Below are 72,089 nucleotides of genomic sequence, written 5' to 3'. Positions count from 1 at the left end.
CTCCAGCAAGCTCTTAGAATTTTATGTTGTCTCAGCCTCCAAAATTGTGCTTTCTCACACAAGAAGCAGGTTTACATCCCCTTTTACAACTTCCAGCTCTACTCAACATCCTAAAGGCCATATGTAGACCCGCCCTCATTCTTAGGCACTGCTAGCCCCAGCTATCTATGTACAATCTTCTACATGTCCCCACTATGGTGACAGGCTGAATTTGTGCCTTCCCTCTGAAGAACAAGGGACTGTACCAGGAAGGGTATGTCCTGGATAGCAGACAAAATCGAAAGTTGGACTCCCAGCTCCAGAGAGATGGGCACACAGACATAAGCTGGGCTCACTTCAAACAAGGTGCAGAGGACATTCAGTGGCTTTAACAAAGGTCCTCTGGGAAAGTCTACTTAGTGTCCAGTCTGACCACTATGTATCAGGCCAGTATCCAAGTTGGGGGAAAAAGTGTAAATATATTGGCCAGCTCCCCTTTAATTCCTGCATGGGCAGTGTTACCTGCTCTTGTTCTGGAGCCTCAATATATCTGGCACTGGAAAAGTAGAAGCAGGTACAAATATAGACAAAACAAAGAAACTGGGGAAAAACAAACTATATTATTATGATGAACCAAGAGCCATTTGCTATGTGGTCTAGCACAGTAGCCAACAGCCGTGTATGATAACTGAATTAAAACTATGGCAGTCTCTCCAGCACACAGGTTAAATAGTAGGTATTCACTAACACACAGGCTGGGGGCTACCACATTGGAGGACAGAGACACAGAACATTAATATCTTTGCTTTTATTGGATGGTGCTAAAGACTAGGCATGCCTTTAGTGATGTGTGCACAGTCCAGGACCCCAGGGCATGAGATGGTACTGTCCACATTTAAGGTGGACTGTCCCATCTCAGTTACCCCAAACCAGAGACACTGTCACAGCCCTGCCCAGAGGCTTGTCTCCTGGGTGACACTAAATGCTACCAAGTTTATAGTCAATATCAACCATCACACAACCCCAAATGTAAGCACTTGTTCTTGTTTTTCCACCATGTTTCAAGATGCTCCCCTTCAAATTCATTCTTGATTCTTACACACACACACACACACACACACACACACACCCATGACCTTTTGTGGCATATTAAAGCTCTGAATATGTGCTTCACCCATAAGATTGTGTGCAAAATAAACAGAGACTTTTGCTTTCTAGAGACTAGATTTGTTTGCTTTCATCGGGTAATGATTATGTATCTGCATTTTCTCCTTTGTCACAGCTACTCACAGCTATAGCATTAATCTGGGCTATGAGTAAATATTCTTTTACTCACAATATAATTTCTGACATGACCCACTCCATCTTAATGAATTCTAAATATTTTATAGCAAGGAAACTCAAATTCCTTTTGGAGAGCAGAGGAAATGCCGCAAGGAAGTTCTGAATGAACAGAACTCTACTGCCATCTTTGTTTCAAAAATAAAAGCTCCAAGCAAGATGCTATCTCCACAAAACAAAAAGCTCAACGCCTCTAATATCAATACATGGCATGTATCTATTCCAAAGGCATTTGTGAAAGTAATGTTAATAAAAGTACAGGAGATTCAAAAAAATGGCTTAAATGTAACCTCCTAAGTTTAAAGCAAACATCATTATTTGATGAATTACTGGCATTTCCATTAAAATAAAAATCAAGGTGAAGACTCCCCCATGTTGCCATCGCCATATATACTATACTGCCATAGCCCTGACTTATGGCTGTAACTCTACAATGACTTCCTTTAAGAGACTGTTAAAGGTTGGTTGTACTGACTGTGTCAGAAATGTGACTGGAGGGTTTATGTCTATGATCTAACCGGTATTCACAATCGCACCATAGAGAAAACTCAAAGCATTCTCACTTCACATGAGGAAAAGTGTGTCAGGCTGACTCATGAGCAGAATCCAACTTAACCCGAATCTAAATTCCAACTTCTGAATCTCCAAGCCATTGAACCTTGTTCACACAGTCTCACTATGTAGGCCTGGCTAACCTCCAACTCTGGGTCCTCCTGCCTCAGCCTGCCACATGCTGGGCTAAAGGGCTGGTACCACTATGCCTGGCTTTTCATGAATTTTTGAATGTGTATACATGAGACTTAGGGTCTGTATGAATTCTTTCGGTTTTTCTGTTCTGTGTGGCTAACACGCTTACCATGGACAGCATAACTGCACATATACTGACATACATATATACCCCCAAAGAAGGAACAATTCCCTGTGTTGGTGTGTTGTTGCCTCTATGGAAAGTCTCCCTAAGAGCATCCAAATGATGTTTACAGACCTACCTCTCCACCAGTGTGCAGGCCCCTGTAAAGAAGGGTTTTTATTGAAAATGAATACAGATTCAAACATGTTATATTCCTTTCTTTTAAATACTTTTGTCTTACCTTTGGTCCATAAGTCCCATTAGTTAAGTTATAGTAGACATTTCATTTAAGTATAGTAAGCATCCAACATTTAACTATTCCTTGGCTGTGAAGAAAGATGCTATAAAGCATTAAGCTTTAATGGCTGTATTCATCTTATGTAAACACCATATAGATATTTATTTTTCATGACACAAACAATAGTAACTAAGTCCAGATAAGAACAAGTCCAGAGCAGGCCACTAACATTTTCTGCTCTGGGAATAAAGTAGAAAAGCAGGTAAGACATTGAGAGGCAAGTTTGTGACATCAACCTGCCATGACACATGCAAACTAACCTGTCATTTTAAAGACTTGGCCCACCTAAGACCTGCTAGTTTCTTTATCAATCACCTAGGGTTAAATGACAATGGTACTATCATTGTTTACAAGTATAATGATAGGGCTAAGAGGTAGCTATTTTGAATAAGAATCTGTGGTTCTGGTTAGCTGGGTCTGAGGAACCAGACATGATTCCTGACAACCATGACAAGAGACCATCATCACTGAAGTGAACCCTTTGCTCTTCTGGGACAATTAATACTGGTCCCTTGGAGCTGAAGAATCAAGTGTGATTAAGAAGAGACCAGCATCTGGTGAGGATGTAGAGTAAGGGGAACCCTTGTCCATTGATGGTGGGAGTGTAAACTTGTACAGCCACTATGGAAATCAGTGTGGCAGTTCGTCAGGAAGATGGGAATTGATCTACTCTAGATCCAGCTATATTACTCTTGGGCATATACCCAAAGGATGCTTCATCTTACCACAGAGACAAGTGCTCAACCAGAAATTAGAAACAACCTAGATTTCCCTCAACAGAAGAATGGGTAAAGAAAATGTGGTTCATTTATACAATGGAGTATGACTCAACTGTTTAAAAAATGAAATCATAAAATTCACAGGTAAATGGATGGAACTAGAAAAAGTCTTCCTGAGAGAAGCAACCCAGACACAAAAAGGCAAAAATGATATGTATTAACTTCTTTGTAGAGCTACACAAACTGAACCACAAAGAATAAATGGAAATAAACAAAGGGAAGGTCCCAATTGAAAGGATGGAATCTAAAGATGGTGTGTTGGCGACCTCTACTGGGAAATCAGTCTTCGTGCATTTCTTGTTGTGAAACACATTGGTTCACAAAGGGCCAGACATGCTCTCTACCTTCAGTCCTTTTTCTCAAATGACATTGGTCAATCAAAAAAAGACAGCATAATAATGGTCCCTAGTCCCTACGTGAGTGACATAGCAACACTATTTTCACTTAAACCTCCCTCCTGCCATTTGGAGCAAGAATGCAATTTAAAAAAGGAAAAGAGAAAAAAAAGAAAGAAAAGAAAAAAGAAAAATGACGAGGCTGTAGTGACAATTGCTTTTAATCCCAGTACTCAGGAGGAAGATCTCTATGAATTCCAGGCCAGCTTGGTCTACAGAGCTAGTTTTAGGATGACCAGTGCTACACAGAGAAAATCTGTCTAGGAAAAAAAAAAAAACAGGAAAACTGTATTGGTGTGCAGACATAGTTATGTTTGGAGGGAGTCCAGAATTACAGGACTGTTTGTTTATTTATATTTTAATTTAAATAGATGTTGTAACTCTGGAAGTCATTTTGTTATGGCAGGTGGGGTCAAAGAAGCTACAGAAAGCTCAAGTGTAGAGGAAGAGCTAAAGGTGCTAGACAGCTTCATAAAGCAGAGGATGGGAAGACTCTCAGCAGTTAAAAGCACTTGACATTCCTCAAGAGGGTCTGGGTTTTGTTCCCAGGACCCACACAGAGGCCAATAGTCACCTGTACTGCACTTCCAGGATAGGCAATGCCATCTTCTGGACTCAGCCCACAGCTGGCAAACACTTGATGCTCCCACTAATACAAGCAGGCTAAACACTCATAGACATAAGCGAGGAGAGAGGGAGGGAGAGAAAGCACAGACGCAGCACATACCTAAGTTTCAGGCAACTTACAAGAAGCATTCCTTAGGCAGAAAACTCAGGATTCCTCTTTACTCAACCAGAGCCACAAAATGTCAGAATTACCTGCACCCATATACCATAGGAATGACCTCACCTGCATGGATATACTTGCTTGATGGGAAATAGTAGGCAAAGTTGCTCACTGTAACTGAAAGAGAACTCTTTCCACACGGAGACTCAGAGAACAGCAGGTTTAAGGCAAACTTGTTCTTTTTATATCATTCTGAGGATTTGAATGCCAACATATATATGGCTTTGTTTGATATTAGAGGCATAGAATTTGCATCCCATTACAAGTTAAAGGATATCACTAAATATCCTTTGTGTTTTTATGATCTTGTTTACTATGTATACAGTGTTCTAACCGCATGTGTCCCTAAAGGCCAGAAGAGGGAGCCAAATCTCACTTCAGATGGCTGTGAGACATCATGTGGTTGCTGGGAATTGTTTGCTTCATTTTTATTACTTTAGTTTTTCAAGACATGGTTTCTCTGGGTACCTTCGGTTGTCCTGGAACTCACTCTATAGACCATGCTGGCCTAAAACTCACAGAGATCCACCTACCTCTGCCTCCCAAGTGCTATGAGATTTAAGGCATGTGATAGTACCACCCAGCTATTTGTTTTAATAGTAGTACAAGATTAACCACTTTAACTTCCAAAATGACCTGTGTAATTCACATGTTTTAGGCCCTCCCTAACCCCAGCACCCTTGGATTTTCTGAGACAGGGGTTCATTGTATATTCTTCACTGCCCTGTGTAAAATAGGTTGGCTGGAAGTTGGAGATCTGCCTGTTGAAGTTAAAAGGCATGTGCCACCATCACTTGGCTACATTTTAAAAAAATTACTTAACTTGATTTTATCTGCATTAGTGTGAAGGTGTCAGACTCCCCACCCCCCACCCCTGGAACTGCAGTTACAGACAGTTGTGATTGCTCTGTGGGTGGTAGGAATTGAACCTAGGTCCTCTAGAAGAGCAGCTAGTGCTGTTAACCACTGAGCCATCTCTCCAAGTGGCTACATTTTCATATTAATTTTTCATCACTTTTAATCTTATTTGCCTGTTTGCTTGGGTTTCTGAGTTTGTCATGAATGTTCTCTTGGAATGACAAAGTTTGGCCTTACTCTCTGCACACAGAAGGGATGCACAGTGTAATATTTGCAGTGACACTCAGCCCTAAAAGTAGAATATTGCTATGAAATCCATGCCCTCAAGCTCAAGGAACCCCATAGGATAGGAGTTGGAAGATAGTTTATGAGCCTGAGGGAATGGTAGACACCAACAAAAAAAAAAAAGGCACTCTAAAGAAATATGAGCCAAGCATTTATGAACTCACAGAGAATGAAGCTACATGGACAGGGCCTGCATGGGGCTGCCTTAGGTCCTCCAAGTGCCTCCAAGGTTCCACTTTTAGTGTTTTTCTGGGATTCCAGAATGTGGGAACCAGTGGGTCTCTGATTCTCGTGCCTTCTCTTGGGATCTTTGCCTACTATTGGTTTGTTTTGTCCAACTTTGATGTGATAGTTTATGCTTTATCTTTATCGTATTTTAATTTGTTATATTTGTAAGATTAATGAATGAATGATTTAATGAATAAAAACCTAGACAATACTCTGAAGGTTAAAACCTGAACTGTCACTTATACCTGTTTGGGAGGGATATTCACTATTTTCCAATAGAGTGACACCAACCAGCTCTGACCAGTTAGACCAGTTTCCACCAGTTCAATCTGGTTCTGACTGGTTTAAACCAGTTCATAACAGTTCTGACCAATTCCAACCAGTTAATCCGGATTATATCGCCTCTGGACAGTTGTGACTGGTTCAGACCAGTTCTGACCAGTTCCAACTAGTTCATACCAGTTTCTACCAGGTCAATCTGGTTCTGACCAGTCAATCGGATTTCAAATGATTCCGACCAATTTTGACCACTTCTGTCTGGTTCTGACTAGTTTAATCCAGTTCATAGCCCGAGACAATTTCCATTAGTCCGCTAACTCCCCTCTCCGAAACATATTTAAAAGAGTTAAACGAAGTCGTCTTCGAGGATGGAACTCAGCCCCTTGGACAAAGTCTACTAAGCAGAATATCAATAGCAGGCCTTTAAACCCTCAAGACTGCATAGAAACATGTCGATCCACTCTTAGAAGCCCTCTATTGTACAATGGGAAGCCCTGTCAAATGCAGGCTAAAAAATGAATTACATACTCAACAAATAGGACTATACAAGAACAACCCCCTATCTGGCTCAATTAATAAACTGGAATTATCACCAATTGTTCAGCCAGGATAACTTTCCCAAAGGAATACAACAGGCTCCTACATCCCAAGTTGGCTGCTTTGAACAGGTCTAACTATGTGTGTTCCAATCCTGGGACCATTTGACTCCCCTACCCACAGGGGCTTGGGAGGCCTCTTCACTGATCTCTTTAAAACAAAAAAACAAGCAAAACTCTCCCAAGTTTCATACTGAGAGTACAAGGTAGTCTAAACAGACAAATAACAGATCCAATGGCCAGAGCAATGCTCCTAAACAGTCTTGTCTGGGAAGAAATGACCCTGGAGCACAGACAGGCTTGTCACATCCTAAAAAAAATGAACATTCTCATAAATGGATCATGGATACTCAGGACATTGGGACTGCCTCAAATCAAGCCTCCACTCTTATCTAGGCCTTTGTAGTCTTTTCAACATGATCTAATTCAAAATGTTTTAAATGTGGAGAGACAGGACATTGGAAAGGGGAGTGCATAAAAAAAACAGTTCAGACACCTCTAAACCTCCTAAAAGTGGAGGACCAAAAGTTAAAATTAATAAAAGTTTAAAAACTTAGGCTCTGAAAAGGGAACTTCTAATGACCAGGAATACCCTGGTTGGTGCCTGAGCCCCACTCGAAGAGAAAGGGAGGTGACTATCCACCACTTGAGTCAAAATTCCTATGTCTACTAATTGCTGGTCCTAAGGTTGTAAGATCCCTTAGCCCAGGGAATAACTGACAGACCCTGTGACCCTGTAACCCTGCAACACCAAGCCCTATCTTATCTTACTCAAATGTATCTTGCTTAAAATAAATAGTTACTGCTTTACTCTGTACTTTGAATGACCTTAAGTAACCATGGAAACTCTGAAATGTGTGGCCTTCAACCTTATGATCTGCCCCTTTAAAAGCTTCTTTTTATAGCTGGTTGGCATCTCATTTCCCCACCATGGAGTGAGATCCAATCTGGCCAGCTTGAACAATAAAAAGAAACCTTTGCTTTTGCATCTCAAGTGTCAACTCCTTGGGTTGGTCTCTGGGACTCTATGAACCTGGCACAACAAAATCATCTGCCCCTTATAGGAAAGGCTTTCCCTGGAGGATGGATTTCAAATCTGAAACCAATAAAGAAGGCAACCCCTTACCACCTTTAAACGCCACAGTGGGTAGCCCTCAGCACTGCCATTAAGAGGGAAAGGCCCGAAAATCCACTAGGCCACTAACATTCTTGGAAACTCTCACCACAAACTTTTGACTAAAATGAACAATAGAAATTTCAAATATTTGCTTGACATGGGGACATACAAAGCACCTTAAGAGAAGCCAAGGTTCCCCTACATTGGACCTTCTTACCCGGACCCCAACTTGTGTCGTGTCGGGAGGTGGTATTTCTCAAGCATTCATAATCCAAGACCTTTATAGATGAGAAAACCCAGATAGCACAAATGGGGACCATGAGACCCCTAGCGGCCATCTTGACCACTAACTTAGCAGGAAGAGAAGGCCTAGAAGATATAAGCGTGGGAAAGGAGAATGCCTCCAAATCAAAGATTACCGAAAACATCAAGATCAAAACAAGCCCCAATCCTAAGGACTAGTGTTGAATACTTCACTCCCCAACTAGAGTGGACCACAGAAGATTCTGTCTGGGTGGAACAGTGGTCTTTAAGCAGGGAGTAATGAACTGTTTTACAACTAGTTAAACATCAGCTGACATGGGACACATCAGTTCCCCTAGAAGCCCCTGAAAACACCCCAGTTTTGTAATGAAAAACAAGCTGGGAACTAGAGACTACTCCAGTATCTGAGAGAAATTGGTAAGACTATGAAAATTTGGGGTTTGTCCCAGCATGGCCTTCTCTTTGCCTCTGTCATCCCAGTAAATACCCCAATATTAGTTTTAGACATTAAAGACTTCTTTTTTTACAATACTACTCCATGAAAAAGATTGCAAGAATTTCACATTTGCAATACGTAAAACCAACAACTCGGGACCAGCTGATCGATATGAGTAGACCGTATGGCTAATAGTCCAACCATTTTTCAGGAAGCTGTGGCCCATGGATTAAAACTCCCTATTAAATCAGGTCTCCACATATACCATTACATAAATGACCTTGTAATGTGGCAAGACAAACAGCGGGATCAAAAAATAACCTTAGATAATCTTAAAAAGCAAGCCATAACCACCCTGCAAGAAAAAGGCTTTAGAGTAGTAGAAGATCCAACTACTCTGTCCCATCACACTCAGATCCTAACCTCAATCCAGCCAGCTAAACCTGTTACTGATGTCCCAAACCCACTAACTTTAAATATCTTTCAAAGCTTCCTAGGCAGTGTTACCTGGTTGAAGTCTTGGCTCCCCATACCAACCAGCCAATTGCTACCTCTATTTGATCTTAAGGGTGACAAAAACCATTCTTTCCCCACTCCCTGGCACCAGTAGCTAAAGATTCCCTTTCTTCTATTAACAATTTTGTTTAAAAAATGCTTCCCCGGCTCATTATAATTCACAACAGCTGATTCAAGTCCTTATATTTAATTCCTTGTCCATGCTATTTGGAGCCCTATACTCATCTCAGGGAAACTTAGAATGGCTCCATACTCCAGTAGTAGGAGTTCCTCGACTACTATCTGAGGGTGACCCTTTATCCAACATGCTAAAAACAGGAAGAGAATGCACTTTACGAATCACAGGAAAAGAACTTGATATGATTAGTTTACCTTTCCCCTCCCCGATATCCAATGCCTCCTAAGAAACCACACTTTTTTTTTGCTAAAAGTCTCATCAACTTTCCAGGACACATAAATAACCACTATCCAAGAATCAATTTCTGGCAACCATACTCTTCAGGTAGCTCCAATTATTCCCTTGGTCCCCTTTCCACAGGCCCCCACAGCATTCACATATGGTAGGGGTGACATGGACTAAATCTGCAATATATCAAGGAAACAATGACACCGAGTGCCATCTTTTCTTCCTCCCAGATAATCCCCACCCCCAAATTCAAGGAAATATCTGCCATCTTTCTGGTTACAACATACCCCAAAGAACCGTTTAATCTATATTCAGGGAGCACTGCTCCCTGGTCTAGCCAACTCCTATGTTAAATATGATGGTAACCCCCTCTTTCCACTAATAATAAAAACTTTCAAATATACTCCAAATATGAATATGCCCCATTTATATCATCCATATTTGAGTGTACTCACTCCTCTCACCATGGGCCACTTTCTGGTGGTGATGCTTTAGTCGATAAAATTGCCACAACTTGGGCCTTCACTATGTCACTCCTCACTGCTAAAGAATTCCATCAGCTGATCCATATCAACTTAAGAAGACTACAACTTAAATTCCCCAATATCTCCATTGTTACGATAAATCTTTCCGCCAAAAGCCGCTTGAGCCCTACCACCACATGTGTGCTTTACACCAGCTGCCCACCTGAGTTAGGGCCCAAATTAATACACAGAAACTTGTATTAGGTTCAAATGCTACTTGGCCAATGACTAGGATTCCTCATCTGTTAGCTCAGTCTTAATCATGATAAATCTATGTATTTTATAAGACTTATCTTATCAGACGCCTTATTGGCGTCCCTCCTTGCCAATGGCTCACATGACACCGCTAGAGAAAGAGCGGAGGGGAAAAGGGGAACACTTCCTGTTTCCTTTGCTTAAATATGAGTCTCCTTGCTATGTCACTTCCTGCCTGGAACACCACTTCTCTACTACATTTCCCAGAATCCTCTTTGACTCCTAGTCCTGCCTAACTTGCTGTTTCATTGGCCAAACAAGTACTTTATTCAATAATCAATAAGATGAACATACACAGTACATTCCCCACCACTCCATAAAACACCTTAAACATAATCTCAAAACTTGGTTCTCTTTTGCCTCCCTAATCCACACTCCTGCTATACAATTGGGCACTAATACCAGAGATCTTAAAGCCAATGCCCTCTGGCAGACTGATGCCACCAAGTTCAATTATTTGGTAGACAGAATTTTTAAATTTTTTTTGTTCATTTTACGTACCAACCACAATTTCCCCACCTTCCCCTCCACCTTTATCTACCTCCATCCTCTCCTCAGAAAGAGTAAAGCTTCCCATGTAGAGTCAGCAAAGCTCGGCACCTTCAGTTAAGGCAGAAACACGACCCTCCCCGCTTCATCAAGGCTGAGCAAGACATCCCAACATGTGGAATGGGCTCCAAAAAGCCAGCTCCTGCACCAGGGATAGATTGGGGTCCCATTGCCAGGGATCCCACAAACAGTCCATGCTACACAACTGTCACCTGAATGCAGAGGGTCTAGTTCTGTCCCATGAAGGCTCCCCAGATGTTGGTCTAGTCAGCGAGCTCGCCCTATCTGTGTACCAGCCATCAATGCCCTATATGACCCCTCCAGTGAAAAAGATGGCTTGCTTGTGGATCACAGAGAAGACAAAGAGGAAGCAACACAGGTGCCCCAAGACACATGACCAGATCTCTTAGGGATGCATACCTGCCCTTATTGATTCAGTCCTGTGCAGCTGCCCACCCCCACTTTCACTTTCCGTTATTCTTATGGCTGTTTGTGCTCTTTTAGATGCTAATGGAAATGCTCATGCTATCCCCAGTCCCCCTAATGTTTTTCATTGGTTTTTCTTCCTTAGTGAGACTTACTAAGATCACAGTATCATTATAGGATCTGGGGAGTGCCCAATTGAAGTATTCCAGAACACTGTCTCCTTTCTCCTCTACCCTATTTCTACCAAATGGTCAAATTCCCCTTTCATTTGCTTCCCTTAAATACAATTTAGATGAGAACAGAAATTCCTGGTTGGGATAGAAACCTATGAGGAATGCAGGAGACAGTGCTGTAAATTAGAAGAGTCCCTTAATATAAACACCATGTTTTCACCAAGTAAAGCCTGCTTCTTCACAATACCTGATCCCAAGAATGAGTGCTGGCACATAGGAGAATCTCTATGCTTCTCCCATTGCACAAACACCTGTGGCTGATATTCATGTATAACCCAACCACTTGTCCCGGCATCCTGGCCCATTCTAACATATTATAATATTCTCTCTTTTGAAAACCAGGTTCATCAACATATCAAAGCCATTGTCATGTGGCCATTCAGTATGTTACTGACATTCTCCATTTTACCATGCACCCTAATGCCTCTGCTTCTTTTGTGCATCCGGCATTGGACCTCTGCTGACAGCTGTATTGGTCAAAATCACTCTCCTTTACCTTGGGACTATAAAAATTTCATTGGTTATTGCCTGTCAGATAGTCCACTATTCAACTGGCTGTCCTACTATCTAATTTGTATTTCCAGTGGGGGACAATCCTATTCATTACCAATGTCACTAAATCACTCTTTCCAGGCCGGCATGTGTTGCCCATCCCTTTCTTTTTTGGTGCAAGGGAAATTTCCAAACAGTGTGCTAACTCTTCTTTGTCCACCTTTGGTATTCCTGTGATGATTACTACTTGAATAGGTACCTATTCCAGGGAGAGGAAGGCCCTCTCCTTCTTCACAACTACTCACACAGAGAGATTTTCATCCCTCTGCTAGTGGGACTTGGACTCACCCTTTCTTTGGGTGCAGGAGGCTTTGCAACTGCTGCCATCTACTAACCTAACATCTGGCAAAAGACTTTGGAGAGAAACTTGATCGGGCCATGACATCTATAACTGAAAGCATTGAGTCACTTCAAAGACAGATGAACTCTCTTGCCCAATTTATGTTGCAAAACAGAAGAGAACTAGATCTAATAAGTGCTGAATATGGTGGATCTTGTAAGGTCTTGGAAGAAAAATGTTATTTCTTTGTCAGTGAGTCCAATTTAGTGAAACACAATGTTAAGACACTTGAAGTCCTACACAAAGATCTCCTGGCCTGGTATCAGCTCCAGCAATCTTTATCTTGGTTCCATAACCCCATGTTGTCTTGGTTCCTATCATTTGTTGGTCCTCTGATTATGGTGTGTTTTATCTTGATGCTTCCCCCTGCCTTATTCAGTTCCTCCAGAGACAGGTCTCCACCATTTCATGGTTCATTACCAGAACCTGGACCATTCTGACACAGATGACAGATTCCTCGGGGCTTATGATGACAGCTCTCCAGTATGAAATAAAACAGGGAGAAATGTTGGAAGGTGTTGCCTGCTGATTAAAAGCTGCAGTCTACCATTGCTGGCAGCTTTCTCTAAGCTTGGCAACATGGAGGACTCCCTCCCACAAGCCAAAGCTACCTAGCCTTATGTGAAGGATGACTCTAGGCCCAGGATGCCTAACTTATCTCTAGATGACCCTTGACACAGTTCCCTGCAAATACTCTTCCCCTGATGACCCACATGGTAATTAGGCAAGTGCTCTAACCATTTTTATAGGAACCTACTACCACAAATAAAGCCTTGTGATAGGAGCATGCCACTTAATGTAAACCAGGAGTTTGCCCCCTGGTTCCCCAGTCCTATATATTCCTTATACTCTGGAACAAAGTTGATCTGTTTCACTAAAAGCAGTCTCCTAGAGGAGGGCTGTCTCCATTTGTGTCACAGACACCTAAAAGCTTTCTGTAGTTGCTTCTGCCTCTTTGTCCTTGAGGACTGGTGGCCAAAAGGTTGAAAGGGAAAAGGAGACCCTCCCCAAAACCTTGTTTCAAAAAGGTAGAAAGACAAAGACCAACATACAAAGGTTCCTCTCTGAATTCCATCCAGGAACTATAACACAAGTTCCTGCACTTATACACACTAACATACAAGAGACTATCTATTGTATGAAACAATAAATACCTGCAAATGGATAAAGAAATGTGGTCAGGCATTGCTCATGGTCATGCATTCATTATTTTGGAAACTAATAACTTCAAACTGGCAAAACAATTGAGTATTTTGTACACAATGTTCCAACAATCTGATTTCTTTAGAATTATGATGATAAGAAGCTTCCCTTTCCCTCCCCCCAAACATATGGTGGGTTTTCTATATAGTTCTGCATAGTCTAGAACTTACTAGGTAGACGAGACTGACCAAAACATTATCACAGAGGTCTGCCTGCCTCTGCCTCCTGAATACTTGAACTACATTTAAAAAATTATTTGTGATAAAATGAAAATTAATAGTAAATAATACAAGTTAAATCGTTAAAGATTAAGTGCATTTTATGTTAATTACAATGAATACTTGGCATTTAAGAGTCCTATAGTAATTAAATTATGTAGATGTGAACAAAAATGGCATAAATGCTTGTGTTAATCCTTAAAATTTGTATATAGAAAGACAGAAAGTAAAAGGAGATTTGAAATAATCTATAAATATTAAAAATTATGACATATGTGGTTAATTGAGTAACAGCAAATATAACTATTCTTCTTGCTTCCTTTTATTATAACATGACCATAAACATGTTTTCAAAACCCATGTTAGAATTGTTATGTATCAGTGTGTCAATGGACTGGGAGAGTTAGGAAGAACTGGAATTTGTTACTAGATTTTTTTTTTTTTCGAGACAGGGTTTCTCTGTGGCTTTGGAGGCTGTCCTGGAACTCGCTGGTCTCGAACTCACAGAGATCTGACTGCCTCTGCCTCCTGAGTGCTGGGATTAAAGGCGTGTGCCACCAACACCCAGCTCTGTTACTAGATTTTAATCATACTTTTTAGTAACATGAAAGAACAAACAGTGAAATCAATGGCATAGGTTCAAAGAATCACATCAAATTTTTCTATGCACTGTGTTTATAATATATTATCTAGATAATGTCTTGTTATCCTTAATATTACCTAACATATTGCAAATACTAAAAACATTCTTTGTGTCTAGTTTTAGCAGCCACCAAGAAAAGAGCAAAAATGATTTTTTCCCAATGAATTCCTCACTTCACAGTAACTTCCTTATAACTCCCTTCAAGGACTCATTCCTCAGATTGTAGATAACAGGTTTAAATGTTGGGAGTAGTACCAAGTAAAAGATAGAGAACAAGAAATCTAAAGCAGCTGCAGAGTCTGAAGTTGGGTATAGATATGCACAGTAGCCTGTGGAGAGAAAGAATGAGACAACAAAAAGGTGGGGCAGGCAAGTAGAGATGACCTTAGACCACCTTTCAGCAGAAGGCATCCTGAAAACTGTGGAGAATATTTGGCCATAAGAGAGGACAATCCCAGTGAAGCAAGCAAAGCCTATGGCAGATAGGAAAACAACTGTTCCCATCACTCCAAGGTAATCACTAGAACAAGAGAGCTTGAGCAACTAGGGGCACATCACTAGGGATTATTTTGTCTCTGCAGAATCTGATAGAGAATCTAATTGTTGTGTACAAAGTTCCTGAGAGGCCTCCACTTAGCCAAACTGCACAGCCCATATGCACTATCTGGGACTCGTGATAACCTCATAGTGCAGTGGGAGGCAGATGGTCATATAAAGATCATATGACATCACTGTGAGAATGACCATCTCAGCCCAGGCAAAAGCCATGAGGAAAAAAAAACCTGCAGCCTGCACTGGGTATATAAATGTATCCACTGCCTTCCAGGGAATTGTCAATAGACTGGGAACTGTGACATCGAGGGATGAGAAGTCCAGAGGGAATGGTGCCTCAGGAAGTAATCCATTGGATACAGCAACTGTGGGTCCAGTGTGGTGATGGTCATAATGATGAAGTTACTTGCTGATCCCAAAAGGTATGTCACCAAGAAGAGCAAAGCATGCAAGATCCATAGCTCATGGTTGTCAAAGAACCCTGTTAGGAGCAATCCACTCATTGTGGGTATATTCTCACAAATATTTGGGGAATAAAATTGTGATAGCAGCTGGAGAATAAAACGATGTAGCAAATGAAATATAAAGAGGCATTATTCATTTGTTATTTATTAGTATTTATTTGCTCATCGAAATTTCAACAATTACTGTATCGATATATATTTAACCAGAAATACTCTAGTTGTTGGGTAACTTAAGTGAGAACACATTTTTCTCATGTCTATAGAGGCCATACTATTCACGCATAAGCAAGCAGTTACAGGTAAATGTACAACTGATATATCACTGATTCTCCCAAATAATATATTTGTGTTTGCCCTATGAAAAACCACAATTCCATTGACACAATAGAAACCTGTTACTTTAAAATTTGAGTCAGCAATAGATAGTAATGGGCTGTGGATGAGAGGTTTTGAACATAGACTGATTATGTATGTAGGTTATGTAGATAGGACAGAGTACTATTTTAGCAGATGGAATGGGCATTTATAAGGAATGTACCAGAAATTAAAATATCATATGTTTGTCCATTGGAAACAGCTGTTTTGAAAAACAAAAAACAAAAACATACTGGGGGGCTGGAGAGATGGCTCAGAGGTTAAGAGCACCGACTGCTCTTCCAGAGGTCCTGAGTTCAATTCCTGGCAACCACATGGTGGCTCACAACCATCCGTTATGAGATCTGGTGCCCTCTTCTGGTGTGCAGATATACATGGAAGCAGAATGTTGTATACATAATAAATAAATAAAATCTTTAAAAAAATTAAAAAACAATACTGTCATTACAGAAAGAAGGACTATTGTTGCAGGGGTTTCTGAAACCTAGGGCAAAAAAAAAAATACTTGTGTATAGGGAATACACATATGCCACTCTCAATATATATATATATATATATATATATATATATATATATAATATATATATATTGCATTTTATGGAGTGTTTTAGGGGACAAGCAGCTTCTATTCGAACTGCTGTCCATACTAGGAGCCTTCAAGTATTGTCATCACTTAGTTAGCACTGATCACAAAGCAAAGACAAACTGTGGGTTCTTGAGGGGGTTTAAGATGTGGAGGAAAATGGACATAATCCAGTGTCTAATGTCAATAAAAGAGTGGAAAATTAAAGTCATTCATGTTTCAGATAGAAGCGAAGTCATATTTAGTTCATGATCCCTTGCTTTGATATTTGAGGGATTGAAAATAACCCATCATTCTCCCCATGCATGATGCATGTTTGTGTTTGAGAGTTGATGAAAATTTTTAAAAGGTTCAATATTCTGCACGTTTTTTTTTCCTATTGGTGAGTTCTAGGCAAGAAGAACAAACATGCTCTGTCAATATTTTGGGGTTTTAAGTCCTGTGAGATATCACCAGATATTTTCTTTCATGTACTTAAGAATGAGCTTGATAGCAAATCATTCCAACCCTGTGTCCAATTACTTGACACGATGTTGGGGTTTGATTACAATGAAAATAGTTTAGAGTCAAGCACAACATGAGAAAAAGAATCCCAGAACGTGTGGCAGTCACATATTGACTTCAAATTTGGTGTGAGTTCCATAGAAAGATCTTCCATCTAAGAAAAATAAATCATTGTTAAATAAACTAGATAACTTTTGTTTCATATAATACAAGTCTTATGTCTGAAAGTGTCTTGTCTCCTTCTCTGTGTACCTTAAGTCATAACTTTAATCCTTTTAGAATATTCTCATACTGTTTGGTTTCTTCTGTTGCTGGAAGTTTTCTGGCCAGCAGGACCTGCCGCCCTGCTTCAGCCCCAAATAATCACACATAGATTTATCTTTACTATTAATCTGTTGGCTGATGGCTTAGGCTTCTTTTTTGGCTAGCTCTGTCATAATATATAACTCATTTTTATTCATCTATGTATTTCTACATTGCCTTATCTTAGCACAGAACACTTGGTACATCCTATCTTCTCAGGCTCTACGTGGCATCTCCTCATGGTGCTTCTCTCTGCCTCCTCTGCCTGCCCTTCCCAGAATTCTCCTCGTCTCCTTGCCCCGCCTGTCTTCCTGCCTCTCTTGCTATTGGACAAACAATGTTTTATTCATCAACCAATAAGAGAAACATATATACAGAAGGACATCCCCCCACAATTCTTCAAAACCCCATATCCTACAACAAAAATCAGGCCAAACCCGAGATCTTACTTATGCTTCTCACAGTTTCTTCCTTCTAAATTCTGCTTCTTTGATTGTAATTTTTCTTGACTTTGGTAAAATGACAAACAATTATTGTTCATAATAAATTTTTATATCCATTCATTTAATATCAATATTTTAATCTGACGAATTAAACAGCACACTGAGAAGTAAGAAAGATGAGTAATATTGATTATTCATATAAATAAGACAGGAGTCATGTTTAATTTCTTCCTTAAACAGGCATCACTTGATCCACACCAACAGCTTGGAGTTAAGCATTTTAACAGGAAAAATCTAAGAGTTAATAACTTAACAGAACTGGCATCTGAGTTATAAAACAATTATACATTTACACATATTAGGAAAAAAACACAGGTACAAGGTCACAATCACACTGAGCATGTCCATCTAGGGCTGCCTCTCTTCTGGACATCTGAGAGCTGTTGAAGAAGTGTTTTAATAGTTTACAGAAGTTTCACAAATGCAAGAATGTACCATACCAAATTTTCTCATTCACTGATCTTCTCACATGGCCCCTTATTATGTCTACATGAATTTTTATTTTCTGCTTATTTTCAGTAAGGTGTCCTTGCTCCTTGTTATAATTATAGAGTTGCTTTTCCAAACTAAGCAAGATTATAAGGCTTTGTTAGACTTTCAAAAAAAAATCTATTTTTCCTCATCCAAGTTTGTGAAGATCATTTCAGGATGCCTTGTGTGTGCAACTCTCCAAGCTGATCAGCAACCTCTGGTATTCCTTGTCCACAATTGCAGATTTCGAAACCATACTATGTCCCTGGAGAGCAATCTTGTTGAACTGCTTTTTTGATGCAGGGGAGGGGTGTGTTTGTGCACACTATCTTTTGAAACGGAAGTTCGCACTTAGACAAAATTACTTCATTTTCTCTGGCCCTGTATCATCTGGGACATGGAGTCACTAAAATATCCACACAGGTATTAAGGGATTTTGTGAGCTTGAGATTTAGTATTCTAGATCAGTGGCTTTAAGTCCTAGAAGTCTTTAAGACTTAAAGAAGTCCCAGAGAGCTGGTTACAGCTCAGAGCCCTGGTGTCACACTCAGTGTTTCTGATTCAGCCATTGCAGGGAATAGCTCCCAGATGAACTCCTGCTGGTCTGCATACAACAGGTGGGGCGCTACTGTGTGACTAACCTGTGCATTTCAGAGAGGACAAAAGAATATGACAATCTTTATAAAAGTACTTGAATCTCTACAAAGTCTTGAAAATTTAGAAAGCAGTTTTGATCTTTCCCTTTCTCTTTGAAAATTAGGAAATACAAAGAATTTCATGTTCTTTTCACATTAAAAAAAATCGGTTTTCACATCATGTATCCCAATCCCACTCATTTCCCAATCCTTCCTGTTTGCCCTCCACCCATATAGCCTCCAACAGAAATAAAATTAAAATTAAGAAAGAGATCAGGAATGACAAAAACATACCTAAACATAATAAAAACAATGTACAAAAACTCAACAGCCAACATCAAACCAAATGGAAAGAAACTCAGTATGATTCCTCTAAAATCAGGGACAAGACAAGGTTGTCCAGTCTCTCTATGCCTCTTCAATATTGTCCTTGAAGTTCTAGCTAGAGCAATAAGACAACAAAAGGACATCAAGGGGATACAAATTGGAAAGGAAGAAGCCAAACTTGCACTATTTGCGGATGATATGATAGTTTACATAAGTAACCCAAAAAACTTTACCAGGGAACACTAACAACTGAAAAACACCTTCAGCAAAGTGGCAGGATACAAGTTTAACTAAAAAAAAAATCAGTAGCCCTTTATATATAGATTATAATGTGCTGAGAAAGAAATTGAGAAACATCACCCTTTACAGTTGCACAAACAACATAAAATACCTTGGGGTAATGCTAACCAAAAAAAGTGAAAGACCTGGATAGCAAGAACTTTGGGGCTTTAAAGAAAGAAATAAAAGAAGATACCAGAAAATGGAAGGATCCACCATGTTCTTGGATAGGTAAGATCAACATAGTAAAAATGGCAATCTTGCCAAAAGCAATCTACAGATTCAATTCAATTCCCATCAAACTCCCAGCACAATTCTTCACAGACCTTGAAAGAACAATTCTCAACTTTATATGAAAAAAATAAAAGACCCAGGATAGCCAAAACAACCCTGTACGATAAAGGAATTTCCGGAGGCATCACCATCCCTGACTTCAAGCTCTACTATAGAGCTATATTCCTGAAAACAGGTTGGTATTGGCACAAAAATAGACAGGTAGACCAATGGAATCAAATTGAAAACCCTGATATTAACCCACACACCTATGAACACCTGATTTTTGATGAAGAAGCTAAAATTATACAATGGAAAAAAGGAAAACAAATGGTGCTGGCATAACTGGATGCTGGCATGTAGAAGACTGCAGACAGATCCATTTCATTCACCATGCATAAAACTAAAGTCAAAGTGGATCAAAGACCTTAACATAAATCCAGCCTCACTGAACCTCTTGGAAGAGAAGGTAGGTGGTACCCTAAAACAAATTGTAAGGAGACTGCTTCCTGAAAATAACACCAATAGCACAGACACTGAGATCCACAATTAATAAATGGTACCTCCTGAAACTGAGAAATGTCTGTAAGGCAAAGGACACAGTCAACAAGACAAAACATCAGCCCACAGAATGGGAAAAGTTATTCACCAATCCCACATCTAAAAGAGGGCTGATTTCCAAAATATACAAAGAACTCAAGAAGCTAATCTCCAAAACACCAACTAATCCAATTGAAAAGTGGGGTACAGAACTAAATAGACAGTTACCAATAGAGGAATCTAAAATGGTTGAAAGTCACATAAGAAAGGACTCAACATCCTTAGCCATCAGGGAAATGCAAATCAAAAACACCAATTACAGTTTATGCTTGAGAGGATGTGGAGAAAAGAGATCACTCCTCCACTGCTGTTGGGAGTGCCAACTCGTACAGCCACTTTGAAAATCAGTATGGCAGTTCCTCAGGAAAATGGGAATCAATCTACCAAAAGATCCAGAAATCCCGCTTTTAGGCATATACCCAAAGATACATATTAATACAATAAGGACATCTGTTCCACCATATTCATAGCAGCATTATTTGTAATAGCCAGAACGTGAAAGCAATCTAGATCCACCCCCCCTCCAACTGAAGAATGGAAGGAGAAAATGTGGTACATTTTACACAATGGAGTTCTACTCAGTGGGGGAAAAAAAAACCAATGAAATCTTGAAATTCACAGTCAAATGGATAGAACCAGAAGAAACCACCCTGAGTGAGGAAACCCAGTCACAAAAAGACAAAAATGGTATGTACTCACTCATAAATGTATTTTAGATCTAGAGCAAAGAAGCAGCAGCCTACAATCCACACTGCCAGAGAAACTAGGAAACAAGGAGGACCCTAAGAGAGACAATACATGGTTCCCCAGAGGATGGGAAAGGGCCAAGATCTCCTAGCTAATGGGAGGATATGGGGAAGGGAGAAGGAGTTAGAAGAAAGAGAAGGGGAGAAGAGGAGGGGAAAGGAAGACATAAGGGATCAGGAAGATCCAGTCAGGGGAAGAACAGAGGAGATCAAGAAAAGAGATACCATTATAGAGGGAACCATTATATGTTTAAAGAGAATTCTGGCACTAGAGAAATGTCCAGAGATCTACAAGCCTAACCCCAACTAAGTAAGCAATAGTCGAGAGGCTACCTTAAATGTGCTTCTCCGATAATGAGATTGATGACTACCTTATATGCCATCCTAAAGCTTTCATCCAGTGGCTGATGGAAGCAGAGGCAGACACCCACAGCTAAACATTGAACTGAACTCTGGAACCCAGTTGCATAGAGGGAGGAGTGATGAGCAAAGAGACCATCACCGGGCTGGTGAAACCCACAGAAACAGCTTACCTGAATAAGGGGGAGTGCATGGAACCCAGACTGTTGTCTGGGAGGCCAGCATAGGACTGATCCAGACCCCTGAAGGTGGATGTCAGTGAGGAGGCCTTGGCACTCTATGGGGCCTCTGGTAGAAGATTAGTATTTATCCCTGGAGTAAGAAAGGACTTTGGGAGCCCATGCCACTTGGAGGGACACACTCTCAGCCTAAATACATGGGGGAGGGCCTAGGCCCTGCCCAGGATATGACAGATTTTGGGGATCCCCATGGAGGACCTTACTTTCCCCAGGGAACAGAAGGTGGGTTGCTGGGGTGTGGGGGAGGGGGAGGGGAGAGGGAACATGTGAAACAAGCTTGTTTCTAATTTGAACTAATAAAAAATAATTGCTTAGAAAAACAATTCCAAACAAGGGATCTTTGGGCTCAGTAACCTTCACATTCCTATGGTGAGCAGTAGGCTACAAAGCTGGGTAGCTTCTGGAAACTTCTAGAAGAAACACTATTGCTTTTTCTCTTGGTCAAGTGCATTGGAATTGGAAAACACAAAACCAAAGCTCCCTCACCAAAAACCCATCTGCCACCCTGATTTGCTGTATTATTTTTGAGATTGAGGTCCTAGATGGAGCTGGCCTCAAATTCTTGCATCTCTTTTGTCAGCCTCTGCAGGGCTGGGACTCCAGGCAGGAGCTGCATCTAACCACCCTGAATCTTCACAGCGGGCATCTCACCCTCCTGAGAGTGTGGGCAGTGAGGAGTCACCAGTGCTGCCCTGTGGTGATATTTTGTTTAGGATCCAACAAATAAAGCTTGCCTGAAGATCAGAGTGCACAGAGGCCAGGCAGTGGTAGCACACACCTTTAATTCCAGCAATCAGAAGACAGAGTGAGACAGACCTCTGTTAGTTCAAGGCCATCCTGAGCTACAAGAAATGGATTCAGTCTAAAAGAGAAACCAAGCTGACACAAAGATGATCCCAGAACTTGGTATCCCACACCTTTAATTTCAGGACTAGAGAGGAACATAAGGTGGGAGGAGACAGCAGCTGAGTGGGTGTGAGGAGCTGTGCAGTTGGGAGCAGTCTGAGGTTCAGTGGATGAATTCTGAGGACAGGATCACCCATTCAGTCTGAGCATTGGTAGAAGTCAGGACTCTCTAGTGGCTGGCCGCTTTTACTTCTCTGAGCTTCAGGAAAGATTTGTTATGTCATAAACAAAATATCACCACACTGCCCTAGCCCTTAGCCTGGACTAAGAGAATGCTGCCAGGAAACTTGCTTTACCTATGCCTCAATGTCAATATCAATAGAACCTGAGCTATGAGAAAGCCCCAGACCCAAAACATCATAATTAAATTACCTTAATTTTGGCAGAGTTGGGGTCAAAAGAAAAAAATCGAACTATGGAACATACACTTGAGGGGTGGGAGGGCTCTGCAACAGCCAAGGAGAGAATGAGGATGGAGAAACCAGGGCAGGTGGGATGGCCTGGGGTCCATGCCCAGGTATGAAGCCTTGTGTTTCCTCCATTGCTCACCGAAGAAAACTCACTACTCTCATCCCACAGACTCCTGAGCAGAACCCAGAGCTAGGAGGGGGTTTTAGCAAGTTGCATGGAGTGTGTAAGGATGATTCTACCAGCTCCATTTATGGGAGTCATGGGAATCCTGGTCAGGCTGCATATTTCAGAGTCCATGATTGAAAGCAGGAAAGCACAGAGCATTCAGTTTGACACATAGTAGGTCTTCATTGACAGCCTGGATATTTTGTCTTTGCCTTTCTTTTCCAGTGTCTACCTCAGCCAAGGCCAGGTAGGACAGAAGCAGTGAAGGCTAGAAGCCATGAGGTAGTGATGCATTCCTTTAATCCCAGCACTCAGATGACACAGGCAGCCTGGTCTACTGAGAAAGTTTCAGGACAGCCAGAACTCACAGAAAAACCCTGTCTTGAAAAACCCCAAACCAAAACAAAACAGTGGTGACTGGAGAATGGAGATGAAGCAAGGGCACCTTTGTGACCTTGCAGCCTCTCCTCTCTCAGTTTGCATTGATTTTGATGGTGATGATGAGACTGTCTCCTTTAGGCCACACTGGATCTGAACTTGCAGAGTTATTGGATGACGTTGACCTTCTGATCATGTCTCCACCACCCAAATGCTAAAATTACAGGCAAGTAATGCTGTGACCACTTTATACTAGGCTGGGGGAATCAAACTCAGAGCTTTGCACACTATGTAAGCACTCTACCAAGTGAGCTAATCCCCAAGCCCTGTGATTCACAAAAAAGACAAAGAAAAGGCTTTGTCCTTTCACAAGCCTGATGGCTGTCATTCTACCTCCATTGGGAGTTCCCTGCATGAGCATTCCCTCTGTTGGAGATAGTCCTGCCCTTCAAAATCACTTCAGGCTGAGACCCCTTGTGCCTTGGCTACATCAGTTCACTGATGCTCATTTCTGGGAAATGGGGATGTGTCTTGTCTTGCAAGTCTCTGTCCCCAACAAAGGCCCTGGGAAGTTTTCTAGGGTATGGCATGTCCTGATGGGGAATGTCCTGTATGTTTCTCTTATTGGTTGATGAATAAAACACTGGTTAGTAGCCAGTAGAGTCAGGAAGATAGGCAGGGCTGGGAGACAAGGAAAATGCTGGAAAAGGGAAGGCAGAGAAAGACTGAGGACAGATGCCATGATGCCAAAGAGTAACAACATGTCGGGGCATTGCCAGGGAAGCCACAGCCTCATGCCAATACATAGATTAATAGAAATGGATTAATAATTAAGACAGAGCTAGCCAGTAAGAAGCCTAGACACCAGCCAACAGATTAATACTTGATATAGCATCTGTGTGTTTATTTGGGGCCTAAGATAGGTGGGACTTGGTAGGGAAATAACTCCCGAATACATAATGCTACCACCAATGTGGATTACACACATTTCCACATAGAACCTGACAAAAGTTTTAAAAGGGATTCTAAACATAAGAACAAAGTCAAGCATAGCTTCTTGGTAACAGCATTTTCTGTTTGCTAGAGACAAGCAGAGGCTCAAAGCTGCTTTAAAAGAGAGACTTACCGGCGGTGGTGGCGCACGCCTTTAATCCCAGCACTCCGGAGGCAGAGGCAGGTGGATCTCTATGAGTTCGAGACCAGCCTGGTCTACAAGAGCCTCCAAAGACACAGAGAAACCCTGTCTCCAAAAAAAAAAAAAAAAAAAAAAAGACTGAGGCAAAAGAGAGACTTCCTGCTGGGTGGTGGTGTCCCCTGCCTTTAGATCCAGGCAATCAGGAGGCAGGGGCAGGCAGATCTCTGTGAGTTTGAGATCAGCCTGGTCTACAAGAGCTAGTTCCAGGACAGCCTCCAACCCACAGAGAAACACTGTGTCGAAAAAACCAAAACAAGAAGAAAAAAAAAGAAAAAAGAAAAAAGAAAAAAAAAAAAACAGGTTTCCTGACTTAGCATTAGTGGCAAGGCTTAAGAGTGCAAGGCTCTCTTAAGAGGCTATACTACCAAATAAATAAGTGGTGTTTACAAGCAGCCCGAAGCATGATTCCTGTGGTAGCATGAACCTAGAAACTCCACAGAGTTATGGCAATAAACATGAAGCTAAAAATGGAGCTAGGCTCTCAGAAAGACAAGGAACAGAATGGGGCCAGCTGCCACTTCAATTTTCTCAATGCTGTTTAGCTGAAAAGACTCATGTCCTGACAAAGACAAAGATATACAGTAAAGACAGATTCAGAGGGGAAAAAACCTCTAAAGGATTTACAGTGTGTTTAAAAATATACATAGGCTGGGGAGAGAAAAGAAGAAGGATAAAATGGCTAAAAAAGAAACAGAGTAACTGGGCAATGGTGACCCACACCTTTAACCACAGCACCTGAAAAGCAGAGGCAAGCAGATCTCTATGACTTCAATGCCTGCCTGGGCTTCAGAGTGAATTCCAGGACAAGAAAAAGTACATGGAGAAACTCTGTCTCAAAAAATGAAAGAAAAAAAATAAAAGTACAAGAAATAGATTTTTAAAAAGCCACATAAAGATGGAAAATACACAGAGAGTCTAGATACTGTATGTTATTTTGTTGTCTTTGAATTGTTTGATTGCTGAGGATGAAGCAATAACTGCTAAAAGATGTTTGATTATGAATGCTGCTGGATTACTCCAACTTACAGATTTTGAAAATGCCTTGATATCTAAATTTAAGTATCAGGACATGTTATTTTGGAAAAGAGATTTTGTTTTTCTTTCCACAGAAGATGAAGAGGCTGGAGAGATGACTCAGCACTTAAGAGCATGGCCTGGTCTTTCAAAGGTCCTGAGTTCAATTCCCAGCAACCATATGGTGACTCATAACCATCTGTAATGAGATCTTGTGCATTCTTCTGCCATGCAGGCATACATGCAGTCAGAACACTGTACACATAATAAATAAATCTTTAAAAAAAGATAAAAGGCTGTGAAATCCTTCCAGACTAATATGGTTTGATAAAGCAAGACCTACTGAAACAGTGGCCCAGGTGATCTAACATTCAAGACAGCCGGGATGATGAAGCCTTGTAGACTACTATAGCCAGGATTTGGTCAGGTTTCTGAGTTTTCTCAGGATCGCCATGGTATTGACAGCACCCCCAAACAGCAGTTTGGAAAACAATGCCCAAATTCCCAAATATTATTTATAAATGTTTGTTTTCACTTAAACGGGGTTGGTTAACAGTGGTTAATGATCACAGCCAATCTCTTTTTAAGTGAAAAGCAGGGTATATGAAATAGAAATGAATACTTTGCATTGATATGGATTTTCGTTTATCGATACAAATTTAAGGTCAATTTTCTGATATGTATATTTCATCTCTTGTTTAGGTATTGTTTTTATACAGATATTTAAAAATGTAATGTATAACTAGAAACAGATTATAGATAGTTACCTATAGTAGTCAAAACATGGTTATCATAGTTAGGTTTTCTAGACATACAAAGATATATTTGTGAAGGACAGATTGTCTTCAAACCTGTTTAAGACCTTCAAAGTATGACATTTAAAATGGTTTATTAGAATTTTTCATGACACAGAGACACAACTGCTCCTGGCAACACCCATTGTGTCAGAGAGGAAGATGGGTATCAAAGAAACTCAATATGGAGTTGCTTTTAATACGGTGGTAAGACTAGCCATTTGAGAAAGAAACTGCTACTGCCTGGACTGTTTGACACTTGCTGTATAAACTGCACATGCAGAACCCACAGGAAAGTGACTGCTGAACTTGCAAAAGAAGATGGACAGTCCTGAAGGGTTCCTGCTTCATGGAAGAGTCTGCCAGACATTCTGCAGGACACAGAGAAAAATGACTGATAAGATGCTTTAATATTCCAATTTCATACCTTCAGGTTTGAAATATTTTAAGTCAGGATGATACTAGGATAAGATACCTCCATTTAGAACATGATGTAAAATTTCATGGAGTACTTTAAAATTATTTATTTTATTTTATGTGCATTTGTGTTTTGCCTGCTTGTATGTCTGTGTAAAGATGTCTGATCCCCTAAAACTAGAGCTACAGACCATGGTGAGTGCTACAGACCATGTGGGTGCTGAGAACTGAACTCTGGTCCTTTGGAAGAGCAGTCAGTGCTCTTAACCACTGAGCCATCTCTCCAGCCCCATCATTCAGTACTTTAATGACAATGGTGGCTTTAGAGCTGGAGACAGATTACTTTCTCCTTCCTTGATTATTGAAGCTTTGATGATGGTGTTTCATTTTTAGTCAATATACTTAATGTTTGAATTTTAGTAGATTAAAAGAATGAATTTCTACAAGATTAAATTAATAAATAAGTTGCTTTCCACTAAGTAACAAGTACCTATTAATTTGATCAAAACAAATAACCAAATCTTGCCAAGTATCTAATGGCTCATAGTGTTTTTTAAAGTTTTCATCACAAACAACCCCCAACCCTATGTTTCACTGTCTATAATAGTCTTGCCTCTATACAATAGGGAAGAAATTTTCCCTATTTCTGCAAATGTATGTAATGTGGTACTGAGGTATTTGCTAAAAGTGTTTCAGATGTGTAGTTAGAGTATAAATTAAAAATTAGGACCTAAAAGTATAGAAATTTAAGTGATTGGAAATCCCAGTATTCTCTAGAGTCACAGAACTTATGGAATCTCTCATATATACATATGTATATATGAGAATTTATTGGAATGACTTACATGCTGCAGTCCAAAAATGGCTAGCTGTGAAAGGAATGCCCAAGAATTTACTAGTTGTTCAGTCCCATGAGACTGGGTGTCTCAGCTGTGTTTTTGTGTATAGTGGAATCCCAAAGAAGTAGGCTTCAATGCAAATGAAAGAATGCATGTGCTGGCAAGGTGAGGGAAAGCAGACAAAGAAGGAACACACCACCTTACTTCCTTCTTCCATTGTCCCTTCAGCAGAAAGTGTGGCCCAGATTAAAGGTGTGCCTTCCACCCTCAAGGTCTGGATTAAAGGTGTGTCATCCGGATTCAGGATCTAGGTCAAAGGCATATTATATTGTCTTGCCCCAAGGTCCAGATCACAACTGTGCTCTGCGTATCTGAATTAAAAGTGCATTCCATGTATACTCAAGCTGACAAGCAAGAATAGCCATCACAGTCCACCCCTTGTCAACCTGGCACATAATCATATTGCCTTATGTCAAGATTAATTTCCAACTGAAAAGCAATAGCCAGGTCATAATTATACCTAAATCTAACATAACTATCCCACATACAACTGCAAATGCATTATATATTATATATTTGGAATAGTGGCAATGTCCCTTGGGGCACATCTTTCTAGTATTGAAAACTTACATCTGATAACCACTATTCTCTTAATGATGTTGAAACATATGATAAGAAATTGAGATAACATACAAATATCTGTGCAAATATTGTATTAACAAAATAAAACAGAAGCACTCATGTTACTTTTAATCCTCATTTCTGCAACTGGTCATGTGGCCTTAGATGGTATTTGGAACTACCTTCCTATTCTACCCATTCTGTATTTCTTCTACCCTCCATAAGCATTTCAGCAGGTCTTGGGTCTTTTCCTGGAGTAGTGACCTGCACCTTCATTCCTGATGGGTCTGTGCCCTTTGTCATCCTTCCTGAGTTCGATTGTTGTTGATAGGGTACAGTAGCACCAAGAGATGCCCTAGAGGATCTCTTACACTCCAGACATAATCCTTCTTACCTCCATTGTGGAGAGGAAATCCAATTTCCCCATGGTAATCTGGTTATATCACCCTTCCTAATGGAGCTATTCCTTTCATAGTCTGTTGGTTTAAGAGCACTTGATGCCAAAATGACCAGAGGGAAGTCTGAGTTTCCAGTTCAGTGGAATGTTTGTTGTAGTGTGATAGGAGCACTCCCCACTCTGGAACCAAAACTTCTAGGCCTGCACAACTTAGAGTTGTAGAAATAGGAAGCAAAATGTTCCTAGTTGTTCACTGGGGTGATAGTGAGTGGAAGTATTCCATTTTCCACCCCTTGCCAGAGGCATTTCTTTCTATCATTTTTATAATTTATATATGTTCCTTCATGACTTTGAGGTAAGAATGCCCCTAATTGTCTTTGCTTTTAAAGGGTGACCATGCTGAGAAATGCACTTGTTAACTGAGCATGCTTAGGAATAGTCAGGACTCTATGGGAATATGTCCAGATTCCCTAAGTAAAATCTACATGCTTCCTTTGTTTAGGAAAAGCATGTTTTGGAAATAACTCCTATGCTCCACTTGCCTCCTGCAGGTAAGAAATCGTTCTCACTTCTTCTGTGTTGGCTGCTGTAATGGCTATTCTTGGTAGTCAAACTGACTACCTCTGGAATTAACTAAAACCCAAAGAGTTGGGTACAGAGTTTTCTTTTCTTTCCTTTTCTTTTCTTTTCTTTTCTTTTCTTTTCTATTGTTTTTCAAGACAGGGTTTCCCTGTGTAGCTTTTGAGTCCGTTCTGGAACTTGTTCTGTAGACCAACAGGCTGGCCTTTAACTCACAGAGATTCACCTGGCTCTGCTGGGATTAAAGGCATGTGCCACCACACCTGGGGAAAGAGAGAGTTTTCTTAAAGGTTTTGAAATTAAAGACCCATATTTAATGTGGATCATTTGAGGTGGGATCCACCTTTACCTGCTTGGTGGCAGTACATGCCTTTAATCCCAGCACTCAGGAGGCAGGGGCAGGTGGATCTCTGTGAGTTCGAGGCCAGCCTGGTCTACAGAGCAAGTTCCAGGATAGGCTCCAAAACAATACAGAGAAGCCCCGTCTCAAAAGACCAAAAAAAAAAAAAAAAAATCCACCTTTAGTCTTTATTGCACCTTCTGAGAGCCCCTGATATTTATAAATGATATCAAAGAAGGAAGCTCTCTCTCTTTCCCTGCTTTCCCTAATTCTGACTACCAAGTTCACTCCTTTACTAGCATTAGAGCCTACCTCTTTTGAATTTTGATGTATACTGAAGACCAGCTAAGACATCTAGCCTCATGGACTGAACAACTACTGTATTCTTCAAATTTTCATTGGTAGGCAGCCATTGTTGGACTACCTGGACCACTGCTTGTGAGACATTCTAATGAATCCACTTCCTACAAACATGGAGAGATTCATTCTATCAATCCTCTTCTGGTAGAGAACCTTGAATAATGCAGGTGTGTTATTTCATTCACCTGCCCACTGAGGAAGACGGCTAGCAACAGTGTTCATAGACATTCTTTCTAGCTCCATTACTAAGTATTCAACTTCCCATGAAGACAACTCTCTCTCTCTCTCTCTCTCTCTCTCTCTCTCTCTCTCTCTCTCTCTCTCTCTCTCTCTCTCTCTCTCTCTTTGGTTTTCTAGACAGGGTTTCTCTGTGGCTTTGGAGGCTGTCCTGGAACTAGCTCTTGTAGACCAGGCTGGTCTCAAACTCACAGAGATCCGCCTGCCTCTGCCTCCCGAGTGCTGGGATTAAAGGCGTGTGCCACCAACGCCCGGCCTAAGACAACTGTTTTTTTAGTATTCATTTGCCAAGAGTTTGTTCTGGATTTCAGGAAAAAAAAACTCCTACAGCAATGGAGCTATCTTCCAGCTGTCTGATGGGAGAAAGACCTATTATCTTCTTTGTGATCTGGTTCCTACTTTTCTTTCCTAGTTGCCTGAAGTCCTTGTGACAACCAGGTAAAAAGTACCTTCAGTTCATCTGACCTCAGCATAAAGCCACAAAACAAATATCTCCTTTTGCGTCTTTAAATCTCTCTTTAATTGTTAGTATTGTAGGTACCCTTCCACTTGTAGAACAGGGAATTACTCCACCCCACCTAGTAGAGTGGGCTGTGCAAGCTAGCTAGCCACATTGTGTCCAGGAGGAAGAAAAGGAAGTCCCTATGGAATGCAGGAAGATAACAGAGTCTGTTATTGGAGCCAGGGGCAAGGGTTGTTGAAAAGAATATCTTTGCAGTTCTAGAGAAGGCCCTTGGTGTGAAAGGCATGTTCAGGAACCATTGTGCTGTGCCTTTAACCACAGCATAACCCTATGGGAGGTGCTCTTGTCACTCAGGGGTCATTAGCCAATCAGGCCCTCCAGCCGACCCGCCACTCAGAAATGTCACAGGCCCCTTCCGGCTGCCAACTTCATGATTGGCTTTTAAGAGGAACTGGTACCAGCCTTTCGGTGTGCTGTGCTGCCATTGTGGCTACAGGGAGCTGAGCAGAGAAAATGAGCGAGCTGGGAAACCACAACAGGGTGAGCAAGGGGTTGCTGTTCCCGGATAGGGAGGAGGAGATGGTGAGGTGCCGCAGTCGGTGTGGTGTGTCTTACCCAGTTCTGGTTGGAAACCTGCAGCCAGATTTCCTGTGCTATGAGGTCCCATGTGCTCCTTGAAACTCCTTGGACCCAGGTGCAGGACTTTGAATAAATGTGCTCTGTGGGCTGACTCTGCTTAGAGCCCTGAGAGCAGGGAATTGTGTGTAGAAACATGTTCCTAGTCAACTTCAACATGCTTTTGTTGTTGTTGTTTCGAGACGGTTTCTCTCTGTTGCTTTGGAGGTTATTCTCAAACTAGCTCTGTAGACCAGACTGGCCTAAAACTCACAGAAATCCTCCCAAAACTCACAGAAATCCTCCCGCCTCTGCTTCCCCAGTGCAGGGATTAAAGGCGTGAGGCATCAACACTGGCGTTTTTGTTTTTGTTTTTGGAGGGGGTTTTTGAAACATGCTTTCTCTGTGTAGCTTTGGAGCTTGTCCTGGAACTCGCTCTGGAGACCCGGCTGGCTTGAAACACACAGAGATCCTCCTGCCTCTGCCTCTCGAGTGCTGGGATTAAAGGCATGAGCCGCCAACGTCCGGCTTTCAACATGATTTTGAACATGCTTTGGAAAGCACGTTTCCAAACTCAGAGAGACCTAATTTCTCCGGTATCTTCTAGACAGTCAGCACTTTGTATTTAACCTGTAAATTCCATTTATAGTCAGTTTTGTGCCGGTTGTAAAAAACATCTCATGTGCTGTTTATCACGCTAATACTATGCTGTGATGCAGAAGATTAGAATTGGTGATATAAAGGATAATGCTTAGGAGATAGTGAGTCTCACAAAGTAGAATTTAGCTGAGGGAGGTCTGCCTCTAAAACACCTCAAAGATAAATATATACTAACCGTTCCTGTTAGAGATTAGGATGCTAGGATACACCTTTGTTCACCAGGATTGTTCAGACATTTGACTCCAAACCATTACAAAGGAGCCACCCCTGATTTATAACCAGCCTCTTAGCTAAAACCTATATCAAAGAAAAGGCCTCTAACAAGCTGCTCAAGGAGGCATTACAGGGCCACAACCAAGTTTAGGGCCTGGTGAGCCATAGAGTTCCAGTTTCCTTGTTGAGAAAAACATAGTTCTGCAATATGATACCAGGTGACAACTATTTGAATATGAAAACACTATTGTTTAAGGACTTGTTTCAAGGCTTTTATTTAAGCTCTAAGGCAGGGAGGAGGAACATTCTTGGGAAAACTAGGAGCAGCCTGGCCTTGAGAGCTTTCCCTAAGGGCCTGATATTACAATGAAACAGAGCTCCTTCTTTAAAACCAGGAATAAGCTTGGGAGCAATGGGGTCTGGGGTCAGGGCCTTAGTGGAGGGGCTGCTTCAGGTCCTGAGAACCCTACTCTATCCACCATATGGAGCTATGGTTATCAGTCCTGATGCCACTGTGGGCTTACTTAGTAATGTGTTTGAGATACCCTGTGTTCCCTTTGTGTGACATTGTTTGATTAGCCTCCCTTTGAATTTATCCCATTGTAGCATAGTTTCTGCTGACTTCATAAAGAAGTCTCCCATGCACACACAAAACATACAAAATGTGGGGATAAACTTGTTTTCAAATGTTCTTGTGACTCCTAACATAATTAGAGCAAAACAATTTTCTTTATAGGTGTATAATACAAACTGTGCACTGTTTCTTTAAAAATCTGTTATCTTGTGTTTGTTTGGAAAAGTATTCATTTCCTCACTCTGGTGCAAACGTGTAGGCAATCATCACTCTAGGAAACAAACTGGTGTCTGAGTAATCCTGACAGCCATCCTTTTCTTTATCATAAGAGAATGAGATCCTTTTAGTTATCAAAACTATGGTCTACAAAGTTAAATATCAGAAAGCCTCAAGTGTGTGTCTCCACTTTTGGCCGAACAGGTCTTACCCACTCCATTTTCTATTCTTGGGAAAGGATGGAACTGGAGTGCACAGGATGAGTGGTGGCCTCATTCCAATGGTTTAATTTTCATTGGAATCTTCTTATTCTTGTTTAAGGGAGCATGATATATATTTGTAGGTATGTCTTTTTTTTTTTTTTTTGTCCTGTGTGGTCAGTGGTGCCATCTATGTTTTTATATTGTCATCTAAATTTATTGTTGTTTCTCTGGAAAATGATTGATCTTCACCATTTTTTTCTAGAAAATTTACTATAAGTTCCCTGACTTGTTGTTGTTGTTAGGAAGTGGGTGGAGAGACAGTTTTAATTTTCTCTTCCTGATCTTAGAGGCTTGCTTCTCCTCATTTCTTGATGTATCTGTGTTTTCCATGCTAACTTCATGTTTTGTTTTTTTCTGCATATGTGATTGATGTGGTTAATATATTCTTTTTGTAAATCTTCTCATATATTGTTGTCTCTGTCTTAATTAACTTCAGCTGCCAATATAATGTGGGCTAGAGTTGAGGGAACATCAACTGAGGCTTGCCTGGATCAGAATCAGGAGTTACTATGATTGAGTAATTGTCTTGATTGATGATTGATGTGGGAAGACCCTTTCCACTGTGGTTGCATAGCCTTAGCAAGTGGGCCTGAGATGGATAAGAGATCTTGCTGGTCACAAGACAGAGACCAAGCAAGAGAGAAAGCCAGTAAACAAAGTTTCCCTGTGGTTTTTGCCTTCAGTTTGTTGCATGAGTTTCTATCCTAAGCTCCCACAATTATAGATTGTGATCTAATAATATCAGTCAAATAAACTGAGATGCTTTTTTTTTCTTCTGGTTTTTCAAGACAGGGTTTCTTTGTGGCTTTGGAAGCTGTCCTGGAACTAGCTCTTGTAGACCAGACTGGTCTTGAACTCACAAAGATCTACCTGCCTCTGCCTCCCGAGTGCTGGGATTAAAGGGGTGTGCCACCAACAGCTGGCTTGAGATGCTTTTGAGTAGAGAATTTAATCACAGCAAGAAACAAGCGAGTAATATCAAAATATGGGACACCAAAAAGTGGTTTTGTTGCTGGGTAGAATGTGAGAATGTTCTTTTGGAGGGATGTGGAAGATATTAGGACATTAGATGGGAAAAGCCATCAAAAGCTTTTCACAGAGCTTAATCTACTGTTCTGTAGGACTAGGAATATGCCAGTGTTGAAAGACATGCAGACAATGAAGCTTGAGATCTTAGGATTTCAGTAGGGAATAGATTCTATGAAAAGTTCACCTAGAGGTTATTTACATATTATTTTGTTCCCTAATCATTCTTATTTTCTCTATCCCCTGAGAAATTGAGTAAGGCAGAATTACAAAGTAACCTTCTGATTTCTTGAACAAAGTATTGATTCTGTTGGGTGTTTATTAATGATGACTCATTCAGGTCCACAGAGGAAAAGAAACAAGTGGTACAGAAAGAAATGAAGAATATGTTTCATAGAGGAAAACAGCACTAGGTAGTTTCAAATGACAGTCCTGTGGTGAAGCAGAGGCAGGAAATTTCAAAAAGTTTAGCACCATTAAAGAGATGACCCTTCTCAGCATTTGAAACCTAGGAAGATACCCTTTATGGAAGGAATAGGCAAGTTCGTTCCTAATCTGAAAAAGCAACTTCATACAGATCCTCCTGCAACTCTGGTCTAAGTGTGGTAGGAGCCATGACAAATTAGAAGCCAAATTTGGGGGATGACCCATGTTGTACTGGTTCTGGAAACTTGAAAGATGAAAAATGTATAGGTCATAGATTCTTCTATGGTTTCATTGAACAATGTTACACCTGTGTATGTTTGGCGGAGTAGAAACCCAGTGAGAATACTGTGAAAGTTTGTCGCATTAAGCTGTGAAGAAGAAGCTAGTGTATTTTGGGATGATAGGATGTTGGGATACCCAAACTGTGAGACATCTGCCATGGAGAGCTGCATACAGGGAGTGGAAGTAACAAAAGATAGATATGTATGAAAAGTTTCAGGGATAGAGCTATTTAAGCCCTTTGAGAATGAAGCACCACCTGCCTGAGACGGAGCTCCAGGATTTGTTGTTTCCCCTGCCAAGCTTTAGTTTTGCTTGGTCCAATTCTCCCTCACTGTGTCCATGTTTCTTTCTTTCTTTTGTAAAAAAATTATTCATCTCTCCATACATACAATCCATCCGAACTGCAGTCTCCACTCTTCCCAGTCTTCTCCACTTTTCCCTTCTCTACCAGATCCACTCCCCCTCCATTTCCCTTCAGAATAGAGCACATATCCCAGATAGCAACAGAACCCTGCAGAACAATTTACAATAAGACTAGACACAACCCCTCATATCAAGGCTGGACATGGCAACCTAGTAGGAAGAACAGTGTTCCAAGAGAAGCCAAAAGAGTCAAAGATGCCCCCCCCCACACACACACTGTTAGGAATCACACAAAATCACCAATCTACACAACCATATGCAGAGGACCTGATGCAGACACCTGCCGGCTCTGTGATTATTGTTTCAGTCCCTGAGCCCCTATGAGCCCTGCTTACTTGATACTGTAGGCTGTATTCTTCTTTGTCCTTTACGGCTTTTTTATTATTTTTAATTACTCATATTTACATACCCACCCCCCTATTCTCTTGCCCTCCCCTCCTCCCATGTTTCCCACCTAACCCACCCCAGCCCATCCCCCAACTCCTCCAGAGATAGTGAGGCTCTCTACCAAGGACCTACAAAGTCTGTCATATTGTTTGGGGGAGGGTCTAGACCCTCCTTGATGTATCTGGGCTACAATAATATCCCTCCATAGGGAATGGGCTCCCAAAGTCCATTTGTGCTCTAGGGATAAAGACTGCCTCCACTGTCAGAGGAGCTATAAACTGTCTTGGGTTCCTAGCTGGTACCCACATTCAGAGGGTTTGGTTTGGTCCAATGCTGTTTTCCCAGCTTTATGACTAGGGTCTGCATTCTATCAGTAGGTCAGGTCCACTGTTTCTGCAGGTCTCACCATCCTCATCTTGGCTCCTTTGCTCAACCCTCCTTCCTCTCCACAACTGATTTCCAATGGTATGGTTCAGTGCTTAGCTATGGGGTGTCCTTCTCTGCCTCTAATAGCAACTAGATGAATACTCTCCTTCCTCTCCCTGCCCCGGAGCCCCAACTTGGTCAGGGGTTCTTGTCCCTATCCCTTTCCTCGAGGGACTATGCAATCTTCTCTTGGGGTCCTCCCATTTTCCTAGCTCCTCTGACAGTGTGGAATGTAGGCCAGTGATCCTTTGCTCTATGTCTAAAAATCAAAAATGAGTGAGTACATACCATGTTTGTCTTTTTGTGATTGGGTTACTTCACTGAGGATGGTTTCTTCTAGTTCCATCCATTTGCCTGCAAATTTCAAGATTCCATTGTTTTTTTCCACTGAGTAGTACTCCATTGTGTAAATATACCACATTTTCTCTATCCATTTTTCAGTTGAGGGGCATCTAGGTTGTTTCCAGGCTCTGGCTATTACTATGCCACTATTAAATAATGCCACTATGAACATGGTTGAACAGATGTCCTTATTGTATGAGTGTGCATTCTTTGGGTATATGCTCAAGAGAGAAATTGCTGGATCTTGAGGTAGACTGATTCCCATTTTCCTGAGAAACCGCCATACTGATTTCCAAAGTGGTTACAAGTTGGCACTCCCACCAGCAATGGAGGAGAGTTCCTCTTTCTCCACATCCTCTCCAGCATAGATTGTCATTGGTGTTATTGATTTTAGCCATTCTGATAGGAATAAGATGGTATCTCAGAGTGGTTTTGAGTTGCATTTCTCTGATGGCTAAGGATGTTGAGCACTTTCAGCCATTTTGAATTCCTCTGTTGAGAATTCTCTACTTAGTTCTACACTCCATCTTTTAATTGTATTGTTTGGTGTTTTGGTGACTAGCTTCTTGAGTTCATTATATATTTTGGTGATCAGCCCTCTGTCAGATGTAGGGTTGGTGAATATCTTTTCCCATTCTGTGGGCTGCTGTTTTGTCTTGCTGACTGTGTCCTTTGCTTTACAGAAGCTTCTCAGTTTCAGGAGGTCCCATTTATTAATTGTCAATCTTAATGTTTGAGCTACTGGTATTATGTTCAGAAAGTGGTCTCCTGTACCAGTTTGTTTGTTAAAGGGTGCCACCTACCTCCTCTTCTAGGAGGTTCAGTATGGCTGAATTTATGTTGAGGTCTTTGATCCATTTGGATTTAAGTTTAGTGCATGGCAATAGATATGGATCAATCTGCATTCTTCTACATGTCCGAATCCAGTTGTGCCAGCACCATTTGTTGAAATACATCAAAAATGTTTAGTGCATAGCTATTGACAAATTCAAAGAAAATACTCCGTATCTCTCCTATCTTGGTGAGTCCAAAAGATTGTACCAAATTCACTGTCTATCCTAACATGCTTGACCAACCCCAAACTACCTTTTGGTGTCTCTCAACTCTGTACACTTTACAGCTTTTTAGTGGATTTCTTTTCTGAATCTGGTAACAAGGAAAACTATAAATATAAGTCTTCAACTCCATCAGAGACTGGAGAAGGAAATAATATTACCTGATAAAAAGGAAGTACAAGCAAGTGACTTACAAAAAAAGTGAGAAATGATAGAAACAGCTGGCTGTCTGGACAGTCACCCAAGCTTCCTCTACAATGTTGTGGCATCATCTTTGGCCTATGGGCCTAGCATATCTGACAGACTTCTGTGAATCAGAATATTCTGGAGGGCTGTCCTGTCTTGTCTTGGCAAAGTTTAGCAGTCCTTTTGTGTCCAATTTGGACAGCATAATGTCAGCAATCAAGACAAGGTTACTTTCTTGCCCAGTCGCTTACTTTTGCCACAAATAAACTCCATGTGGAGTGTCTTCAATGTCCATCTTCTCTAATATGGCAAGTTTGATTATAATAGGTGACTAATTACTAACCTTCATCTCTTATTGTTCTAACTAGTTGTTAATAACTTTAAATGGCTGAAAATTTGCTAAAGGAATTTCATAGGTATAATACCTTAAGCAAGATTAGAAATATATATAGAATATGGTCTAACAAAAAACAATATCTACTTTGTATGTTTATGAAAATAAATCCAGGTCAATGTAAAATATTTACAGATAGTAGGTTGCTTTTATTTGGTTTCAACATAGATTTAATAACTTACTTTTCTATCCTATTTCTATTCCTCTCTTATTTCTTTTCAGAGTATATACAGTAATCCACCCTTATATCTCAGTCATACACACACACACACACACACACACACACACACACCTTCCTTTTTTCAAAACAAAAACCCCAAATCTAATCTCATTTTTTCAGCTTTCCTGACCATTACTAGTAACCACTTGTAACCAATCCCCTTAAACAATAACAAAAAACCATAACCAATTGAATGACCAAAAACCACCCACCACACCTCTTTGGAATATGCACATATTTTTTAAAATGCTTCCTGCTGTCTGGACAGCAGGCAATAGATATGGATCAATCTGCATTCTTCTACATGTCCGAATCCAGTTGCAAATTTAAGGGAATCCTGAAAAGAAAAATTTGGGTTAATTATCAACTCCTGTGAGAGGTAGATATATCATTTATTATCCACTCTCTTCATAATGAGAAAGTGCAGGACTTTTCTCAAGTCCTGGCTAGAGTAGTCTGTGAGGCTGGATCATCTCAGCTAGCCACCACAAAATTGTCTTGAGAAGTTTAGTCCAAACACCTTTAGGTGATGTTTTTCAGCTTAGTGGTGTTACCATGGTCCTGGTGGAATTGTCATTGTGGGGCTGTGCCATTCTTTTAGAGAATCAAAGGTCACTGTTAGGCGTGGTCACGGTTCAGTGTAAAAAACTTAAGTATTAAACATCAAATGCAGCAGATGCCAAAGGATAAGTATTTGTTATGTATGTTGAGAGTACAGAAACTTAATTCTAAGTTACCCAATAGAGACGCAAACCTAAAATCATGTACAGGAAGCTAGATGAAGGCTTTTTCTTCAATTAGTACTCTATATGACCATTACTATCATGAGAAAAACATAAATACATATATATCTTGACAAATTTTGAAATTATGTATATAGTGCAAGAACATCTTTTAAATATTTAAATATCTTATAAATTTTGAAATAATATTTATATAGTACAAGAACATCTTTTAAATATTCAAAAACAAATGATTATGAGATTAGTGGCAAGATGATAGTCCTTTATTTTTGGTTTTCTTCTGTACTGTGTCTGGTGGCTCTTCTGACAGGAGACTGAGATTTTGGACTTTAACAAGCATGCTTGGGTTTAGAGAAGGAGAGAGCCACACTCCCAACTCTAAAGCCAGCTTGAAGTTTTAATTGGATTGGGACTACAGAAAGACTATTGCATTATATGTCTGTAGGAAAAAGAAGAAATAAACATTTGGGAAAATTTATGAAATTTTATCCTGTTGGAGTTGTGGTATACTATAGATCAATTTGCTCATTTTCTTGTGACAGCTTTTTTTCTGGATGATTTGTCCTTTTCTTCTGAGGTCTCACTTGTGCAGTGGTCTCCAGATTTCCTACCTTGATGTCTTCATTCTCATAAAAGGCGAAAAACAAAACCCTCCCCCAACCCCAATTTTGAGGAGGTTCCTTAAAGGCAAGTTATGTCTAACATGAATGGAAAGCATTTGTTAGTTTTAAAGTTAGTTTAGATTGAACGGCCAATCTGTTTAATGAACAATCTCCTCTTTTAATCAAGATGTGTCTCTTGTTCAAATCTAATCTTCATCAGTGGTGATGGTATGCATAGTTTTCTTCTCCCATGAAAACAAAACCAAAGCCCCTTTCCAAAGTCAACACATATCCTGGTTTCCATTCTAAGGTCAACACATCTTTAAAGAACACAGCCTAATTTAATTCCATAGTTTTTTTTTTTTTTTTTCTAGTATCCAATGTCTCTCTGCAGGTGTTGTTTCTTTCTCCTTAGTATTTAGAACATTCGAAGTTTTTACACTACACATTCATTTCTGGAGTCTTTATTACCACTTTCGGTTTATTTAGCATATCCTTTTGAGTTCAATTTGATCTTTTTATAACTGCTTACCCTGTAGGATTTGTGTGGTATACCTGTAATATGCTGTATATTGTATTAAGCAAAAAAACTGTTCCATTTTAGTACAGACATATGCTGGACATTGTCCATGTTAAGTTTTACAAGTATTTCCATGATGGCCATGACTTCTAACAAATGCGTGATTACAGAATCAGCCTTTTCAGAACTCAAAGCAGTAACCCATTGAAAACCTGAATAGATATCAATGGTGTGATGTACATATTTTAATTTTCCAAATTCTACAAAATGAAATACACCCATCTGCCAGATTTTATTCCTTTGAGTACCCTTTGGATTACTTCCTGCAGGTAGTGAAGTTTGGTTGTATAAAGAATGAGTAGGACATTTCCTTATAATTTCCTTGGCTTGTTTCCAAGTGATGAGAAAAAAATCTTTATTTAAACCTTTGCTATTGAAATGATATTTTTAATGAAATTCTGAGGCTTCCAGCACATTTCCTATCAATACTTGGTCAATTTCATCATTACCTTGAGCTAGATGGCCTGGCAGACTCCTATGGGATCGGATTATGATATATACATATATGGTAACTATTCCTGATTATCTCTTATAACTGAATAAATAATAAATTCAACTCTGTATCATCTGACCTAAATTCAGCAGTTTCAATATACAAAACAACTCTTTCTGTATATTACAAATGAGTAACTATGTTGAGAGGTTCTGTAAAATCCATTAGTACCGTGGGAATAGCAAATAATTCCGACTTTTGCACAGAACCAGAAGGGCTTGAGCCACTTTAAGTTTTCTGATTTATAATCTGCCTTTCCTGATTTATTTGCATCAGTTTAGAATGTAGGAGCTCCAGATACTGGTATTCCCCATACAATGTGAGGTAGGATCCAGTTAGTTATCTTTATAAATTGAATTCTCTTCCTTTGGGGGTATTTGTTGTTAATCTCTCCCCAAAAAATACTGCAGTCACTTTGCCAAGGTTTATTTTCTGCCCATAAATTGTCAGTTTCATCATTAGTAAAAAGTATTATCATTTCTGCTGGGTCAACTCCTTCTAATTGTTGAGGTCACAATATTTCTTTTAGAATGAACTCAGAGACCTTTTCCACATAAGTTTTTAATGTTTTCCTCTGTTTATGTGGTAAAAAGATCCATTCTAAGATATGTTCTCTCTGCATTAGTACTACTGTAGCACTATGCTATTGTGGGTCACAAATAGGAAGTGTCCCCTAGCCAACTTTGACAGTCATTAAGAGTCAGCAATCAATCTTTCCTAATTTGCATCTTTTAGAGTCTAATTGTCTGTAGACCTATTTTACTTTTTTTACTTTAATTAGAAAGAAAATTATTTTACATGTCAATCCCAGTCCCTTTCCCTCCCCTCCTCCCCTGCCCCCACAACTAACACTCTACCTCCACAACTAACACTCTACCTATCCCATACCCTTTCTGCTCCCCAGGGAGGGTAAGGCCTTCCATAGGGGATCTTCAAAGTCTATTATATGCTTTTGGATAGGGCCTAGGCCCACCCCCTTGTGTCTAGGCTCAGGGAGTATCCCTCTATGTGGGATGGGCTCCCAGAGTCCGTTCATATGCTAGGGATAAGTACTGATCCACTACAAGGGACCCCATAGATTTCCAAGGTCTCCTCACTGACACCAACATTCAGGGCTGGATCAGTCCCATGCTGGTTTCCCAGCTATCAGTCTGGGGACCAAGAGCTCTCCCTTGTTCAGGTCAGCTGTTTCTGTGGATTTCACCAGCCTGGTCTGGACCCCTTTGTTCATCAGTCCTCCTTTGCAACTGGATTTCAGTTTAGTTCAAGGTTTGCCTGTGGGTGTCTGCTTCTACTTCCAGCTGCTGGATGAAGGCTATACTAGTATGAAGGCATATGAACTAGTCATCAATCTCATTATCAGAAGAGGGCATTTAAGGTAGCCTCTCCTCTGTTGCTTAGATTGTTAGTTGGAGTCTTCTTTGTAGATCTCCAGACATTTCCCTAGTGCCTGATTTCTCTTTAAACCTATAATGTCTCCCTCTATTATAGTATCTCTTATCTTGCTCACTTCTGTTCTTCCCCCAACTCAACCTCCCTGCCCCATCATGTCTTTCTCACCCCGCTTCATCTCCCCTTCTCATTGTCCTAGTTCCCTCTCCCTCCCCCCATGCTCCCAATTTGCTCAGGAGTTCTTGTCCCTTTCCCCTTCTCCAAGGGACCATGTTTACTAGCTTCTCTGGTGGTGTGGATTGTCGGCTGGTAATCCTCCATTCTATGTCTTAAATACATATATGAGTGAGTACATACCATGTTTGTCTTTTTCTGACTGGGTTACTTTGCTCAGAATGGTTTCTTCTGGTTCCATCTATTTGCCTGCAAATTTCAAGATTCCATTGTTTTTTTCCACTGAGTAGTACTCCATTGTGTAAATGTACCACATTTTCTCTATCCATTCTTCAGTTGAGGGGCATCTAGGCTGCTTCCAGTTTCTGGCTATTACAAATAATGCTGCTATGAACATCATTGAACAGATGTCCTCGTTGTATGAATGTGCTTCTTTTGGGTATATGCCTAAGATTGGAATTGCTGGAACTTGTGGTAGACTGATTCCCATTTTTCTGAGGAATCGCCATACTGATTTCCAAAGTAGCTTTACGAGTTGACACTCCCACCAGCAGTGGAGGAGTGTTTCTCTTTCTCCACATCCTCTCCAGCATAAACTGTCATTGGTGTGTTTGATTTTAGCCATTCTGACAGGAGTAAGATGGTATCTCAGTGTATGACTATGGTCTCTTTATTCCAGAAGACACCAAGGTAAAACACAGGCCAGAGCTAGGTTATAGAACCCAGCCAGCGCCGCCAGAACCAAAGGGGCCAGGGTCCCCACGTGCAGCCCCTTAAGAAGCTCCCCTACGTCACCCCGGCTTTCCTTCACCACGCCCTTATGGGCGAGTCCCGGGTCCACCTGCTACCTGTCCCAGGACTATTGGGCGGGGCTAGGGTGTCTCCCTACATCTCAGAGTTGTTTTAATTTGCATTTCCCTGATGGCTAAGGATATTGAACACTTTCTTAAGTGTCTTTCAGCCATTTTAGATTCCTCTATTGAGAATTGTCTATTTAGTTTTTTTTAAAGATTTTATTTATTATGTATACAACATTCTGCTTCCATGTATATCTGTACACCAGAAGAGGGCACCTATGAGATCTCCTAAGGAATGGTTGTGAGCCACTATATGGAATTGAACTCAGGTCCTCTGGAAGAGCAGCCAATGCTCTTAACCTCTGAGCCATCTCTCCAGCCCTTGTACCCCACTTTTTAATTGGATTGTTTGGTGTTTTGGAAACTTCTTGAGTTCTTTGTATATTTTGGAGAGCAGCCCTCTGTCAGATGTGGGGATGGTGAATATCTTCTCCTATTCTGTGGGCTGCTGATTACTCTTTCTGACTGTGTCCTTTGCCTTACAGAAGCTTCTCACTTTCAGGAGGTCCCATTTATTAATTGTCAATCTCAGTGTTGTGCTACTGGTGTAAAGTTCAGGAATCAGTCTCCTGTACCAATTCGTTTATGGGTATTTCCCACTTTCTCTTCTAATAGGTTCAGTATGGCTAAATTTTTGTTGAGGTCTTTGATCCATTTGGACTTAAGTTTTGTGCATGGTGATAGACATGGATCTATCTGTAGTCTTCTACATGCCAGCACCATTTGTTGAAGATTCTTTATTCCATTATATAACTTTAGCTTCTTTGTCAAAAATCAGATGTTCAAAGGTGTGTGGGTGAATATCAAGGTTTTCAACTTGATTTCATTGGTCTACCTATCTATTTTTATGTCAATACCAAGCTGTTTTCAGGACTATAGCTCTAAGTCGAGCTTGAAGTCAGGGATGATCATGCCTCCTGAAGTTCCTTTATTGTACAGGGTTGTTTTGATTGTTTTTCCATATACAGTTGAGAATTGTTCTTCCAAGGTCTGTGAAGAATTGTGCTGTGATTTTGATGGAGATTGCATTGAATTTGCAGGTTGCTTTTGGCAAGATTGCCATTTTTACTATGTTGATCCTACCTATCCAAGAACATGGGAGATCCTTCCATTTTCTCTTTAAAGCCTCAAAGTTTTTGCTATACAGGTCTTTCATTGGTTTGGTTAGTGTTACCCCCAAGGTATTTTATGTTGTTTGTGGCAATTGTAAAGGGTGATGTTTCTCTGATTTCTTTCCCCGAGCATTTATCATCTGTATATAGAAGGGCAAATGATTTTTTTGACTTTGTCTTGTATCCTGCCACTTTGTTGAAGGTATTTATCAGCTGTAGGAGTTCCCTGGTAGAGTTTTTCAGGTCACTTATGTAGACTATCATAACATCTGCAAATAGTGAAACTTTTACTTCTTCCTTTCCAATTTGTACTCCCTTGATCTCCTTTTGTTGTCTTATTGCTCTGGCTAGGACTTCAAGGACGATATTGAAGAGGTATGGAGAGAGTGGACAGCCTTGTCTTGTTTCTGATTTTAGGGGAATTACATTGAGTTTCTCTCCATTTAGTTTGATGTTGGCTGTTGGCTTGCTGTATATTGCATTTATTATGTTTAGGTATGTTCCTGTTATCTCTGATCTCTCTAAGACCTTTATAATGAAGTGGTGTTGGATTTTGTGAAAGACTTTTTCAGCATCTAGTGAGATAATTATGTGTTTTTTTTCTTTCTCAGTCTGTTTATATGGTGGATTACATTGATGGATTTTTGTATGTTGAACCATTCATGCATCCCTGGGATGAAGCCTACTTCATCGTGGTGGATGATATCTCTGATGTGTTCTTGGATTCAATTTGCCAGTATTTTATTGAGTATTTTTGCATCAATGTTCATGAGGTCTGTAGTCTTTCTTTTTTGGGAGGGCGGGGGTTTCGAGACAGGTTTCTCTGTGTGGCTTTGGAGCCTATCCTGGCACTCGCTCTGGAGACCAGGCTGGCTTCGAACTTACAGAGATCCGCCTGCCTCTGCCTCCTGAGTGCTTGGATTAAAGGCGTGCACCACCACCCAGTGCCCATCTTATCTTCTATGCACATAACTGAGAGGGTCTTGTCTTCTCTTCATGCCAGGTGACTCGCACTACTCAACTGAAATGCATCCCTAAGTAAATGAAATCACTCACCAACACCTGGCTTGTAGTTCTCTTTCTTAGTTGTGCCTTTGTGTAGCTTGGGTACCAAGGCTATTGAAGCCTCATAGAAAGAGTTTGGCAGTGACCCTTCTGCTTCTATTGTGTGGAATACTTTGCGGAGAATTGGTATTAGCTGTTCCTTGAATTTCTGGTAGAATTCTTCACTGAAGCCATCTTGCTCTGGGCTCTTTTTTGGTTGGGAGACTTTTGAAGACTGCTTCTGCTTCATTAGGGGTTACAGGTCTATTTAAATTGCTTATCTGTTCTTGATTTAATTTGGGTAAGTGAAATCTGTCCAGAAAATTGTCCATTTCCTTTAGATTTTTGAACTTTGAGGAATACGTGTTTTGAAAGTATGACCTGATGATTCTCTGGATTTCCTCAGTATCTGTTGTTATGTCCCCATTTTCACTTCTGATTTTATTAATTTGCATGTTCACTCTCTACTGTTTGGTAAGTTTGGGTAAAGGTTTGTCTATCTTGTTGGTTTTCTTGAAGAACCAACTCTTTGTTATACTGATTCTTTGTATTGTTTTCCTAGTTTTTACTTTCTTGATTTCAGCCCTCAATTTGATTAAATTTCCTGGCATCTACTTCCCCGGGTGTATTGACTTTGTGTTCTAGAGCTTTCAGTTATGCTGTTAATTCTCTAGTGTAACCATTTTCCAGTTTCTTCATGTAGGCACTTAGTACTATGAATGACCCAATGATAAAATGGGGTACAGATCTAAACAGAGAATTCTCAATAGAAGAAACTCAAATCACTGAAAGACATTTAAGGAATTGCTCAACATCTTATCCATCAGTGAAATGCAAATCCAAACAACTCTGAGATACCATCTCATACATATCAGAATGGCTAAGATCAAAAACACTGACATTTCATGGTGGAGAGGGTGTGGAATAAGGGGAAGAGCCTCCATTACTGGTGGGAGTGCAAACTTGTACAGCCACTTTGGAAATCAGTGTGCATTTTCTCAGAAAATTGGGAATCAGTCCACCTCAAGACCAAGCAATACCACTCTTGGGTATTGGGTATATACCCAAAGGATGTACACTCATACCACAGGGACATTTATTTGCTCAGCTATGTTCATAACAGTTATTTGTAATACCCAGGACCTGGAAACAATCTAGATGCCTCTCAACTGAAAAATGTAGAGGAAAAATGCACATTTACGCAATGGAGTATTACTCAGCAAAACAACATCGTAAAATTTTAAGCGAAATGGATGGAATTAGAAAAAAACCTTCCTCAGTGAGGTAACCCAGACCCAGCAGGACAAATATGGTGTATATTCACTCATAAGTGGATATTGGATGTAAAGCAAAGGATTACCATAGTACAATTTATAATCCCCAGAAGCTCGGTAAAAAGGGGGACCCTAAGAGGGATATACATTGAAGGCCCCATGAAAGTGGAATAGCTAAGATGTCCTGGGAAAATTAGGAGGGGGTTAGAAGTGAAGGGATGGGGGAAAGGAACATGATGGATTGAGATGGTAGAGTTGGTGAAAGGATGGAGGTGGAGAGTAATGAAAGGGATACCTTGATAGAGGGAACCTATGGCTAGGGAAATTCCCAGGAATCCACAAGGATGACCCCAGCTAAGACTCCTACCAATAGTGGTAAGGGTGCCTGAACTGGCTTTCCACTTTAATCAGAGTAGGGAGTACCCTAATTATCATCATAGAACCTACATCCAGTAACTGATGGAAGCAGATACAGTGGTTCACAGCCAAAGCACTTGGCTGAGCTCCTGGAGTTCAATTGAAGAAAAGGAGGAGGGAATATATGAGCAACGGGCAGGGGATCAAGATCATGATTAAGAAAGCCACAGAGACAGCTGCCTGGAGCTAGTGGGAGCTCATGAACTCTGGACTGACAGCTGGGGAACCTGCATGGGACCAGACTAGGGCCTCTGAATGTGTGTTACAGTTATATGGCTTGATCTGTTGGTAGAGGCCTGGCAGTGGGACCAGGACTTAGCCCAGGTTCATAAAATGGCTTTTTCAAGCCCATTCCCTATGATGAGATACATTGTTCAGCCTTGATACAGGGCAGATGGGCTTGATACTACCTCAATTTGGTACATCAGATTTTGTTGACTACCCAAGGAAGATCTTTTCCCCTGTAGGGAATGCATGGGGTTGGGTCAAGGAAGGGATGGGAGAAGGGAGGAAGGGTGAAGTGGACTGACCAGGGTACTGCATGGACGCATTCTGCCAGGTGACAGGGGAAGGCTAGCATGATGCCTGAATCCTTACAGCAATGACTAGGTAAGATTCAAGATCAGGAAAGAATCTTTCCCCATGGGTTTTGCCTTCAATTGTTAGCTTCTGTTTCTATCCTAAACTCCCAAAATGATGCTGTGTGATCTGACAGGATGAGTCAGACACATCCAATGCCTGAGACATTTTGTGGTTCGAGGATTTAACAACAACATAAAAGCAAAATAGAACAAACAAAAAAATGAAACACCAAAACTGGTTTTGGTGCTAAATAGAACCTGGGAATGTTGTCTTTTGGAAGAATATGTAAGTTATCAAGACTTTAGGTGGCAAAAAATCATCAAAAGTTGTACACAGAATTAACAGGTTTTTCTTGTAGGACGAGGAAGATGGGAATATTGAGAGTAATGGCAGAAAGTGGAGATTGAGATCATAGGATTTCAGTAGGAAATAGACTTCATAAAAAAATTAAACTAGAAGGCATTTGTGTGATATTTGGGCTCCAAAATATTTTTTTATTTTTCCTATGCCCTGAAAATTTAGGAAGACATAATTTAAAAATAATAGCTAATTTCTTTTGTTGTAGTTGTTTTGTTTTGGGAGGGTGGTTTGGGGTGTGGCATCAGTCTCTATAACTTCAACTAATTTCCTGTTCTTTGTGTCTAGTGTATTGTGGTTGAAACTAATCAGCCAGCTTCCTTCTTGTGCCACCATGCTTTCACTACCCACTTGGACTCTATCTCTAAATCACATAAGGGACAATAGAAGCAATTTCTATTCAGTGCCAAGGCAGTTTGGTAGCCTGCTGTTTTAAGTTTTTTTGTTTGTCATTTATATTAATATTTAATTTAGAAACAATTTTATTTTACATATCAACCCAGTTCCCTCTCCCTCCTTTCCTCCCATGCTCCCCACCGGCCCCCACAATCCCACCAACCATGCAGTCCTCAGGGAGGGTCAGCCTTTCATGGGGGATTATAAAAGTCTGTCAGATCATTTGGGTAAGGCCAAGCCCCCTCCTCCCCCTATGTATCTAGGCTGATAGAGTATCCCTCCATGGAAAATGGGCTCCTGAAGTCCATTCCTGCACTAGGAATAAATTCTGGTTCCACTACCAGAGTAACTATATACTGCCCAGGTCTCATTGTTGACACACATGTTCAGGGAGCCTGGTTTGGTCCTATGATGGTTCCCCAGCTGTCAGACTGTTGTCTGTGAGCTCCACTTTCTGAAGTCATCTGTTTCTCTGGGTTTCCCTAGCATAGTCTTGACCCCTTTGCTCATCACTCCTCCCTCTCTATAACTGCATTCCAAGAGTTGGCTCTGTGCTTATTGTGGATGTCTACTTCTGCTTCCATCAGCTACTGGATGAAGGCTGTAGGATAGCATTTAATGTAGTCATCTTTCTCATTGTAGGGAAGGATGTTTAATGTAATGTCTCTTCTATTGCTTAGATTCTTAGTTGGGCTCATCCTTGTGGGTCTCTGGATGTTTCCCTGGTGCCAGATTTCTCTTTAAGCCTGTAATGGCTGCCTCTGTCTGTTTTCTTGCTCTCTTCTATTCCCCCAACTCAATCTTCCTGAACCCTCATGTTCTCTCTACTCTTCTCCCCTTCTCATTTTCCTCCCTCCCTCCACGGTCCCTCCATGCTTCCAAATTCCCCAAATACCTTGTCCCTTTCCCCTTCTCTGGGGGAACCATTTATGTCTCTTTAGGGTCTCCCTTGTTTCCTTTCTTGTCTGGAGGTATGGATTATAGACTGGTAATCTTTGCCCTGGGTCAAATATCCATATATGAGTGAGTACATTTCATGTTTGTCTTTCTGTGTCTGGGTTACCTCACTCAGGATGGTTTCTTCTACTTCCATCCATTTGCCTATGAATTTCAAGATTTCATTGTTTTTTTTCTGCTGAGTAGTACTCCATTGTGTAAATGTACCACATTTTTTTTTTTTATCCATTCTTTGGTTGAGGGGTATCTAGGTTGCTTTCAGGTTCTGGCTGTTACAAATAGTGCCGCTATGAACATTGCTGAACAGATATCCTTGTTATATGAATGTGATTCTTTTGGGTATATGCCTACGAGTGGAATTGCTGGATCTTATTGTAGACTGATTCCCATTTTCCTGAGGAGTCGCCATACTGATTTCTAAACTGACTGTATACAAGTTGGCACTCCCACCAGCAATGGAAGAGTGTTCCCCTTTCCCCACATCCTCTCCAGCATAAACTGTCATTAGTGTTTTTGATTTTAGCCATTCTGACAGGAATAAGGTGGTATCTCAGAGTTGTTTTGATTTGCATTTCCCTGATGGCTAAGGATATTGAACACTTTCTTAAGTGTCTTTCAGCCATTTTAGATTCCTCTATTGAGAATTGTCTATTTAGTTCTGTACCCCACTTTTTAATTGGATTGTTTTGGTGTTTTGGAGACTTCTTTGTATATTTTGGAGATCAGCCCTCTGTCAGATGTGGGGTTGGTGAATATCTTTTCCCAGCGTGTGGGCTGCCGTTTTGTCTTGCTGACTGTGTGTGTCACTTGCATTACAGAAGCCTCTCAGTTTCAGGAAGTCCCATTTATTAACTGTTGGTGTCGAAAGCCTTTAATCCCAGCACTAGGGAGGCAGGGGCAGGCAGATCTCTGTGAGTTTGAGGCTAGCCTGGTCTCCAGAGCAAGTGCCAGGATAGGATCCAAAGCTACACAGAGAACCCTGTCTCAAAAAAAAGTTTGTCTATGTTTTTGCTTTTCATAAAGACAAAGTCTTTGTGCCATTGATTCTATGTATTGTTTCCTTTGTTTTTACTTTATTGATTTTTGCCCTCAATTTGATTATTTTCTGGCATCTACTCCTCCTGGGTGAGTTTGCTTCTTTTTGTTCTAGAGTTTTCAGGTGGGCTGCTAGTTTTCTACTGTGACTATTTTCCAGTTTTGTCATGTGGGCACTTAGTGCTATGAACACCCCCCCCTTAGCACTCTTTCAAAGTGTCCCATAACTTTGAGTATGTTGTGCCTTAATTTTCATTGAATTTTAGGAAGTCTTTAATTTCTTCATTCACCCAGGCATGATCCAATTGAGCATTGTTCAATTTCCATGAGTTTGTAGAGTTTCTACAATTTGTGTTGTTGAATTCTAACTTTAAACCATGGTGATTCAATAAGATACAGGTTGTTAGACCCCCGAAAACTCAAGTATCCGGGGTCCCAGGCCACGTTCGCAGTCACCCCAATCACCAGGCAGATTCGAGAGCTTGCTGCAAACTACACGAGGCTTTATTGTAATTTAATGAGCTAACCCCATGTTACCTCGGGTCTTTCACCCACCCACCATGGCAGATGGCTAGCAAAAGACAGCTCCTAGGGTCTCCCAAGAGATCTTATAGGACAGCGTAAGGGGAGTGTCTAGGGGTACGCACAGGCTCATGATTGGTGTGCCTCCAGGCTTGGAAGGTTTGCCCTGTGTTGATTGGTCAACTGGTTGTTATGGCCCATAGGCCCTCCCAGGGTGGTTGCTATGCTTTGTGTGTCATTGCTGTGTGCTTATCTGTAAAGCGCACCCAGGGTCGTAAAGCATAGCGCCACCAGCTAACTTCTGATGGGTTCCTTGTCACGAGACAGGCATCTGACCTCTAAGTGACCAAGGCAGGTTTATGGCAAGCACGTGTTCGGCTGTTGTGGCTGTCAAAAGGGGAGCAGGTCCCTTCAAGGTGATTACTCCATTTTTTTTTTAATCTGTTGAGGTTTGCTTTGTTGATAAGTATGTGGTCTGTTGGGACCCAGGCCCTCCCAGGGTCTCTGTGAGTTGTTTTCCAGCATAACCACAGGTACCTCCTGTTTTCCTGGCCTCGCCCACTAGTATCAACATCCTGTTATGATGCCTTGCCCCCATCCCCTTGCTTCGTTGGCCATGGGCAGGGGTTGTGATTTCCTTGTTTATGATAGGGCGTGGGAATGCATTCTGCTAGCAGGTGGTGTTTTTCCATCTCCTCTTATATATAAACTGCTGCATGCAATAAACCGATGGCATTCGCTTCTACCGAATGACCCAAGTTGTGTCCTTCTTAATCCATAGACTCTTGCCTGGTCTGGTTCTTCGGTCACTGGCACCACAGTGGTCAATTTTAGAGAAGGTTCTATGTGGCCCTGAAAAGAAGGTATATTCATTTGTGTATGGATGGAATGTTCTATAAATGTCTGTTAAAACCAGTTGGGTCGTTTCTTCTGTTAGTTCCTTTTATTCTTTGTTAAGTTTCTGTCTGGTGATCCTGTCAAGTGGTATGGAGTTTTATGTGTGATTTGAGTTTTAGTAATGTTTCTTTCATGAATGTTGTGGGTGTGTTTGTATTTGGTACATAGATGTTCACAACTGAGACTTCATCTTGATGGATTTTTCTGTGATGAATAAGAAATGACCTTCTTCATCTCTTTGGATTAAGTTTTCTTTGAAGTGTAAATGGTCACATATTAGGATTACTACTCCAGCTTGTTTCTTAGTTACATTTGATTGGAAAATCTATTCCTTACCCTTTACTCTGTGGTAACATGTCTTTGAAGATGAGGTGTGTTTCTTGTATGCAGCAGAAAGATGGATTCTGATTACATATCCATTCTGTTATCCTAGGTCTTTTCTTTTTAAATCATTTTTATTTGATTTAGAAACAAGATTGTTTTACATGATAATTCCAGTTCCCTTCTCCCTCCCATCCTCCTCCCCCATACACTAAAACCCTACCTATCGCATATCCTTTTCTTCTATTCTTCCCCTGACTCCACCTTTCTGCTCCCTCATGACCTCTTCATCCTTCCTCTTCCTCCCTTCTCATTCTCCTAACTCCCTACCCCCTCTTCCCGTGCTCTCAATTTGCTCAGGGGATCTTGGCCCTTTCCCCTTCTCCAGGGGACTATGTATGTCTCTCTTAGGGTCCTCCTTGTTTACTAGCTTCCCTGGCAGTGTGGATTGTAGGCTGGTAATCCTTTACTCTATGTCTAGAATCCACATATGAGTGAGTACATATCATGTTTGTCTTTTTGTGACAGGGTTACCTTGTTCAGAATGGTTTCTTCTAGTTCCATCCATTTGCCTGCAAATTTCAAGATTCCATTGTTTTTTTCTGCTGAGTAGTATTCCATTGTGTAAAGTTACCACATTTTCTCTATCCATTCTTCAGTTGAGGGGCATCTAGGCTGTTTTCAGTTTCTGGCTATTACAAATAGTGCTGCTATAAACATCGTTGAACAGATGTCCTTGTTGTATGAATGTGCTTCTTTTGGGTATATGCCTAAGAGTGGAATTGCTGGATCTTGTGGTAGACTGATTCCCATTTTTCTGAGGAGTCACCATACTGGCTGGCTGTACAAGTTGTCACTCCCACCAGCAGTGGAGAAGTGTTCCGCTTTCTCCACATCCTCTCCAGCACAAACTGTCATTGGTGTTTTTTATTTTGGCCATTCTGACAGGAGTAAGATGGTATCTCAGAGTTGTTTTGATTTGCATTTCCCTGATGGCTAAGGATGTTGAACACTTTCTTATGTGTCTTTCAGCCATTTTAGATTCCTCTATTGAGAATTGTCTATTTAGTTCTGTACCCCACTTTTTAATTGGATTGTTTGGTGTTTTGGAAACTATCTTCTTGAGTTCTTTGTATATTTTGGAGATCAGCCCTCTGTCAGATGTGGGGTTGATGAATATCTTTTCCCAGTCTGTGGGCTGCCGTTTTGTCTTTCTGTGTCCTTTGCCTTATAGAAGCCTCTCAGTTTCAGGAGGTCCCATTTATCAACTGTTGATTTCAGTGTCTGTGCTACTGGTGTAATGTTCAGGAAGTGGTCTCCTGTACCAATTAATTCAAGGGTATTTCCCACTTGTCTTCTAATAGGGTAGTGTGGCTGAGTTTATGTTGAGGTCTTTGATCCATTTTGACTTAAGTTTTGTGCATGGTGATAGGCTTGGGTCTATCTGTAGTCTTCTACATGTCCGCATCCAGTTATGCCAGCACCATTTATTGAAGATGCTCTCTTTGTTCCAGCGCATAAATTTGGATTGTTTGTCTTTCCCTCCATTTCTTGCTTTTCGTGTTTGGTTCTTTTCTTCCATTTCTTTAAGGGTTTTTCTCATTTGCTTTTTGTGGGTCTCTATTATCTTCATAAAGTTTTTTTTTTTTTAAGGTTATTCTCTTCTGCTTCTCCTGTGTTGGAAGTTCAGGAATTGCTGGTGTGGAGACCCTAGATTCTGGTGGTGTCATATTAGTCTTTCTGTTGTTAAATATGTTCTCATACTGTCATCTTCTCATCCTTCCACTAGTGGGTACAGGTGGGTTCTCCCCCTCTCCTTGTGTGTATGGGTCCAAGGTTCTCTTCTGGTGAGTGCAGGCAGTTCTACGACTCTCCCAGTTGGTGCATACGAGGCTTAAAACTGGATGCTTTGGCCTGCTGGGGTGAGTCTTCTCTCCTGGTGGACAAGACTAAGATTGAGATGTCTGCAGACTCTGGATGGTTTGTCCCACTGGGGCAGGCTTGCTAGGTGCATAGTCCCCAGGTCACAAAACTCCAAGGAGGGTGAGGGGATGATGGACTGGAAAAGGGCCCACACACACTTCCCCTCGTGGGTGGAGGTGGAACTAATACTTTGATGGTGGCAGACTCTGGATGGCTTGGCCTGCCAGGACTGGTCTACAAAATGAACAGCCCCCATGTCAGAAAACTCTTCTGGCTGTCCTGGACCTGATTGCATAGACTAGGCTGGTAATTCTACTCAGAGGTGGATACAGCTGCCTGTTCTTCTGAGTGCTGGGGTTAAAGGCATGAGCCAATACACCCAGCTTGTCCAACTTTTTTTTTTCATCTTTCAAGACAGGGTTTCTCTGTGTAGCTTTGAAGCCTTTCCTGGCACTTGCTCTGGAGACTAGGCTGGCCTCGAACTCACAGAGATCTGCCTGCCTGTGTCTCCCCAGTGCTGGGATTAAAGGCATGCACCACCAAGGCCCGGCTTATTTTTCTTTTTTGTAGTTAGTAATTGCTCATACAATTTCTCCTATGTGTACTCTGTATTGTTGACCTATTTACTTGTCTATGTTTGCTAATAGGCATTTCTCTTCTAAGGTGATACTTGATTCTAACTGTATAGAAATGATGGCAATGAACCTCCTATTCAGTTTCCTTCTAAAGCAACTTGGTAGTATATCAAACAAGTGTGTGAAGCACCAAAAGTATATGACTATACTGTCAAAGAAGTTTATATTTGCAATGTAGTCAGCATCATGTTTTCTGTTATACACATATATTGGATATTTTAGAAAGTGGTGACCTATGATGATGTGCATATCAACTTCACTTGGGAGGAGTGGGCTTTGCTGAATCCTTCTCAGAAGAATCTCTACAAAGATGTGATGCGGGAGACCTACAGAAACCTCACTAGTATAGGTAAGACTGAAATTTCCTTCATGTTTTAAATAAATGGACAGCTTTTACTTGGTTATTGATGCTCTTCTGCAGTTTGGTTGAGAATGAAATATGAGTTGAATAAATAATGCATGGTTTTAAGATTCATTGAAGATGGTTACTTAAATTTTGCACAATTTTCATTAATATAACATACATTTTCTGGTATTACATTTTAGGATACAGTTGGGAAGACTATCATATTGAAGAATATTGGCAACATTCTGGAAGATATGAAAGGTAATTTTCATGTACTAGATGACACAAATGTCCCTCTGAAGAAATTGCAGTGTGCCCTGCAAGTGTTAAAGAAAGCAACAGCGTAAATAAGCACAGCTTAAAGTGCATTGATGATGATTAATAATAATTAATTAATTAATTAATAATTATTCTCAGAAAACCATATACCTCAATTTCAAGTAGGTGAATTGCATTTGCATGGCATTCTTTTAAGAAAGAAGACAAGGAAACAATGCCTTAACCGATATCATTATTTGAATCATAGCAGCATAAGAGCATAGCAGCATAACTTTCATTCCATGTATTACATACCACTCATATTACAAAAGGTATATGCATTGAAGAGTAAATCTCCAAAACCTTCTAATTGGCATATAGTTCATAGTAAATTTGTTGTAACTATGCTAAGTTTAGTGAGGGGGCAGTTAGAATTAAGGGTCAAGGGGCAGTGGGGGAAACCTTAATCCCTATACAAGGCTATGAGGAAGAGAGAGTAAAACTGTAAATTCAATGTGAAAGCAGTTTATCTGTTATTCTTCCCTTAGTTGATGTATCATAAGTCACTCTGGATATAAGCCATATGAACATAGGGTTATGGAAAAATGTAACATGTCTCTCTCAGAACAATTAGAAGATATGTCTCAGTCCCCACAATGAGTATACATGTTGAATTTGGTTTAAGTATAGAAATAATTTGTTGTCTAGCTTCATTGTTAATACATCAACAAACTCATACTGCCCGAAGCCCCATGAGTACTAGGACTGCATAAACACTTCTATTTGCCCTAGTTGTGGTAAGACTCACGGTATAGGAAAACTTATGAATGCAATAGCGTGGTAAGCTCTGAGCATTTCTAGTTCTCTTTAAATATATGAAAAATCTCATACAGAAAAAAGATTCTGTAAATGTGAGCATGTAATAAGGATTTTACCACCATCTTCAAAGATGCAAAGCAACCCTGAATTATAGGGAACAACATAAGTGGAAACACAGTGCTGGAACCATAAGATCTAATTCCTCTTAACAATTCAAACTGTAAAATTAATTCATACAGATACAAAGATTCAGCAATTAATTGAATGTGGTAAAGCTTTTACATGTGCCAATCATTCTTTCAGGAAAGAAAGAAGTCAAACTGGAGAGAAACCTTCTGTATATGCTCACTGTGTTAAAGCCTTTGCATATGACACTCATCTTCCAAGTTATGAAGGAACTCATACTGGAAAGAAACCTTATGAATGTAATCAGTGTGGTAAAGCATTTGCATACCACTATAATCTGCAAATTCATGAAAGTACACATACTGGAGCGAAACCCTATGAATGTAATCAATGTGGCAAAGCCTTTGCACAACCCCATGATCTGCAAATTCATGAAAAGAGACATACTGGAGAAAAACCCTTTGAATGTCATCATTGTGGTAAACCATTTGCCTATCGCAGTCACCTGCTAATGCATGAGAGGACACATACTGGAGAGAAACCCTATGAATGTAATCATTGTGGTAAAGCATTTGCACGACGCAGTCACCTGCAAATTCATGAAAGGAAACATACAGGGGAGAAGCCCTATGTATGTAATCAGTGTGGTAAAGCCTTTGCATACCCCTATAATCTGCAGATGCATGAAAGGACACATACGGGAGAGAAACCCCATGAATGTAATCATTGTGGTAAAGCCTTTGCTAGGCACAGTTGTCTTCTTAAACATAAAAGAACACATACTGGAGAGAAGCCTTATGAATGCACTCTGTGTGGCAAAGCCTTTGCAACTCATAATACTCTTCAAAGGCATAAAATGAGACATAGGGGAGACAAACCCTATATATGTAATCAGTGTGGCAAAGGCTTTGCACAACCCCATGGTCTGCAAATTCATGAAAAGAGACATACTGGAGAAAAAACCTTTGAATGTCATCATTGTGGTAAAGCATTTACACGACGCAGTCAGCTGCAAATGCATGAACGGATACATACTGGAGAGAAACCCTATGAATGTAATCATTGTGGTAAAGCCTTTGCTAGGCACAGTTGTCTTCATAAACATAAAAGAACACATACTGGAGAGAAGCCCTATGAATGTACTCTGTGTGGCAAAGCCTATACTAGTAACAAAAGTTTGAAAAAGCATAAAAGAACACATACTGTAGAGAAACCCTATTCATGTAATCAGTGTGGTAAAGCCTTTGAAAGGCCAAGTACTCTTCAAATGCATAAAAGAGCCCACACTGGAGAGAAAACCTATGAAGGTAATCAGTGATGTAAAGCCTTTAAATATAACAGTCATCTGAAGAGGCATAAAAGAACCCATGCTGGAGAAAAATTCTGTGAATATAATTAGTGTGGTAAAGCCTTTGCATGTCATAATACACTTCAAAGGCATAAAAGATCCCATACATGAGAGAATTCCTGTGAATACAATCAGCATAGTAAAGCTTTTGCATGCCCCAGTCTCCTGTAAATGCATGAAAGTCATGTCACAGTAGTGTCCAGCTACATAAGAGAATCCGTAGTAGAGAGAAATTCTATGAATGTAATTAACGTAGTAAAACCTTTACAGTTCACAGTAGTTTTCAGTGTCATAAAAGAACACATAATGGAGAGAAACCCTATCTATGATTGTAATCAGTGTGCTAAAACCTTGGCATGTATTAGTAGTCTGCAAAATCATGAGACATTTATCATCCTGCAGAGAAAGTATGCCTTTGCATATAACAGTAGTCTTTGAATGCCTGAGAAAGATCCTGAGGCTCCTTATTATCAAGAAGTTGGATCTTTTACCAACACACTTACATTCAGTACAATGAGAGTGTTTATTCTGTAGAAAATAATTTGATAGTGTAAAAAATCAATTCAAGCATCATGATGGCTTTGTATATTGTTTGCATCAGCAAACTCATGAAAAAAATGAATTTGTGAATCCTTCTGTGCAGGGTAAAAGAGCCAGCAAAAGAAACACACTGGCCCTGAAATCAGAGCAAGTGAAGTACACACATTTTGGCCCTGAAATCAGAGCCAAAGAAACGCTCCCTGAACCTCAAACCAGAGCCAAAGAAACACAGTTTGGCCTTATAACCAGAGCCAAACATATTCTTTCCTTGACAAACTGAGCACAAAATCAACCAATCTCTGGGCTCAAAAATCAAACAATCCCTGATAATCAAATATAGCCAATCTCTCAGCTTCTTTAAGCTCAGTGTTTGAAGTCCCACCAATTTCTGCCCTGAAAACCTCCAAGGAAAACCTGTGACCCTAAGAAGGCCTGTGCCTGTCAGGTGGTAGAAGCCCATTTCCACACTGGCAGAGACAGCTGCTCTCCTGGATTCCTCCCTCCCAAGTAAATCTCTTGAATGAGAGTTTGGGTGAAGACTTTCTTTCCCAAGACTGGAGCAGAAACTCTAATGGTGTGGAGCAGAGAAGCAATAGACACCTGTGTTCGGAACCTCCCTTAGAGAATGAAACACAGGTAACAACTTCTTGCTGGAGCCAGAGGAGGCTGCTATATTTTTGCAGTGGTTTCCCCCTTGGTTGATTGAAGCAGAGGACTACCAATTTGGGCTGGAGCTGAAAAGAAATGGACATCTTGATTGAGAAACTCTAGTGAAGTGGAGCAGAGAAGCAATAGACACTTCTGCTGGGAAACTGTTAGCCAAGTAGATCCAAGTCCAGGATACCTTCCCATAAAAGCTGTGGGTATAACCTGATTTCTGACAGTCATGATACATTTTTCTTCAGAGCTCAATTTATCCAGAATACCTTCCCTCCACAGTCTGGTAAAGCCTGACTTCCCTAAATTCAGGATTCCTTTCTCCTCACGGCTGTAGGTAATTAGGATATCTTCCCTTCACTACTTCCAACAGTCAGGGTATCTTTCTTTTCAGAGCTGAAAGTATCCAGGCAACCTTGGCTCCACAGCATCAGGTACAGCCTGACTTTCCAACATAGTACTTTTTTTCCTAATAGCTGTAGGTACATTCCCTTCATAGCTGTAGGTATAGCTGAACTTTTGACACTCAGGGTACCCTCACCCCCTACAGAGCTGTAATATTTACACTATGATAACACCAACTTAGAAGGATTGATTTCTCTGACTTCAAGCCTGCATGCTTGGTTTCTGTTACATGAACCAATTCATGATAAGAAAACTTTGTAAGTAAGCCATTAGGTGCCTCAACCCTGTGTTATAGGAATGAATGCTTACAAGGGAAAAACTTTCATGAGTGAAAATTTGTTTGTTTAAAGAATTGTTTTAATATTAACCATGTTGTTAGTCTGTGTTTGTGTGGGTATGGGAGTGTACATGCAACTTCCTGAGAATGTTAGACCCTTGGTTCTTGTTATAGCAGGGATTACAGAAAGTTGTCAAAAATCAGTCCTTGACCCTGGGAATGAACATAACTTAACTGCCCATCCATGTCTTTTGTACTGTAAATAGGTTAAAGCTTATCTATACCATTTTGAAGTCATGAAATAGGGATAATCTCATACAAGAGAAAAATTCTGTTCCTGTAAAGGATTTGTTAATACTTATACATCACAGTTGTCTTTACCCTCAACAAAATAAAATCTTATTCATTTCTTTTTAATGGCAGCCTTGAAGGTAGTAAATTAAAGTAAGTGTGTCTGTGAAAGGGTGGTGGGTTGTTGTTCCTGGTTTTGTTTTTTAATGTTTTCAGAAATTCCCTTGAGATTCTGTTGTTTGTTATTCATCTTGGCTTGGATTTCAGTAATGATTTAGGGATACATTTGAACTCAGTGATCCTCATATGTCTGCCTCCAGAGAAAAAGTCCAAGGGTAGATGATATACTGTACCCATTGTGTGCTGTTTTGTCAACAAAATTTTAAAATGTTAATATCAAAATGTTTAATTTAAGAGCATATAAAAAACATTAAATACTTCATGTGTATTCAAAGCAGTATTTTTATTTATCTGATAGAGATGTAATAAAGGAGGATAATCAGCAATCAACTGCGTATCTCACACCATGCATTGATGTTCTGTGTGTTTATATGTACATATGTACATACATGTGTGCATGCGTGCATGTATGTGTGCATTCGTGTGTGTTCTACACTTTCCCTTTCCCCATTAGTTAACCATTTGGCATTTCATCTTGAAGTACTCACTGCCTTCCAAGGGAATTAAAGGTTTATGGTGTGTGTGTGTGTGTGTGTGTGTGTGTGTGTGTGTGTGTGTGTGTGTAGTGTGTGTGTAGTGTGTGCTTATTGGTCTCTAAGCCATGGCAGATATGTGGAGACCAGAACACAGCTTTGTGGTATCTACTTTTGATGACCAATGTCAAATTTCCAGCCTTGTGCAACGCAGGCCTCTCCCATTGAGTCATCTCACTGGTGCTTAAATAAGATTAGTAGAAATATTACAACAGTAAACTATAGTCTTCTTTTCAGATTATAAACACAATTTTATAGAAGGATAGAAGAACACAACAATTTGAACAACAAATATTCTTTGCCAATGAAAATTTTATACTACCATTATTTTTTTTAATTTGTTCATTCTGGGAACTAAATATTTGTTTATAGCACTTTCTCAGGACCACAAATGAATGTCAGAGAATTGCCTGATTCTGTAAAGTTAATTGCTACTAAGTATGATGACCTTAATTCTATCTTTGGATGACCCATATCCAAGTCTGCAAGTTTTTCTCTTATTTCTACACTTTGGCATTGGCATATGTACACTCCTACATCAGCATATGCATAAATAATCTATGAATCTAAATAAGTTCCATCGAGTCACTTGCAGCCAAGTGACTCTCTAGGTTTCATCACTAGAATGAGCATTGGGGAATTAGATAATGGACAACTGTAAGCTGTCCTCTCAATGTAACTACTTATCTTACTTACCCCATCACTCTAATGACTCACTAAATGAAGCCACCTAAGCCAGGTGTGGTGGTGTAGGCTTGTAAACATGATACTTAGTGTAGGAAAAATTTCAGGATTTCAAAGTCATTCAAGATGAGAATGGTCATAAGGATATGGAGGGAGGTGCATGGAACCTAGGGAGATGTCGATTGGCTTGGGACAGTGTCCATTGACTTCTCTGCAGCTCTAGAACATTTATACTCTAAGTTTTCTATTCTTGATAATGTTTTCTGTCCAAGGCAGCCTAGGTCACTTAAAGGGCAGAATCAATGTTGCTCAATAAAGAGTAAATCCTCCTGCAATGGGTGAATCAGCCTCAGGCAGGGATGAGCTCCCTAATTTTCTGTCCAAAACAGCATGTTCAGCCATGAAACTTTAACACTCGACCAACAAAAATGGACCTAGGAGGTTTTATTCTTATATTTTATGTCTTTATTCACACATACTTAACAGGGAAGATATTAGAAGGGAATAATTTGGGATGAGGTGGAGAGAGTAAAAGGAAGGAAGGAAGTGATATGACAAATTTCAATTAAATATATTAAATTAAATTTTAAATTAAAAAGTGGCTTAAGTAATAGCTTAGCAACAAAGAGCACTTGAGTGGTGTTGCTGAGGGCACAGATCACATTCCCAAAAACCATGGTTACTAGCTGTCTCCTGTATCTCCAGTTCTAAGGGGGCTAATTCCCTCTTCTGACCTCTGCAAGTACTGCACAAAGACACATATGGACAAACACTTATACATAAAATAAAGCTTTAAAATGAAATTCTGTACAGTAATCCCACAGCCTTGAGACAGACATCAGGCACGCCTAGTTCAAATGAATCCCTTTTGGTCCTTCATAGAAGCTTCTGTGGCCTTCCTCTGAGCAAGGTTGCTTGGAGGAAATAAAAAAAAGAACAGCCTTATTCCCCAAGGTTAGAATAGCTCAGAATAGCTGTTCATTTCAGAACATTACTCAGTGTGGATGGGTGATGCCCATTCTTTTGTATTTGTGTTCTATGTCCTGTGTATGTGTGAGGATTATTGCATTTATGCATCTCTTAACTGTATTTTTAGATCATCCATAATAATCTATCTTTTAAATCATACATTATAATATATTTATATTGGGATCATAATGCATGATCTAAAAGGTAATTTTGGTCTGTAAATCTCCTTCTGCCTAAGTGGCTAGACATGCCTTCTCTCCCTATTTAAATCATTCAAAGTATAACATCAGGGCTGAGCCTAAAGGAGACAAGGATTATAGCTTTATATGAAATGCAAAATCTGTGCCAGGCTGGCTCCTCTTTTAGCATTAGCCACCACTGGATGCGTGATGTTATTAAAGTGGTTTTTGTTTATTAAACTCTTAATTGTGTGGAATGATTTCTCCCTGGGAAGCCATATTAATTCTAGAACAGCAGTAACTCCAGCCTTGTAGAAAAATGTTTCTGAGACAAGCTTTCTTATGTTGACTCAGGTAGCATGGATCCCACTCCATTCCCCATGGCAATGACCTTGTTTTCCTTGTGATTAAACCAACTAAATTCTTAAAGAACTCAACCACCACTGAGTTTTAAAATTATAAATTTAAGCCATGTAGTCAACTGTCCATTTCAACTACAAGAAAAGGATTTGTATGCTTTGTGTCTTTGTACCAAAACAGGAGGGTATATTTATTATGTACATTGTATGGTAAAACAGGGTAGGCAAGGAGTCACTGGAGTCACCTATTATAAAATAGGACCTCATTGTGGCAGGATCAGTGATTTTGTAATTTCCCAGCATGTATTGATCCATGATGTCATGTGTATGAAGGCAGGCCAGATTAGGGGTGTAGAATTTGGGAAGGTTAGCTTGAGCCAATATATATTGAATTTCCAGCAAGGGAACTCTTCTATGCAGATATGTTCAATCCTGATTTTCATGGTTACATCCATTAGGTGTAGCTGTATGTCAAGTTACAGGTCTCAGTGTCTAACATTGCACATAGGGGCATGGTGAAATAATATATTGTTAAATGCAAATCCCTCAAATGGGGGATGTTTTCTCTTTTTCAAAGTCAGTATAGCTATGTGGTATTTTTTTCAATTATCTTTATCATTTTTAAAAGACAATTATTAGTTTCACTTTTTTAAAGGATTTATGTATTATGTATACAGTGTTCTGCCTGCATGCATGACTACAGACCGGAAGAGGGCACCAGGTCTCATTACAGATGGTTGTGAGGCACCATGTGTTTGCTGGGAATTGAACTCAGGTCCTCTGGAAGAGCATCCAGTGCTCTTAACCATTGAGCCTCTGTCCAGCCCCTAGTTTCCCTTTTTAAATTTGATTTTCTTTAAATGCACCACTACTCTAATCCCTTATTTGACTCTATTCCCCACTATTTCCAGATATTAAGAATTTCTTCAGTTCTTCTCAAGTGCTTTTGATTATTTATTTCTGTTTAGAGCAATGTCTCCTGTCGCTTAGGCTTGCCTCACACTACACAGTAGAGAATTGCCTTGAACTGCTTCTGCTGCTCAGGGCTGGAAAAAGAGTGTCCTGCAATTGCTTCAAGGCTGGGCCTTAAATGGTTAGTGAGTAGGAAAAATAGACCAATACATGAGTATTCTCCAACTTAACAAATGAAGAGGGACCTGTGTATAACTGTGTTCATTGACCAACTTTAAAGCAGATGTAGTCCCAGCACAGAAAGGGATGGGCAAGGAGGAGCCCGAAAAGTTTCCTCCTTTCACTGTAGCTCACAAGAGAGTAAGTAGTTTGGTAATCAATTTTAGATGATTGATCAATGTTTTGACGGGCTATTTCTTGCATCCACAGAGCAGGAAATCTAGAATCTGGATAAAGAACTGAATTCATCACGAAACCAAATTACAGTAGTTACACTAGTTTTAACAAAATAGAACTAGGTGAAATGGTAAGGCCCTACATAAAAGAACTGTTATTTTACAGGTTTAAGTTGTATAGCCTGAGAGAAAAAGTGTGTTAACTAGGACTTAAAAAGATGTAAGCCTAAACATTCTGGGGAAATTGAAGCTGACAGCCAATGTTAACTTTTAACGATTGCTTTCTGTCTTAGACGGTCACTCTGTAAAGACTTAATCATTCCTATAACTTCCTCATTCTTAGATCTATTATCAAACCATTTCTTAAAGGCTATGATGTGAATTACCAAGCTAAGAGTGTATACTTTCCATGTATGTCATGTACCTCTTTTAAAATTCTATCCATAGTAGAAGCAAAAAGATTTTTAAATTCCTGAATGGTAATATTTTCCATCATTGTTGCAGCAGTAGTTAACAAATTATTTAAAAAATGTATTTTATTAATTTATTCACCAGCTTAAATTACTAAAATATCCAGTAATTTACCTCAAATTAAATTCGCAGAAAGTCATCCAAGCAGAATGTCAGGAGTCACTTTGCAACCAGGTGTGCCAACATTTACCTCTTAGCCCCAGCACCAGTGAGTTGAAGGTCAGCCTGTTCTTCTCAGCCAGATATATTTCCAGGATAGCCAGGCAAGGTTGAGTGATGGTAGAGGCAGGTAGACGTTTGTGAGTTGGAGACCAGGTTAGCCAGGACTACACAGTATCACAGAGAAAACAAAGCAAACAAAACAACCAAACAAAAATCCCAAGAACACCAAAACACCATCCAACATAGATGAATGGATATTTGGATAGATGGATAGGAAGATAAGAAAAATGAAAATAATTTACCCATATTACAAACAAACAAATTATAATAAATGAACTATGTACAGGGTTAGGGCTAGAAAATCCCTTGAAGAAACCAAAACTAAAATAATAATGTTGACATTAATAAGAAGCACAGTTTTTCTCATCCCTTGATGATTCCGCTAGTTCTTTTTCATGTTTGACTTTATTTGCTTGTTTGTTTGTTTCTTATTCTTTGTTTAGGGATGAAAAATAAAAACATGTACTGCTGTAACAATTTGACATGAAAGATAGTCAGGACTAACTACAGCACTACATAGAGAAATTTAGGGAACACCAAAAAATAAAAGTGTTTGTTTTTTTCAACAACCATTTGGTTTCCCTCAGAAGACATCTGGACTTTGGAAAGGATTTGTTTTACTGTCATGTAAGGAGAAGGCTCCTCAGACATAACTCTGAAGCACTAACATAGAATATTGCCTGTTTCTGTTCCCTCCTGTCTGTCCTGTCTCTGGTCTTTTGTGGGTTCACATCCCACCAACAAGCAGCTTACAGCCATCCATAACTCTAATTTCAGCAGACCCACCCCCTTCTTCCCACTTCAGAAGGCAACAGGCACTGGCAGGGTTCACAGGCAAGCAGGTGGGCAGGCAGCCACACAAGCAAGCAAAAATGCAGACTTGCATATGTGTGTGGTGACAAGCATGCGTGTACATGTATGGTACCCTCTTCCTCTATGATGGGCCAATGGCAACATTACAGTGGATTTGGAGTCGGGAGCATAACAACCCAAATCTCTGCTGGGTGGTGAGCACAGAAAACCTGAACCCTCCCCCAGAACACCCATGCACTGTCTCACAGGCTCTAAGCTCCCTTGCCCAAGGGAGCTCTTGGAGACAGTTCACTCACTCTGTCTGATGACTGGCGGAACCTTGGGAAGACCAAAGGAAGAGGGCTATCTGAACATTAGAAAGCAGGAGGAACCTGTGAAGGCAGAGTGGGCAAAGTGAGGATGAGGCTTTCCTTTTTATCCCATCAAACCCTTCCTCTATAAGACCCAGCACTGTCTTAACTTGTTCTTGTTCCTTTTATTCTGTAAACAAGGCTCTGCCTCCTGAGTGCTGGGATCAAAGATACCAGCCTCTGCATCCAAAGCAGCCAGACCATTCTTGGAATAAAAGTACTTGCTAATGAGCCTAGCAAATTAATAATGTTCCAGGACCCCATTTGTTAGAAGAGAAAAGACTCCTGCATTAGTCCTCTGACCTTCACATACACACCTAGGATCACCCCCTCACTCATTCATTAATAAGTAAGTAATCAAGGGGTCCCAAAACAGAAATGTGCTCTCCATAGCCCATAATCATGTGTAAACATGGTTCCAATCAACTTTGATCCTAGCACTCAGGAGGCAAAGATAGCAGGACCTCTGAGTTCCACGACAGCCTGGTCTACAGTGCCAGTTCTGAGATAACTAGAGATACACCAACTGAACCTCAAAGAACAAACAAAAATAACAATAGGAAGGTCCCAATTGAAAGGACAGAATTGAAAGATGGTGTTTAGGCTACCTCGCCTGAAAAATCAGTTTTTATGCATTTCTTATGGTGAAATAAAGTGGTTCACAGAGGGCTAGACATGCTATCTACTTTCTGTCCTTTTTCACAAATGTCTTTGGTCAATTAAAAAAAAAAAACAAAAACAAAAGACAGCCTTATAATGGTTCCTGGGTGTAAACTAACCATTGACATAGCAAGACTACCTCCCTCCTGTCATTTGGAGTAAGAATGCAATTTTAAAAAGAAAGGAGAGAAGGAAGGAAAGAAAAGAAAGAAAGAAAAAGGAAGGAAGGAAGAAAAAGGATAAGAAATAAAAGAAAAATGACCAGGCTTTAGTGGCACTAGCCTTTAATCACAGCACTCAGGAGGCAGATCTTTGTGAATTCCAGGCCAGACTGTTCTACAGAGCTAGTTTTAGGATGGTCAGTGATACACAGAGAAACCCTGTCTTGCAAAAACAAAAACAAAACAAACACAAAAACCCAGGAAAACTGTATAGGTGTGTAGACATAGTTATGTCTGGAGGGAGTACAGAATTACAGGACTGTTTGTTTATATTTTAACTTAAATAGATGTTGTAACTCTGGAAGTCATTTTGTTATGGCAGGTGGGGTCAAAGAGGCTACAGAAAGCTCAAGTGTAGAAGAAAAGCTAAAGGTATTAGCATCATGAAGCAGAGGATGGAAAGACTCTCAGTAGTTAAAAGCACTTGACATTCCCCAAGGGGGTCTGGGATTTGTTCCCAGGACCCACACAGAGGCCAATAGTCACCTGTACTCCACTTCCAGGATAGGCAATGCCATCTTCTGGACTCAGCCCACAGCTGGCAAACACTTGATGCTCCCACTAATACAAGCAGGCTAAACACTCATAGACATAGGGAGGAGAGAGGGAGAGAGAGAAAGCACAGACGCAGCACATACCTAAGTTTCAACCAACTTACAAGAAGCATTAGGCAGAAAACCCAGGATTCCTCTTTACTCAACCAGAGCCACAAAATGTCAGAATTACTTGCAATCATGTCCCATAGGAATAACCTCATCTTCATGGATAGAATTGCTTCTTGGGAAATAGTAGGCAAAGTTGCTCACTGTAACCGAAAGGGAACTCTTTCCACATGGAGACTCAGAGAACAGCAGGTTTAGGCAAACTTGTTCTTTTTATATCTTTCTCTGTGAGGATTTGTCACTTGTGTTTTTATGATCTTGTTTACTATGTATACAGTGTTCTGACCACATGTGTCCCTAAAGGCCAGAAGAGGATGCCAGATCTCATTTCAGATGGCTGTGAGATATCATGTGGTTGCTGGGAATTGTTTGCTTCATTTTTTTATTACTTATTTATTTACCTATTTTGATTTTTTAGTTTTTCAAGACATGGTTTCTCTGTGTACCTTTGGTTGTCCTGGAACTTGCTGTGTAGACCAGGCTGGCCTCACACTCACAGAGATACACACCTGACTCTGCCTCCTGAGTGCTGTGGGATTTATGACATGTGATATCACAACCCACCTATTTGTTTTAATAGTAGTACAAGATTAACCACTTTGGCTTCCAAAAGGTCCTGTGTAATTCATATGTTTTAGCCCCTCCCCCACCCCAGCACCCTTGGTTTTTCTGAGACAGTTCTTTGTATATTCTTGTCTGCTCTGTGTAAACTAGGTTGGCTAGAAGTCAGAGATCTGCCTGTTAAAGTTAAAAGGCACATGGCACCATCACTGGGCTAGAGAGATGGCTCAGAGGTTAAGAGCACCGACTGCTCTTCCAGAGGTCCTGAGTTCAATACCCAGCAACCACATGGTGGCTCACAACCATCCATTATGAGATCTGGTGCACTCTTCTGGTGTACAGATATACATGGAAACAGAATGTTGTATGCATAATAAATAAATAAAATCTTTATAAAAATTAAAAAGTATTTAACTTGATTTTATGTGCAGTGGTGTGTAGGTGAACCACAACCCCCCCCAGTTGCAGTTACCCACATTTGTGATTGTCTGTGGGTGATGGGAATTGAACCTAGGTCCTCTAGAAGAGCAGTCAGTGCAGTTAACCATTGAGCCATCTCTCCAGGTGGCTACATTTTTATATTAATTTTTTCATCACGTTTATTCTTATTTGCCTGTTTGCTTGGGTTTCTGAGTTTGTCATGAATGTTCTCTTGGAATGACAAAGTTTGGCCTTACTCTCTGCACACAGAAGGGATGCACAGTGTAATATTTGCAGTGACACTCAACCCTAAAAGTAGAATATTGTCATGAGATCCATGCCCTCAAGCTCAAGGAAACCCATAGGATAGGAGTTGGAAGATAGTTTATGAGCCTAAGGGAATGGTAGACACCAAGAAAAAGAGGCATTCTAAAGAAACATGAGCAAAGCATTTATGGACTCACAGAGAATGAAGCTACATGGACAGGGCCTGCATGGGGCTGCCTTAGGTCCTCCAAGTACCTATTATAGGTTCCACTTTAGTGTTTTTCTGGAATTCCAGAATGTGGGAACCAGTGGGTGTCTGATTCTTGTGCCTTCTCTTGGGATCTTTGCCTACTATTGGTTTATTTTCTCCAACATTGATGTGATAGTTTATGCTTTATCTTTATCATATTTTAATTTGTTATATTTGTAAGATTAAAGAATGAATGATTTAATAAATGAAAATGTAGACATTACTCTGAAGGTTAAAACCTGAATTGTCACTTATACCAGCTGGGAAAAGGATATTCACTGTTTTCCAATAGAGTGACACCGACAAGCTACAGTTAGATCAGTTTTGACAGGTTCAATCCAGTTCTGACTAGTTCAATCCATTTCATTATGGTTCTGACCAATTCTGACCAGTTCAATATGGTTGAATTCTGGACAGTTGTGACTGGTTCTGACTGGTTCTAACCAGTTCCAACCGGTTCATACCAGTTTCAACCAGTTCAAACTGGTTCTGACCAATTCAATTCCATTTCAAACGATTCCAACCGATTTTTACTGGATCTGTCTGGTTCCGACCAGTTTAATCCAGTTCATAGCTCCAGACAGTTTCCATTAGCCTACTAACTCCCCTCTCCACAACATATTTAAAAGAGTTAAACCAAATTGTCTGTGAGGATGGAACTCAGCCCCTTGGACCAAGTCTGCTTATGCAGAATTTCAAATAGCAGCCCTTTAAACCCTCAAGACTGCATAGAGATTTGTCGATCCACTCTTAGAAGCCCTCTACTTGTACAATGGGAAGCCATGTCAAATGCAGGCTAAAAAATAAATTGCATGCACAACAAATAGGACTACACAAGAACAATCCCCCATCTTGCTTGATTAATAACTGGAATTATCACCAATTGTTCAGCCAGGGTAACATTCCCACAGGAATACAACAGGCCCCCACATCCCAAGTTGGCTGCTTTGAACAGGTCTAACTATGTAAAAACAAGCAAAACTCTCCCAGATTTCATACTGAGAGTACAAGGTAGTCTAAACAGAAAAATAACAGATCCAATGGCCAGAGCAATGCTCCTAAACAGTCTTGTCTGGGAAGAAATGACCTTAGAGCACAGACAGTCTTGTCACATCCTAAAAAAAAAATGAACATTCTCATAAATGGATCATGGATACTCAAGACATTGGGACTGCCTCATATCAAGCCTCCACTCTTGTCTAGGCCTTTGCAATCTTTTCAAACATGGTCTAATTCAAAATGTTTTAAATGTGGAGAGACAGGACATTGGAAAGGGGGGTGCATAAAAAAACAGTTCAGACACCTCTAAACCTCCTAAAAGAAGAGGACCAAAAGTTAAAATTAATAAAAGTTTAAAAACTTAGGCTCTAAAAAGGCTTTGGAGCCTATCCTGGCACTCGCTCTGGAGACCAGGCTGGCCTCGAACTCCCAGAGATCCGCCTGCCTCTGCCTCCCGAGTGCTGGGATTAAAGGAGTGTGCCACCAATGCCCGGCAAGGGGCTCTTTTCTAAATATTATGAAATCTCACTCTATTTTTTCTTATGTCTAAGTTATTCAACAATGTAAAAGAATCCTAAGCCATAAAAACAGCACTCAGCTTATGTATTGTTAATAATGATGTAAGCATTTTTATCCTAATTCCATTGAAGATCCATAACACTGAGTACCATTGAAGAAGAAATAGACATTTTGATACATACAAAATTATCTTCATTGTGAATCTGAGACTTAGTGTAAAAGTCCAAAATGGGCTTTCTATAAACAAACAGAAGAATGCCTGTGATTGTATGTGTGCTACTGTTTTGGAAATTAACATGCATTCATAAAGGAAATTAAATGGCTAGCTATTAATCCAATACTATATATTAAGTATGTGTTCAAATAAAACAAAAGCATAGGCTTATAAAAAAGTGCTACTCAAAAGTTAATTAAAGCTCCACACACTGAGTTAGAAACAATTCAGTTGTTATTAAGCAGTGAATGAATGAACATAGTTCATCTCCATCACACAGTTGTGTAATGGAGAGCAGCTCCAGTGGAAGAGACCTCATCACACTGCTATCAACAGCATTGTTATGCTCAGTTCAGGATCTTGACACTAAAGGGTGCAGAAGATTTAATTTATATATAACAGTATTGTATCATTACTGGCCAATGACCAGTGCTGAGGAATTGAAGTCATATTAGAGATTCAACAAAATCAGGAGCCTCCAGGCCATTTACTGGGCTTTTATTGAAGATAGGGGCAGGGAAGGAAGCAATGCTAAACATGTCGAGTAGTTATCATCTCTTTCACCACATGTATTCAGGTTTGCATAATGTCCTGGAAAGTGCTAAGCTAGGGAGAGAAAATGCCTTGGTTGCAGCATTCTCTGGGAAAGAGAGGCATTCCTCCTTGGGAATAAAGTTCTAAGTGAGCAGATTTCACACAGCAGGAGAATGTAGGAAAGTCTATATTATATGCAGGCTACAGTGTAGAAAAATGAAAAAATATAGATTACAAAAGATTAGATGTTCCTTGGGGTTAAAGGTATGAGAATGGAAGGCTCCATGATACATGAGACTCTAAGTTGGAGACAATGTTCTCAATATCATGTAATTGTGGACAGTGGTTTTATAGATACGTAGCAATGCCAGTGTTCATTTACTTATTTATACACTTTAATTGAAGGCAATGTACTTTACACAGTAAATCCATCTATATAAGGCTGATGGACAATGTTAACTCAGAGGCAGTGTACTGAATTCAGGATGGAAAGAATTTAGGAATTTATTGTGAGGTCTATGTATGATCATGATTTTCTATACCTCCATGATGTTTATAAATTGAGAGACATGATCAGTAGAATGCACTGACTTCCTGAATCCAGGGTTAGGGTAGTAGGAAGGAACCATGACTTGAACAACTATCTGGATAGAAGACATATTCATGGAGCTAAAATTGAGAATGAATTAACAAATAAATTAATAAACAAAAAGAGAGCTGGAGAAACTGCAGTGATAACTTCTGCTATACAGATACACCTAAAGTTACCTGGTCTTCTGTTTGGTAACACTGTCCTACTTGTTCACTGTCATTTCAGGGTGTCAATCCTATTTCAATAAGACCATTATTGACAAGTATTACATTCTAAAGCCGTTTCCTGGTTTATGAGCAACCAAGTATAATTTCTTTCTTAAGTTTATTGTTTTCCAGACGTTGGTGG

General features: G+C 40.3%; 1 protein-coding gene and 1 pseudogene across 1 annotated transcript; one reads left to right on the top strand and one right to left on the bottom strand.

Annotated features, from left to right (window-relative positions):
• Nucleotides 1-14,531: 14,531 nt before the first annotated feature.
• Nucleotides 14,532-28,738, bottom strand: LOC107979163 (annotated as a pseudogene).
• A 2,396-nt stretch (nt 28,739-31,134) lies between these two features.
• LOC100754918 (zinc finger protein 431-like) lies at nt 31,135-63,038 on the top strand. The gene is made up of 4 exons (XM_035451875.1): nt 31,135-31,227; nt 54,931-55,057; nt 55,255-55,315; nt 56,435-63,038. The coding sequence occupies exons 1-4, from the start codon at nt 31,201-31,203 to the stop codon at nt 57,573-57,575; spliced, it is 1,356 nt and encodes a 451-aa protein (XP_035307766.1). The 5' UTR covers nt 31,135-31,200; the 3' UTR covers nt 57,576-63,038.
• Nucleotides 63,039-72,089: the final 9,051 nt, after the last annotated feature.

Source organism: Cricetulus griseus, assembly GCF_003668045.3.
Source record: "Cricetulus griseus strain 17A/GY chromosome 1 unlocalized genomic scaffold, alternate assembly CriGri-PICRH-1.0 chr1_0, whole genome shotgun sequence".
NCBI classification, from domain to species: domain Eukaryota; kingdom Metazoa; phylum Chordata; class Mammalia; order Rodentia; family Cricetidae; genus Cricetulus; species Cricetulus griseus.
Note: the sequence above shows the minus strand (reverse complement) of the source record. Positions and strands in the feature narration are given on the sequence as shown.

Coding starts and splice junctions, on each gene's coding strand:
- LOC100754918 (XM_035451875.1), top strand. CDS start 31,201: ATGAGCGAGCTGGGAAACCACAACAGG. Junction 55,058..55,254: donor CAGAAACCTCACTAGTATAG/GTAAGACTGAAA, acceptor ATTACATTTTAG/GATACAGTTGGGAAGACTAT. Junction 55,316..56,434: donor CATTCTGGAAGATATGAAAG/GTAATTTTCATG, acceptor TCATTCTTTCAG/GAAAGAAAGAAGTCAAACTG.